Source organism: Lepidochelys olivacea (assembly GCF_965140295.1).
Source record: "Lepidochelys olivacea isolate rLepOli2 genome assembly, chromosome: 13".
Taxonomy (NCBI): Eukaryota; Metazoa; Chordata; order Testudines; family Cheloniidae; genus Lepidochelys; species Lepidochelys olivacea.
In genome coordinates, this window is record NC_140423.1 from 34,153,536 (window position 1) to 34,222,935 (window position 69,400).

A 69,400-nucleotide genomic window follows, 5' to 3' on the forward strand; every position below is an offset into this window, starting at 1 on the left:
GGTAATCATCAAGTGATCCATCCCCTCTCGCCCATTCCCAGCTTCTGGCAAACAGACATTAGGGGTACCATCCCTGCCCATCCTGGCTAATAGTCATTGATGGACCTATCCTCCATGAATTAATCTAGTTCTTTTTTGAAACCTGTTATACTCTCGGCCTTCACAACATTCTCTGGCAAAGAGTTCCACATCTTGACTGCACATTGTGTGAAGAAATATTTCCTTTTGTTTATTTTAAACCTGCTGCCTATTAAAATCAACTAAATTACTTAGAAGCCAAAGTCCCATTTTTAAAAATATGTTTTAGTCACTCAGTGGGACACTCCCCAGAGTACAATTTGGACTGCTGGATGGCTGTGTCCCCTCAATACTCCAGCATGGGGCGCCTTTTACACTGCTTTGCTGTGTTGTCTTCCACTTCTGGCTAGTTCACTCTCAGCCTCTAGCATGCAAAATCACTCCCAGCTATACTGCATGAGTGCTATAGCCAGTCACTTATGAATGACATACAGGGAGACAGCAGAAAATTCCCAGATCTTCCCCCAGAAATGTGCGTCTTCTACTGACCAGCACCCACTGGACTATACAAGCTCATATAAAGTCCACCAGTTCATCAATGGAAAATGATATGCACAAAGCTTGTTATCTCAAGTGGAGATTCCTAACACATCAATCCAAACACATGCTAGTTTAGATAAAACAATAAAAGCAAGTTTATTAACTCTAGAAAGATAGGTTTTAAGTGATCACAAGTAATAATGCATAAAAGTCAGAATTGCTTACAAAGCAAATAAAAAGATAAAATGCAAGCTAAAGCCCTAACATAACAAGCTAAGTGAACTTAAAAGCAAAAGGTTTAATCTCCCCATAAGCTTATAGAAGTCTGTATTGGCTGAAAAACCTCCGAGCTAAAACTCCTTCCCCAGTTCAAAGATGTTTCCTTTGTCTTTCAAGCATTGAAGCTGCTGTGCATAGAGATGGGGGGAGAGAGGTGATTTGTGGTGTGTGTGTCCTCCATTCTTATATCCTTCTCCCTTCTTTGAGGATTATCTCCAGCTGGCGTTCAGGTGACAGCCAGTCTGTTTCCATGGGACCTCTAGCTCTTTTCACTGCCAATATGTAAAGTTATCACTCACACCCTTCTTTCTACCAAGGAATGGTCATTTAACAAAGTGATAGACCACTTGACTTTGTTGATACCTGTCTGGGGTGCCAGTATGTCTTTGTCCCTGAAAAACTGGTTTGGGCCAACCTTTCTAACTGTGGAACATGTTATAGCAGTGTTATAGAGTAGAGTCTTATAACTTTACATACAATGTTGCCACACGTAGTTTACCAGGACAATAATGTTCAGCGGATTATGATTTTTCACTGATCTACAACTGTGGGACAAGAAAAGCCCCCTATTATTCAGCACTTAGGCTGTAATTGGACAGTACGTTTGCATTTGTGAGAACGGGATCCCAGCCAGCCTTGGTTGGAGATGCTGCCCAAGGCTTGGGGTGGGATTCATCTAGGTCTGGTCTCCAGGATACGTGTATTGACTTTGTTTGACATGGAACCCTTCTGTTTCCATTGGCCTCAGTCACTAGCTCCTGAATCTTGACCTCTGACAATAAACGTCTGATTGTTTCCCCCACAACTAGCTCTCAGAGCTGCAGGATTGTCCAAAGAGCTGAGCTGAATCAGACAACCTGGGGTGTGCATGGTTCCCTGGGGACAGCAGCTATGGTGTTTCTGTGAGTGCCCCCTGGAAAAGGGGCTGGATGCTGCAGGGGAACACTCCAGCGGGGCTCGTGGAGTGGGGTGCACCTAATGCTAACCTGCCAGGAGGAGTGAGGGTTGGCAGAGCCCAGAGGTGGTTGTTTGGGTTGCCTTGGGGAGCTGGCACCCAGGTAGGTCTCCCTCTCATGGAAGGCAAGGGGATTTCAAGGGGATTCATAGCCCTGGGCACCCCGAGAACTGTCCCAGCCAGTGTAGTTATCTCCCTTTGCGAAGAGGAATGAGCTCCACCTGCATAAGCACCTCCATATCGGGACAGCTGCCCCCAGGCTGAGTTTGTGGGATGGATACAGAGCAGATGTAGGGCTGGGTGCTCTATTGGGCCCTGCTTTCCAGGTGTTTACCCTATAACTCTGCTGGGATGGATGGACAATCAAGCAGGAAGAGCGAGGGACAGTCCTGGACAAACACTGGAAGGTGGGGAAGGGACCATGCCTGGACTATTGGCTGGGAAGATCTGACCTCATCAGCCAACAGCCCAGGAAGGCAGCAGAACTGAAGGACTGGAGGGATTTCCAAAGGGACCCCCTACCAAGAAACGGGTTTGGGGGAACCAGACTGACACACGGGGATCCGCTGGGGGTATCTGAATAAGCCAGGCCTGCCTAGGTGCCCAATAAACCAGGGGAGGGCTTTGTCTGAGAGGGATAGCTCAGTGGTTTGAGCATTGGCCTGCTAAACCCAGAGTTGTGAGTTCAATCCTTGAGGGGGCCATTTAGGGATCTGGGACAAAAATTGGGGATTGGTCCTGCTTTGAGCAGGGGTTGGACTAGATGACCTCCTGAGGTCCCTTCCAACCCTGATATTCTATGAAACTGTGTGGTTTTAAACAGCTTTCTTGAAATGCTTTGTTCTTACTGTTAAAATCAATCAGACTGGGGTAAGGAGGCTGCATGTGAGTCACTGAATTCACTGATCCCCGACTCCATCAGGGAAAAGCAGCAGGCCCCAAACCCAAGCCTGCTGGCTAAGCACAGTGAAATCACACCCCTAACAGACATTGTTACACCAGTGCAGAATCTGTATGGGGCAGAGAGACAGCAAGAGAAGTTGTTCAGTCTAGCTAGAGCAGGGCTTCTCAGAAACCATTTTTCCATGCAACATTTTGCAAGGAAATGAACAAATTTGGAAAATTTTCACTCCCTGCCCCTCACAGCTCCCCCCCCCCCCGCCAAAAAAAAAGTTAAAAATGCCATTTTCTTTCTTTTTAAAAGAAACAGATATTGTCTTGGTTCCTTCAGAAAGACATTATTAGATTTGAAAAAATTCTTTTCAACTTTTTTCATCAAGTAAAGAAAAAAAGTGTAGAAAGTTCTGACAGTAGCATTCACTCTCAATTTATTTGACATTTTTGCACTTTAAAAAAGTGAGAAAAAGTGAAGGAATCAAAAAACAATTTTATTTCACTTTCTACTGTTTTCCCAATGTTTTTCAATGGGAAACAAATAAGTGAAAAGGATTTTGTTTTCTTACTTTCTCCAAATTTTTACCTTTTACTCTCTTATTTTCAAATAGTTTCTAATTGTCTGAATTTTCCTAATACGTTTGTGGTTTGAAACATTTTCAGAAAACTTTAAAAAAATCTCAAATGACTTTTTTCATGATTTTTTTCATTTTTGATGAACTCCCATATTTCAAAAAAAAATATGTTTAGTTAAAAATAAACCAGTTTATAGGAGAGAAAGTTTCTTTTTGCTGAACTGGCCTTAAACAGGCCAGCTGAAGTTTTTCAGAGCTGCCGAGCGGCTTTAGACACCCAATTCCCACTGGTTTCGGTGAAATGACCCTGATTCCCACCAGTGGGCAGTCTGACCTTAGGAGATGTGTACTGCCCTAGAGCAGGGCTAAGGCAGAGCTCAGCCCAGTGCTGCCTTGTGACCCTCCACAATGTGGAAAGTGGCTAACCATCAACCTCTGACATCTCAGGCCCCCCAGCTGAGGGTCTGCCCATGTGAATTAGTTAAGGGCTGACACAAGCTCACTGCTTAACACCTGATTTTTCTCAGCACTCTAAAATCCCCACGCTGAATCACATTGCCTAGAAAATTGCCCTGTCTCCTTCGCATCTGAGCTAGGGTAAGTGGGGCAAACTTGGAGTGTCTTGGCCCAGAAGTTCCTGAGACACAACACCTGTAAACAGGGGACCTGAGAGTGAAACACTGCGATTTTCTCTGGCTTGGCTCTGGTTTGGTTTCAGATGGGCATTGATCCTGTGTCTTTTTCCTCATGGCCAAGGATGCTGGTTGTACGAGGCAAATTGGCCTCCCCAGGGATGGCCTGCAGTGACGTCTGTAAGGCACAAAGGATGATTCCCCAGGAGACGGCTCTGCAATATCTGCCAATCCCAGCACCCCTCAGCTGGGCTGTGTCTCTCACTGGGCACAGAGCAGGGGCTGGGCTGTTGGTGGGAGAGGGGCAGGGAGGCGCTTGCTGCCCAAAGCTCTCGTCAGGACAGGATGGCAGACGAGCTCTGGAGGGAGACAGTGAGGCAGACACCAGGCAACAAGGCCATTCCTGGAGCGGATGGGCTGAGGATCGCAAGCTCATATCTCAGATCAATTTCCTGCCATAGGAAGGTATGTACCAGGCTGGCTCATCGGCCCCTCTAATCTGGCATTCCCTGCCCCCCCCCATCACACCCCAGGATCAGTCAGGCCTGCTGTCCCCCTTTCCCCCCCACATCAGACCTCTGAGTCATCCAGGCTAGTCCAGGAATCCCCAGGTCTCTGCTGCACCAGAACAGACCCAGGGTCTGGACACTGCAGCCACTTCCCCCCCCCAGAGCTGCTCTGCGTACCTCAGACTAAGAGGGAGACTGCGAACCAAAATGCTTTTGTTGATTTTTTTCCAGCAGCTCAATATTGGAGCCATAGCCAGGGCAACGAGTGATGAAAGACCCAGGTACTGACGAGATATTTATGGGGAACGAGCAAACAACAAAGCAAAGGGAAAAAACATCGAGAACATGAAGAACTGGCTTCTCTGTTGTGCCCTGTTATAATGTAGCTAGCGTTCAGAGGGGAGTGGGGTCCAATGAGGTGTGGTTCTAGCCCTGGCTCGGGGTGGAGCGGAGTGGGGAGTTTAGTGGTAGAGCCGGAGGGATGGGGAGCCAGGACTCCTGGGTTCTATCCCTGGCTCCAGGAGGGGAGTAGGATCTCATAGGTTAGAGTTGGAGGATTGGGAATCAAGGCTCCCAGGTTCCATCCCTAGTCAGAGCAGGGACTTGTAGCTGGGTTTCCTCCACCCCAGGAAAGTGCCCCAACCCCCTGGCTGTTATGGCATCTCCTTGTCACCCAAAACTCCCCCCTGGAGGTGGAGAAACCTTCCCAGTGATAGTTTTTGTTGGAACCATTCCAATGCCAATAAACTGTTTGGTCTGGACAAAATGACATGTATGTTCACGGAAAAAAGTTTTGCCAATTTTTTTTTTTACCAGTTCCATCTGGGCACGAGAGGCTGCATTTGTAACAATGTTTTGGTGCCAGGTCAGAGTTTCTAACACATCTAGGTGCCTAACTCACTTTGTTTTCTATGGTGTAGGTGTCTCGGTGGTTTGAAAATCCCATTAGATGCCCAAATGCCTTTGCAATCTGGCCTTTAAACATCTCTGCAGGTATGGCCCTGAGTCACTGTGTGGCAGCACTGGGAATGCAGGCTCGGTCTCCTAAGGGTCCCGCCAGCTCTCTGCTGGTGGCCCCTGTTGTGTGAATGTAGGTGGAGTAAATGGGCCAAGGTGCTAACAGAGCCCATCACTGTCCAGCACTAGCCAGTGTGAAACAAGGGGCAGGGATTGGGACCCAGAGACCTCCCCCAGCTCGTGCCATGGCAAACATGCCGCAAAACAGCACTTAACCTTTGATTAAGGCCACAGGAAAGGAGGGGAAAAGCCCAAACCCTTGAACTGTGAAGCATTAAATCCGGCTGTCGTTTGCACAACCCCCCTAGTTCCCTTTCCATTGTGCTGGGACAGTCTGGGCAGGAAATCCGGCTTGTCTGCCAGTCTCTGAGATGGTATCTGTGCTGGTGATAATGAACCTCACGGGGGGAGAGAAGTGAGCTGAGACAGGCTGGAGCTGCTGTTGTTAAAGTCGATCCTGTTTCATCCCAGGTGGTGTTTGTGGTTCTCCGGAGCAGACGGGGGTGACGATGTTATCTGGGTCCCTCTCTCTGGCCTGGGCTGGCCAGGACATCTCTCAGGATCAGGGATGGGGTAGGAAGCAGCCCCGATGGTGAATTTCACTCCAGTAGCCTCCATCTCTTCTTCCTCATTCCTGCCCCCCCACCCCAAGTCTCTGTCGTGAAGGGCCCCGAAGGGAGTGGTAGGCAGAATGGTCCCTCCCCCACTGATTTGTCCCCCAGTTTCCAACACACAATTTAGGTTAACTGATTTCTGGCCCAACAGTCCTCTCGTTTCCCAGACATAAGCTTGTCACAGGCCTTGAGGGACACCCGGAGGCCTTTTGTTTGGGCCAATTCAGTCTCCATCTCCCTTTCATACCCACCGCTGTTAGTGTAGGTTGCTGTGACTGTGTAGGGACTTTCCCTCACTCTTTACAATTCAGCTCACAGGGAGGGTAAATGTCTCAAGCCAACTCTCACACCACTGACCTTCCTCTGCCTGCAGGGGATGGACCCCGTGGAGCCGATGGGGAGGGAGAACGACACCTCAGTGACCAAATTCATCCTCCTCGGTCTCTCCAGCAACCCAGCAGAGCAGCTCATCCTCTTTGGGGTCTTCACAGCCATCTACCTGGTGGCCCTGATGGGCAACATGCTCATCTTACTGCTGGTCAGCCTGGACTCCCGGCTCCACACACCCATGTACTTCTTTCTGGTCAACCTCTCGATGGTGGACATCGGCTACACCAGCTGCACCGTACCCAAGATGCTGGCCAATTACCTGTCGCAGGACAAGTCCATCTCGTGGGCCGGTTGCCTCTCCCAGATGTTCTTCTTCATCTCCTTTGGGGGGATCGAGTGCCTGCTACTGGGGGTCATGGCCTACGACCGATACGTGGCCATCTGTCACCCGCTACAATACGGTGCGTTCATGAGCCGGCGGGTGTGCGCCCTGCTGGCTGCAGCCGCCTGGGTCATGGGCTTGACCAACTCGGCAGTGCACTCATCCCTGATGTCCATCCTGTCCTTCTGCCGAAGCAACATCCTCCACCACTTCTTCTGCGACATCCCCCCACTCTTCCAGCTCTCCTGCTCTGACACCCAGACCAATCAGGCTGTCACTTTTGCCTTGGGGGGTGCCGTGATCCTGGGCTCCTTCCTGGGGACTTTGGTGTCTTATGTGTACATTGTGATGGCCGTTCTCAGGATCCGCACGAGGGAAGGGCGCCTCAAGGCCTTCTCCACCTGTGCCTCCCACCTGACTGTGGTCAGCCTCTACTTTGGCACCATTATCTTCACCTACATCCGCCCCAACTCCACCTACTCACAGGACCAGGATCGGGCACTGCCCGTGCTCTATGGCATTGTCACCCCCATGCTCAACCCCATTATCTACAGCCTGAGGAACAAGGATGTGAAAGGGGCGCTCCGGAAAGCCCTGGCTAGGAGCTAGGGAGGGCAGGTGCATTGGCTTGGAAGCCAGGACTCCTGGCTTCTCTCTCTGGTTCTGGGAGGGGAATGGAGTCTAGCTGGGAGAGCAGGGTGGCGGGAGTCAGGACTCCAGGGTTCCACGCCCAGTTGAAAGGAAAACTTGGGGTGGGGGTGTACATACAAGAGATTGTTTTTCCAATTGCCAAATCCAAAAGTTTTTTTCTGGTTTTCTCTGAACACTTTTCATTTTTCAGCAGTATTGTGTGTAACATTTTGGGGTTTCTGGCATAAAAGGTTTTTGTTTTTCTTTGCTGAAAACCTTTAAAAAAATTAAAAGAAGTCCAATTTCAGTTTTTAGACAAAACGTCAACAATTTCTGAGTCATTTTCCCATTAGGAGAAAGAGTGGGTAACAGAATCATGAGAAACCCTCCTGCTCATTCCTGCTTTGCTTTCTTGAAATTTTTACCTGGGAAACCGCAATCCAAAAGGCTTCCAAAGACCCCATAATGGTGTATCCATAGTCTATATGTATCATCTGTTATGAAGCTGTTTTGTTAATTGCAGAAATCATAGAACTGGTTGAAAAATGCCAATTATTTTCACGTGAAATAAATAAATAAATAAAAGCTTTGTTTTGTAGAAAAAAATCCTACAAAAAACAGGTTTTTTTGTTTAATTTGGTTTTTGCAACAAAAATAAACCCCCAAAAATATTTTTTTTCAAAAACGGTTGTTTGTAATATTAAGTTATTAATTAAAACATCTAGTGTTTGATAAAAATCTTTCAGTTTCAGAAAGCATTTTGGGTGAAATGTTTCAGTTTTTGGTAAAAGCATCTACTGTTTGGTAAAAATGCTCAGTTTCAAAAAACTGTTTTGGGTAAAATGTCTCAGGATTTGGTCAAAACGATTCCTTTTAAAAACATTTATGATCAAAAATATTGTTTTTGAAAACAGTTGGTTAAACAGGCATTCTTTCAAAAAATTGAAAAACTTTCAGTCTCTGCGTTTTCAATGGAAAACTGGAAATTGTCCACAAAAATGACATTTTCCTGCAAATGTTCCTGATTTGGTCAAACACCCCTTTTGCTCCTTGGAAAAATGGTTGGGTGAAATAATTTAATTTAATTAAATTTAATTAAATGGATTTAATGACCAATAATTATGGGTAGCTGACAATTGAGAATTGATTATTATTTCATCGTTAATTCGTAGACCCAGTGACCAGAGTAATGGACCAGAATCCCCATTGTGCTGGGTGCTGCATAGAATTGAAAGAAAGTTCCTGCCCCAAACAGCTGATTGTCTGTCCCGTCCAATGTCCGTGACGATTTTCTGGGTGGACCTATTGCAAGGTTCCTGTGACTGTAACTTTGGGAGGGTGGGGTGCCACTGGGCGCTTGCACATTAGTGACCAGTTAGGTGTGTGAGGCGATCCCTGTGGTGATAGCAATATTCCGGGGGGAGAATCCTGGCTGTGACTGCAGCAATGACTCATTTAGCTGGGGTGTTTTAGACCTTATGGTTGGATCCAATACTTCTTCTCCTAGATTCATCTCTTTGTCTCTCGTCCTTCCTTAATGTCAAACCCCAGAAACGAATGTTATCATTTTAACACGTGTAGCTGGGCTCAGTACAGGAGCCAAGGGGAAGGTTCCCTGGCCTAGGATATGCTGGAGGTCAGGCAGCATGTGCCAAATGTTCCCTCCTGGCCTTATAGTCTATGGGTCAGACCCCAGCTGGTGTGAATCAGCCATAGCCCCATTGGAATCAATGGGCCAGACCCCCAGCTGGTGTGACTCAGCCATAGCCTCATTGGAATCAATGGGACAGATCCCCAGCTGATGGGAATCAGCCATAGCCCCATTGGAATCAATGGGACAGATCCCCAGCTGGTGTGAATCAGCCATAGCCCCATTGGAATCAATGGGACAGATCCCCAGCTGGTGTGACTCAGCCATAGCCTCATTGGAATCAATGGGCCAGACTCCCAGCTGGTGTGACTGAGCCATAGCCCCACTGGGGTCAATGGGACAGATCCCCAGCTGGTGTGACTCAGCCATAGTCTCATTGGAATCAATGGGACAGACCCCCAGCTGGTGTGAATCAGCCATAGCCCCACTGGGGTCAATGGGCCAGACCCCCAGCTGGTGTGACTCAGCCATAGCCCCACTGGAATCAATGGGCCAGACCCCCAGCTGATGTGACTCAGCCATAGCCCCATTGGGGTCAATGGGCCAGACCCCCAGCTGGTGGGAATTTGCTGTAGCTCCACTGGGGTCAATGGACCCAATCAGTAGCTTGTGTGAGTCAGCAGTAGCTACACTGGAGTCAATGGGCCAGCTCCCCAGCTGCTGTAAATCGGTATCTCTTCATTCGAGACAGTGGGCCAGAATTAGGTCCCCAGGTTAGTGTTGTTCCTAGCTCCCTCATGCTCTATTGACACACCAAGATGTAACAAACCACAATCATTCTCCATTTTATTCCAGCTTTGTGTCACCAGATACGCCTGGCCAAATGGGTATGTCCTGTCCCACATTCCAATTGGCCTCTCGATGGGAAACCTGGTGGTCAGAGACAACACTTAGTCTTGTCTCACTGATGCCAGATTTTTTTTCTTCCCATTGTTCCTGTTTTATCTTCATATTTTTGTCAGAAGACAGGATACTGGGCTAGATGTACCATTGGTCTGACCCAGTCTGGCCGTTCTTACGTTCACGTACTGCAGTGGTTTGCAGATGGCGACATATCGTGAAATGCCATGACAGGGAATAAGGCAAGCTCAGATGTAGCAAAGAAAACAAAGATAAAGTCTTGGGCAACGCATCCAGAGTAATAAATTGATCTGCTGCTGGTTAGGAATTTGGCTGTGGATTTGGGGACTATGAGAGATATGTGGCAAAGGTCTATGAAGGACAAGCTGACCAGGAAGAAGTTCATCAGAGAGTGAAGATGGTGTTCATGAGCTACAACTGTGGTGATAAGAAGATTCCCCACCAGGGCTGCTAGGTAAACAAAGTGCAAAATCTGAAGCTCCCGAACATCAGAGAATACCAGGAGAAGGAACTCGGTCATGGATGTTCAACTGGACCTTTTCTCCCGAGGAACTTGTGTGACGTCTGTGGAGGGAAGGAGAGGGCAAAGGTTGGGATCTGAGTGGCAGAGGGAACAACCCTAGTGCAATGCTGCAGGCTCATGTTTACATGGTTAATCCACATTGATTGCCAATACAACAGAAAGATTGAATCAAAATGAAAGGCTGGATTCCCAGCTGGTTCAAATCAGCACCATTCCAGTGGGGTCAATGGGTCAGATTCCCAGCTGGTGTGAATTGGCAGGGTGCTATGGAGCTGCCAGCTGACCTGAGCTGAATGTCAGTGATGCCTGGTTATATGTTTGTTCCTATGTTGGAACATCTCGTTGCATAACCCCACCCTCTGATTTTCTTGCCCATGGAAGATTCTAGAGCTACGGTCTGTCTCTATCATCATTCCCAAATCCATGGCCAGTTCCCACAGGCTTAGTTCTTATTTTGGATGGGTTTCCCAAATCTTTCTCCTCTTCTTCAGCAGAATTTGCCTCACTGACTGTCACAATCAAATACAAATCTGTCTTTATGACAAAATTAGATTATTGCTAGGTCAAGGACTGGGCCTATCCCTTCCCAGCTTGGATGTGACTTCACCAGTGGTCCCCAAACTGTGGGGCATGCCCCTCTAGGGGGCATGGAGGAACAGTCAGGGGGGCATGGCAGGGCCTGGGCCAGCCCCCATGGTGGGAAGTGGAATGAGAGCCACCCAGCCCTGCTCTGCCCCCAGCCACAGCCCTGGCTTCCGTCCCTAGCCCCACCCCCAGCCTCCGCACCTGGCCATGACTCCACTGCTGGCCCTGTTCCTGGCCCTAGAACCACCTCCAGCCCCTTCCCCTTTACCCCTGTCTGCCCCCCCGCCAAGCTGCGGCCCTGCTCCTGGCCCCAGTTCGGGGGGTGGGGCATGTAATGGGCCTTTACCACTTACACCAAGGTGTAAGGCTTGGCTTGGCAGATGTTGATTTTTGTTCTTTTATAACTGTGACGGATGATATCAAGGTTTACTTTTCAGCATTTTTTCTACTTTGTATCTACTTAAATTTTCACAGCTGTAGGAAATTATAGGGATGGGGTCAGAAAATAGCTACTTAATGACTGGAGAAGTTGAGATTCAACAAGCTGAAGTTTTATCACCACTGAAACGCAAATGATCAACCTCACACGTCAAAAGAAAGCGGCTCTAAGAAATGCTCAGGTAGTACTTTTCTTACTTTGCCCATCTCTACATTTTGATTCCTATTGATGGAAATATTTGTTCTCGGCTGGCATGTGTGTTTATTGACATTTAACCAATTAAAAGCTGATCCTTCCAAGCCCACCTATAATACAATGACAACAGATAAGTGACTTCCACCCGTGTTTACATCACTATTGAGTTTAGCCCCGAGTCTCTGGGCCAGAAACTCATCAGCATTACACTGCTGATTGATGTGAATGGAGATACTCTACGCTGGCACTGGTCCAGCTGAGCTGAGAAATCTGACCCTCATAGCTCTGCCCCCATTCCAGGGTGCTCTTAGCCAAATCTGGAACTTTGGCGGTGTTAAGTCGATGTAGTGGGTCACTTACCTCAGTGGGAGCACCATTCTAGTGTAGACACTGACTGGCACTTACTAGGTCGACGTACGCTGCCTTGCTTATGTCTGGGTGCACACACTCAGCTCGTGGAACCTGGCATAGCTCTATAGCACTCTGCCAATTTATGCCAGCCAGGGATCAGGCCCCACTGATTCCAGTAAAATGATAGCCAATTTACACACCAGCTGGAGATCTGTCCCATTGATTGCAGCGATGCAATGGCTGATTTAGACTCCCTGGGGATCTGGGCCTTGGTAGCTGTTCAATCTCTCTGACATACCCACAACCAAAAGGAATTCCACATTTTAAAAAATAGCATGCAGAATCAGATCTGCAGCCAAAGGAGCCATTTATCTTAGTGTTTTCCGCAGAAAGAAAGAACGTAAGTTGGACCGTTCATCCCCATAGAGAGTGAAGATCAGCTACAGAAAACCTCCAATACACTGTGGTTCGCCATTAGAAGTTACACTGTAATTAATCCCCAAGGACAAGGAACTAGGAAAGGGCAGATGGGTTGGGTACTTTTGACTCTTCTTCAAGTTCAGTTTCACAGACTAAAAAGATACAGATTGGACCCTGTGTAATGGACTAGATCCCCAGGTGGTGTAAATTGAGGTAGCTCCATGGATGTCAGTGGGCCAAATCCCAGCAGGTGTAAATACCCCTGGCTACTAAGTCAATGGAACTGTATCAATTTACACCACTTCAGGATCTGGCTCTTAGTTTTGAGTCTTTGGCTCTGGGTACCTCTGAGTGACCAACCTCAGGCAGCCTGAGCTGTGGGCTCCTCTGGTGGCTGCATCCCAAGAGCTGCTGACACAATGCAGGAGAAAAAACATCTCTGGGCCCCTCTCCCCAGAGGTCATTAAGTGGCATTAACGAAGCAACAGGCTGTTCCAGGAGACCTGAGGTTATGGAGGTTTATTTCTGCAACCTCCTGGGACCCCCTTTGAGCATCAGCCCTGCCTTGTTTTTAGCCAAGGGTCCTTCCAGGAATTCAGCCATTGTGTGAGATCCAGGGCAGGTGCTGCTCCCCATCTGCACGGTTAAGGGAGACTAGGGCAGGTTGTCAGGGTGCTTTGCTCAGAGGTAAGATCAAAGCTGGGCTCATGGTCCCGGAGACCAGATTCAGCTATGTAACCCCAGAGCAGGGACATCCTGGGCTCTGTCAGCATCTGAAGCCTGCACAAGCCAGGGTCAGTTTTAAATCTGGGAGGGGCATCAGTCCCAGTTAGTCCTTCACCTCTCAGCCAAGCCTGCCCAAGCTAGGGGAGCAGGGAGCCCCCATCTGTGGAGTGGATCCTGGTCTTCTAGGAACCTCAGAGATACTCGGCAACTCAGGACATCGATCAACCGGACAGGGCAATGGCAGCTGGATAATACAGTGATGGGTGCTAGATAGACAGACAGTTACTGTCTAAACAATTCTGATGCTTGAGAATTGAATGCATCGCAAGCTGAGACAAATTCCACAAAGCCCAGTGCAGTAAGTTTGCTATTTCAGGTATAGATTTGGGGGGATTCATATACAGGGATTTTGAAGAACATAAATGTGAAATTACAATATGAACTCCTTTAGACTTTTAGTGTCAATTTAATGAAGACATCTGCTGCTGGCCAGAATTGTTTTCCCCCTCTGGAAAATTATGAATTTTCACCATAAACACTGAACATGAGTTTTTTTTCCCCATAGTTTTTGGAGAATTCAGCTGAAGACTTGAAATATTAAGTTGAAAACTAAGGATTTCTTTCCTTTCAAGAATAATAAAAATTTTCCATGAAAGCAGACTGAGCACTGGTCTACACTACAAGTTTAGGTCAAATTTAGCAGCATTAGATCAACTTAACCCTGCACCCAGCACTAACAAAGCCATTTTTTTCTACTTAAAGGGCTCTTAAAATCGATTTCTGTACTCCTCCCCCGATGAGGGGATTAGCACAGAAATCAACCTTCCCAGGTCGAATTTGGGGTAGTGTGGGGTAGCGTGGTCTCAATTTGATGGTATTGGCCTCTGGAAGCTATCCCAGAGTGTTCCATTGTGACCGCTTTGGACAATGCTTTCAACTCAGATGCCCTGGCCAGGTAAACAGGAAAAGGCCCACGAACTTTTCAATCTCATTTCCTGTTTGGCCAGCGTGGCGAGCTGCAGGTGAGTGCAGATCTCATCAGCAGAAGTGACCATGATCGAGTCCCAGAATAGCAAAAGAGCTGCAGCATGGACCAAACGGGAGGTACGGAATCTGATCGCTGTATGGGGAGATGAATCCGTGCTATCAGAACTCTGTTCTGTGACAGGGTCGAGGCAGATGGCTATAGGATAGTAATAGAAGGCAGATATATTAGCCCCAGGCTAAGTAGGTCCCTTTTCCCTGGGTATATTAACAGGGAAGGTTCCAGAACAATCACTGATGTAGTCCAGGGTGCTCTTTTAACTGACCTCGATGAGGTCAGGGGCACCTGGGCAAACATGGGAGTGACTCAGCCAGGTCATTTCCTTTTTAAGTTTTGTCTCATGGCGATTCAGTCCTAACGGAAGTGCACTGTCTTTTAATCTTCAGCCAGCAGAAGATGATGGCCAGCAGTCATACTGCACCGTCTTCTGCCAAGCACCCAGGAGATGATGATGGCTAGCGGTCGTACTGCACAGTCTGCTGCCAGCAAGATGTATAAAGATAGATGAAGTGGATCAAAACAAGAAATAGATCAGATTTGTTTTGTATTCATTTTCTCCTCCCTCCCTCCGTGAAATCAACGGCCTGCTAAACCCAGTTTTGAGTTCTGTCCTTGAGGGGGCCATTCTGTTTCTCGCAAAGCCACCCCCTTTGTTGATTTTTAATTCCCTGTAAGCCAACCCTGTAAGCCATGTTGTTAGTCACGCCTCCCTCCACCAGAGCAATGGCAAACAATCGTTTCACGCCCTTTTCCCTGGATTGCCCGAGCAGGAGCAGACGCCATAGCACAGCAAGCATGGAGCCCGTTCAGCTCACCACAGCAGTTATGAGCAATGTAAATACCTCGCGCATTATCATGCAGTGTATGCAGAACCAGCACCTGAAAAACCAGGCGAGGAGGCAACGGCAGCACGGTGATGAGGACATGAACACACTTTTCTCTAAAACCTTGTTCCCCCGCAATTTGGAGATCATGGTGTTACTGGGGTAGGCTCATGCCGTGGAACACTGATTCTGGGCCTGGGAGACAAGCACAGACTGGTGGGACCGCATAGTGTTGCAGGTCTGGGATGATTCCCAGTGGCTCCAAAACTTTCGCATGAGTAAAGGCACTTTCATGGAATTTTGTGACTTGCTTTCCCCTGCCCTGAAGCGCAAGACTACCAAGATGAGAGCAGCCCTCACAGTTCACAAGTGAGTGGCAATAGCCCTGTGGAAGCATACAATGCCAGACAGCTACCAGTCAGTCGGGAATCAAGTTGGAGTGGGCTCCATGTCTAGTTGGCAGCCGGTGTCAAGTGGAGTGCCCCACGGGTCGGTCCTGGGGCCGGTTTTGTTCAATATCTTCATAAATGATCTGGAGGATGGTGTGGATTGCACTCTCAGCAAATTTGCGGATGATACTAAACTGGGAGGAGTGGTAGATACACTGGAGGGCAGGGATAGGATACAGAGGTACCTAGACAAATTGGAGGATTGGGCCAAAAGAAATCTGATGAGGTTCAATAAGGATAAGTGCAGCGTCCTGCACTTAGGACGGAAGAACCCAATGCACAGCTACAGACTAGGGACCGAATGGATAGGCAGCAGTTCTGCGGAAAAGGACCTACGGGTGACAGTGGACGAGAAGCTGGATATGAGTCAGCAGTGTGCCCTTGTTGCCAAGAAGGCCAATGGCATTTTGGGATGTATAAGTAGGGGCATAGCCAGCAGATCGAGGGACGTGATCGTTCCCCTCTATTCGACATTGGTGAGGCCTCATCTGGAGTACTGTGTCCAGTTTTGGGCCCCACACTACAAGAAGGATGTGGATAAATTGGAAAGAGTCCAGCGAAGGGCAACAAAAATGATTAGGGGTCTGGAACACATGTCTTATGAGGAGAGGCTGAGGGAACTGGGATTGTTTAGTCTGCAGAAGAGAAGAATGAGGGGGGATTTGATAGCTGTTTTCAACTACCTGAGAGGTGGTTCCAGAGAGGATGGTTCTAGACTATTCTCAGTGGTAGAAGAGGACAGGACAAGGAGTAATGGTCTCAAGTTGCAGTGGGGGAGGTTTAGGTTGGATATTAGGAAAAACTTTTTCACTACGAGGGTGGTGAAACACTGGAATGCGTTGCCTAGGGTGGTGGTGGAATCTCCTTAGAAGTTTTTAAGGTCAGGCTTGACAAAGCCCTGGCTGGGATGATTTAATTGGGGATTGGTCCTGCTTTTGAGCAGGGGGTTGGACTAGGTGACCTCCTGAGGTCCCTTCCAACCCTGATATTCTATGATTCTATGATTCTATGACACCAGTGCAGCTTGCAGATTTACATCAGTTAAAGAAATATAAATACTTGGGCTTCAGGTCATAAACCTGAACTGTTAAGGGGCTGGAATAAACTTTCCCAATGGGCGGTTTATCCCAGATCATAGCTGGCCCTCCCTAGATGGGAAAGCCCCCATATCCCATTCCCTATGGCTCCTATGGCCAAGTGATGGGCCTGCATGAAACCTTACTAGTGTGCATAGTCTCTGTGTGCCCGGCTCATCACAAGCATCTGTAAGCAGAGTCAGGATGAGCTCTACCCTGACATCTGGTGGCGAGTCATGGTGGGTTGTGGAAAAGAACTTCAGGGGCTGATCTCATTTGCATAGACACACCCACCCCACCTAGATGGTCACTTTGGCTGCTGTAGGAGCCCCAGTTTCTCTGTTATTGGGGCAGGAATAAACTGTTATTATCCTGATTATGTGAATCAAGGACAGTGGAACTTTACTTGGCCTTTTGTTATGCTGGAGGGACTCACCATCAACTAAGCAGCATTCACTAGGCAAGGTCATGGGTTCCAAAACCCCATGAATGGAGAGGAGTTGGGGATAGGTATTAATACCTTGTGGTATGGGTCCTTTGGTAAGGGTCTTATGTACTAATTACACTTTCTTTTCTCTCCACTGTAGAATATCAGAGCTAATTTTAATTCCGTTAGGAGTCTAGTTACAGGCTGCTGAGCTGAATTCACTTTGGGTTAATAGTGCATCAGTACTAAGGCTCCCCTACTACAAGCTGAAATCACTGAGTGTTGTGTTAAGTAGTGGGGGTGCCTGAAGATATAGTGCAGAGCAGTTTGTGGGATGGCTGGCAGAGCACAGTGGCTTGTGGGACGGCTGGCAGAGTGGAGCGATTTGTGGGACGGCTGGTGGAGCGGAGCGGAGCCCCATGGAGAGGTGGGACGATCAACTTTGGACCATGTAAGGTGCCCCTTAACACCCCTCCCCCCATCTCCACCCAGGTTGGGACGTAAAACTCTGCAGATAAACTTTCAGACTCTGGGGCTGCACTGACCAGGGACAGAGACTTTTGGGTTGTTGGACTTTTGGGACTTCAGGTGATTTTGGGTTGCTGGACTCAAGAACCAAAGGGAAAGGACACAGCCCAATTTGCTTGGGATGGGTTTTTTGCTCATGGGTTGTGTTATGAATCCTGTTGGTGGTGTTTCCCCAACATAATGTGACATTGTTTCTCTCTGTTATTAAAAGGCTTTTGCTACACTCAGACTCTGTGCTTGTGAGAGGGGAAGTATTGCCTCTTAGAGGCACCCAGCGGGGGTGGGGGTGGTCACTGGGTGGGGGCTCGAGCTGGTTTTGCATTGTGTATTGGAATGGAACCCCTAGATACTGAACCCGGCCCTTGTTGCTGCCAACTCTGATGGGCAGAAGGGTTACACATCCATGACTCATCACACGAGAGCCAACATTTTCACAAGTGATCCAAGATTTGGGGTATCTCAATTTTTCAGTACCCAATTTGAGGCCAGCATGGTGTTGTTAGCACTCCACAAGGTGGGCTCAGCTCCCCTCATCTCTTACAGAAAAACAAAAAAATCCTTGGGAAATGACACAGGAACAAGATTTTTCTCCAGAACTCTTCACATGGAAATTGGGCTTCCCCAACCTCCAGCCGTGTCCCCAGGGGAGGATGAGGGTTTGGCCTCTGAACTCAGTGTTCCCCCTGATTACCTGTGGACATCTCAGAGGCTTTGCTGAAGACGTATCTCTGAACACATCCAGGCTGCCTCAAGCTTGACACCCAAAACTAGCAACTGCTTTGGAAACTTCAGGCCCAAAGTCCTGGGAAGACCCTTATATACAGACACCAAGACTCAGGAGCGATGCTGAGCTTTATGGACTGCACCTGCGGACCCACAACCAGGGCTAGACTCCTTGGCTGAGCCTTTCACCCTTGCTAGGATTTTTAAGTCCACAGCTCCCATGAATTTTAAAGGGGCTTGGGTGTTCAAATCCACTAGGTGGCTTGGGAACCCTTAGCCCTCCTAAAGTTACAACATGGCCTGATTTTACCAGGAAAGTCCCAGTTTCTCATACAATGTCCCAGTATCATCCTAGTTTGTCTTATGATGTCCTAGGGTCTCTGATTTGTTGGTTTGTTTCAGAACAGCAGAAAAATGCTGGTTTTTCCTTTCATCCATCAACCCACTAGGGTTAAGATTTGCCAAACTACATAAAAAATTTGTGTACCAGCTTCCCATTACAATCTTTACAATTACGGGCCATCTATCCCCCAGTGTCTCAGCTATGCTGGGTGTTTCTAGGGCTACAAAATGTTTGTGCAAGATGTGTTTTTTCACCAAGTTGGATTTGCCCTGTGGTTAGCAGGAGCCATCAAAATGGAACAAGTCTGGAGTGTTCAAAATGAATGAAGAATGAAGAGAAAAATAATCACAAAAATGATAAAGGTTCTTCTTTTTCCCCCATGAACATTAGCACCTAGCATTGGCTGGAAAATGGAATTCCCATCTGTGGGGAATTCTGATAGTTCAACATTGACAGAACAAGGAGTAGTGGTCTCAAGTTGCAGTGGGGGAGATTTAGGTTGGTTATTAGGAAAAACTTTTTCACTACGAGGGTGGTGAAACACTGGAATGCGTTACCTAGGGAGGTGGTGGAATCTCCTTCCTTAGAAGTTTTTAAGGTCACGCTTGACAAAGCCCTGGCTGGGATGATTTAGTTGGGGATCGGTCCTGCTTTGAGCAGGGGGTTGGACTAGATGACCTCCTGAGGTCCCTTCCAATCCTGATATTCTATGATTCTGTGATTCTATGAACAGCAGCTCCAGCCAGTCTCAGCTCACTTCTCTCCCCCTGAGGTTCATTATCACCAGCACAGATACCTGGCAGACAAGAGACTGGCAGACAAGCCGGATTTCCTGCCCCGACTGTCCCAGCACAAGGGAAAGGGAACTAGAGGGGTTGTGCAAATGACAGCCGGATTTAATGCTTTGCAATTCAAAGGTCCGGACTTTTTCCCCTCCTTTCCTGTGGTGTTAATCAAAGGTTAAGGGCTGTTTCACAGCATGTTTGCCATGGCACGAGCTGGGGGAGGTCTCTGGGTCCCAATCCCTGCCCCTCATTTCACACTGGCTAGTGCTGGACAGTGATGGGCTCTGTTAGCACCTTGGCCCATTTAGTCCATCTACATTCACACAACAGGGGCCACCAGCAGAGAGCTGGCGGGGTCCTTAGAAGACCCAGCCTGCATCCCCAGTGCTGCCAAACAGTGACTCAGGGCCAGATTTCCAGAAATGTTTAAGGGCCAGATTTGGAAGGCATTTTGGCATTTAGTGGGATTTTCAAACCACTGAGGTACCCGCACCATTGAAAGCAAAGGGAATTAGGCACCTAGAAGCATTTGAAAATCTCACCAGGCACCGAAACACTGTAACAAACCTGGCCTCCCCTGCCCAGTTAGGGCTGGTTAAAAAAAAAAATTGGCGACACTTTTTTCCGTGAACATAAATGTCATTTTGTCCAAACCAGGCAGATTCTTGGCCCTGGAATGGTTCCAACAGAAACTGTCCCTGGGAACGTTTCTCCACTCCCTTGTTAGTACCAGTCATAATCTGAGTCAGTGACACTGCATCCTAAGTAAGGCAAATGTTATTCTAAACCATCTGGTTCAGTGTCTCGGTACCAATACTAAATCCTGACACAGCAATATTTCATAAATTGGTTACCGTGCATTCAGTAGGTTATCTGGAAAACAGCATCTATAAGAAACAGCTGGATCTAAGTCAGCTACTGGTGTATCACAGAGCAATGCAACCAATGGAACAGAGAAGCTAGCCACTCCTGTCTAGCGAAGCTTACCCCAGAGGGTGAAAACCAACAGTCAGGATAAGCTATCTGCAGCACCAAAGTAAAAGGGCCAGACTAAAACACCAGATTGGAAAAATAATTTATGCTTGGATATAAGGTGGTGTCATATGTACACATACATACTCGTATGTACCACACAAAAGAACGTCCATACTGGGTCAGACCAAAGGTCCATCTAAACCAGTATCCTGTCTTCCGACAGCGGCCAATATCAGGTGCCCCAGAGGGAATGAACAGAACACGTAATCATCAAGTGGTCCATCCCCTGCCTCCCACTCCAAGCTTCTGGTAAACAAAGGCTAGGAATGCCATCCCAGTCCATCCTGGTTAATAGCCATTGATGGACCTATCATTCATGAATTTATCTAGTTCTTTTTTTGAACGCTGTTATAGTCTTGGCCTTCACAACATCCTCTGGCAAAGAGTTCCACAGGTTGACTGTGTGTTCTGTTAAGAAATACTTCCTTTTGTTTGTTTTAAACCTGCTGCCTATTAATTTCATTTGGTGACCCCTAGTTTGTGTGTTATGAGAAGGAGTAAATAACACTTTCTTATTTACTTTTCCCATGCCAATCATGATTTTATAGACCTCAATCTTAACCACCCTCAGTAGTCTCTTTTCCAAGCTCAGAAGTCCCAGTCTTATTAAACTCTCCTGATATGGAAGCTGTATTTATATACATATTTATGTGCACATATATATGCCATATCCATACAGTGATGGGTTGGATCACAGAAACCCCCTTGGGGTTGCCAACTGATGTGCCAAGACTACTTCTGCTCCTGCTTTCCTGCCCTGGCAGCTTAGGACTTCAGTGCCTTGCCTGGTTTAAGCCAGACCCGCTAGCTTGCTGCAAACCCAGACCCAGATCTGAACCATGTCCCCTAACAGCTGTAGACCTAATTGAAAGCAACTTAGGCAGTGTTCCTGTCCTTGACACTCAGATGCCCAACTCTCAATGGGGTCCAAACCCCAAATAAATCCGTTTTACCCTGTATAAAGCTTATACAGGGTAAACTCATAAATCGTTCGCCCTCTATGACACTGATAGAGAGATATGCACAGCTGTTAGCCCCCTCTCCCTCCATCCCACACCCCCGGGAATTAATACATACTCTGGGTTAATTTATAAGTAAAAAGTGATTTTATTAAATACAGGAAGTAGTATTTAAGTGGCTCCAGGTAGTAACAGACAGAACAAAGTGAATTACCAAGCAAAATAAAATAGAACATGCAAGTCTACGTCTAGTACAGTAATAAAACTGAATACAGATAAAATCGTCATCCAGTAAGCTTCCTTTTACAGACTAGCCTCCTTCTAGTCTGGGTCCAGCAATCACTCACACCCCCTGTAGTTACTGTCCTTTGTTCCAGTTTCTTTCAGGTATCCTTGGGGATGGAGAGGCTCTTTCTTTAGCCAGCTGAAGACCAAATGGAGGGGTCTCCCAGGGGTTTAAATAGACTTTCTCTTGTGGGTGGAGACCCCCTCCTCTCGCCTATGCAAAGTCCATCTACAAAATGGAGTTTTGGAGTCACCCGGGCAAGTCACATGTCTGTGCATAACTGAGTTTCTTACCAGCCAAGCCACATTCCTGGGAAAGCCCAGATGTGGATTGGCGTCTCCAAGTTCATTGTTGGCTTAAGAGCTTCTTGATTGAGCACTTACTGAGAATAGTCTTTTCTCAGGAAGCTGACCAACCACTTCACTAAAACCTACTCAGAATCAAACAAGTATGCAGCCAATGTTCATAACTTTGAATACAGAAATGATATATGCATACAAATAGGATTAATAGATTCAGTAGATCATAACCTTTACAGAGATATGTTACATGACATATGTAGCATAAAGCACATTCTAGTTATGTCATATATACATTCAGAAGTATATTTCCATAAAGCCTTATGGGGGGCACTGTCACACACATTATCCATATGTATTCATTATTGGGTACCACCAAGGCTCACTCATAAAACCCCACTCCTCAATCATGATTCAGGAGTCTAACATTCCCAGGCCCACCATAAGAAACTAAAAACAATTGAAAAATAAAATCTGTCCATCAGTCATAAAAGGAAATGTAAAAACTTAAGGGACAGATGGAGCGTAAATGTACGGATGGTAAAGTAAGGTAACCACCTACGAGAGTTTACCTTACAGCAAGAACAGGAACAGAATAAAACATTGGAAAGAGCTGAAAAACTCTGCAAAAAAGACGTGCCCTCCTGTTAGAAATATTTGCGGTCAACAACAGGCTTGTGGTAGCTACCCTATGCCTGAAGAGTGGGGACAGAAATGGAAAACGGTAACCCTAGCAAAGTTAAAAAAAATGAAACGGGCCAATGTAGTGCAACCACCACTGTAAGATAAATCCAGGTTCTGGTAAAACTTAAACTGGGACCTAGACTGGTGCCTGTCAGAATGGGACAAATAAGTGCCCAGGAGGGAGAAGTAGCAAACAGTACATTCACTGGATTGGTAACTCAGATGAAGGAAAAAATGGAACAGTTCACAGAGCACATTAGGAGACAGAAGCTAAGACTCAATCTTGGGGGAGTGAATAAAGAATTTCAAAGTGAAAACCCAAAATTGAGCAGGTTAACACCTAGAATTGATGCATTAATGCCTGGAGGTGCCCAAAAAACAGTTAACTGCAGTATGTAAGGGCACTCCTGCAATCCATTTGGCATGCAGACAAAAGCAACAAACACTGGGGGAACAAATTCAGGTAATGACCCCCACTATCCTCTCAAAGCCAGGATAAAAACCAGGGGTGCGGGTTCACAACTGCTTTAACCCACGAAGCCACACACTCCTTGCTCAGAGATAAAAATAGACCCTTCTTTCTCAAATATTTTTACCTACCAGTTTTCTTTTATATCCTTTCTCAGTTTGCTAAACTGGCTGCTGCTGCCGGTACTTTAAGATACCTTGATAATCTCTCTTGGCTCAGGTCTCCCTACCTTCCTAGATTGCTCTTCACACTTTTCCCCTGCCTCTCTGCTCTCTCTTTGTTTTAAAGGTTAAAAGTTATAGTTTTTACAGCAGGCGGGGTCAGTTGTTGGCTCCACGTGTGTGTTTTTTCTGCATGCTGCACTGGCTGTGGCCGTACAGCAGGTTCTGATCAAACTGCCCACAAAACCCACAAAACTTTGCCAAGGAGCGAAGGCACCCGGCCAGCTTTATTGTCGACGAAGCACGGTAATAGCACCCGGCAGACTCTATGAGGATACTAAGACATGTAGCCTGTGACAACAGACGCTGCTCAGTGAGCGGTGGGACTTTTCACTGTCCCCTAGGCTGGCCAAAGACACTGCATGTAAGACCCCTCATTATTCACCGATACAAACAAGTTATATATTGCCCCTCTGACATAGTTAGTTACTGCCCCTTTGACATGGTTAGTTACCACCCTTTACCTTGTACATGGTGGTTCAATCAAAACATTTTTATTCATTACGCTCCCATCCTGCCCGTATCACTAAGAGGGGGTCAGTGTATTCTTGGATGAGTGTTTGTACCCCATACTTGGTACCAGGGTGTTCTGCTACCACCCTTCTGGAGTGCGTTTGCGTGAGTGTCCTTTGCCTAGCACTTCTCAGGAATGTGTGTGTTTCTGCAATCCCAGCCCTGTTCTTGCCAGGTTCTGTGAGCCTGTGTAACTCACACACCTCCTGGCTGTGGCGTTCTGTCCCATCTGGTGACACTGAGACCACTTTGACAGCGTTAATGAATCTGCCCTACAGCCTTAGCTAACAGCAGTTGGCTTTTAGCTCATGCAGTAAAGGCTCATGCACTAAGCTCCTACAGGACCCAGGCTCAATCCCGCCTGCTGACGACCAAGGTCTGTTGGTGTTACACAGGCACAGCCTGACTTCTGCTCTCAGCCTGTCTCTTGCTAACTTTGCTTGATATTAGCAGGGCTTGACCCACTACTTTAGTTCAGGCCTCAGGCCTCATACAGGGCCTTTGGTACAAGGTCTCATGTTTCAGACTTTCTTTCTGCTACACCTGGGATTCTTGATTCCCAATCCCCCAACTCTAACCTACGAAATCCCATTCCCCTCCCACAGCTATGGGTAGAACCCAGGAGTCCTGGTTCTGTTCTCCCACCCCCCACCCCGCCCCACCTGCTCTAACCCACTAGTGTCTAGTGGTTAGAGCAGAGGGGGCTGGAATCCAGGACTCCTGGGTTCTTTCTCAGCTCTGGGATGGGAGGTGTGACAAGGACCAGTCTCTCCCTCACTCCTCCTCAAGGATTCAGTGGCACTGGAAGAGCTGCCGGGATGGAGCCTGAGGCTGGAATAATACCAGCCATGAGCTGCCCCACCCACAGGTCTGCTGGTGCCCCTCAGTCCTGACTGGCAGCCCCAACTGCTCCTGCACGGCAGCGGGTGTGAAAGTGGCTCCATGGACACATTGTGTAACCAGCCGGGACATGGGCCCGCTGGGTGGCTGCAGTGTCCGGACCCTGGGTCTGTCCTGGTGCAACAGAGAGCTGGGGGTTCCCGGACTAGCTGGGGTCAGTGGGCTGGATGACCCAGGGGTCTGATGTGGGAGGAAAGGCGGGGAGACCAGGCCTGATTGACCCCGGGGTGTGATGGGGGGCAGGGAAGAGAATACCAGGTTAGAGGGGCTGATGAGCCAGCATGCTACGTACCTTCCTATGGCAGGAAATTGATCTGAGATATGAGCTTGCAATCCTCAGCCCATCCGCTCCAGGAATGGCCTTGTCGCCTGGTGCCTGCCTCACTGTCTCCCTCCAGAGCTCGTCTGCCATCCTGTCCTGACGAGAGCTTTGGGCAGCAAGCGCCTCCCTGCCCCTCTCCCACCAACAGCCCAGCCCCTGCTCTGTGCCCAGTGAGAGACACAGCCCAGCTGAGGGGTGCTGGGATCGGCAGATATTGCAGAGCTGTCTCCCAGGGAATCATCCTTTGTCACTGCGGGCCAGCCCAGGAGGACCAATTTGCCTCGTACAACCAGCATCCTTGGCCGAGGAGAGAGACATGGGCTCAATGCCTGTCTGAAACCAAACCAGAACCAACTGCAGTGTTTCACTCTCAGGTCCTCAGTTTACAGGCGTTGTCTCTCAGAAACCCCTGGACCAAGTGACTCCAAATTTGCCCCACTTACCCTAGCTCAGACACTAAGGAGACATGTCAAATTTTAAAACAATGTGACTCAGGGTGTGGATTTTAGAGCGCCTAGAAAACGCGGCTGTTAAGCAGTGAGCTCGTATCAGCCCCTAACAGGCTATGTCTACATTAGCACTTTTGCTGGCAACACTTTTGTCGGTCAGGGGTATGAAAAACACACACACACACCCCCGACCAATATAAGTTTCATGGACTAAAGCATCGATGTGGACAGCGCTATATGGGTGGGAGAGTTCTTCAGAGCGATGGGCAAACATCTCCACTCTGGCAGGAGACTGATTGGTCACCTCCGCTGGATGCAAACTATCAGAACCTATTTCCAGTACACGGACGGAACACCTTACCCAGCTGCAGGCTGTACGTGGTACGATGCTGTTCACAACCAGCGTGGCACTGGCCTGCCTTGCAGATCATTCCTCGCTGAACCAGGGCACGGGATGATTTTTGTGACTAGTGATTTGGGGCACTGCAGTTGCTGGGTGTCCACACTGAGCCACGTTAAAGAGGTCTGGTTTTGCAAGCGCGGGGGCTCGGCCCTTTATAAAAGCCAGAGCTCTTAAAGGGGGTGCATGCCAGGCTCCCAAAAAAACCCATTCCTTTTGAAAACAGTGGGCCTTTCTGTAATATATGCTCTGTTGGATTGGCTTCAAAACCCACCTCAGGCTTTCCCTGGGCACTTAGCACTTAGCAGTGCCGGGTCTCAGCTGCATCCCCAAAATCCAGTCAGTGGAGGATGGTCCCATTGGTCCATGGATGCTGTCCCATTGAAAGGGGCCCAAAGGAACCACAAGCAAAGACACACAAAACACAAGCCATTATTTATCGCAGCGGCAACATCCATTGAACAAATGGTCTAAAAAACAGGCACCCATGAGCCGTGCGTTTGGAGGGCCACCAAGCTGCGGTCCCACCTCCTGTCTACCACAGGCTGCTAAATTCCACCCAGTTCCCCCAGCACTGAGCCCAGGAACCGACGTTTGGCTAAAGTGTCTTCCCAAAAGGCCCCAGGGAGTTTGTTCCGTGGGTTAATCACCCTCTCAGTTACAAAAAATGGAGCCTTGTTTCCAATTGTAATTGGGCTTCCAGCTATTTCCCAGGAGTCTCTGCAAGGGCCAAGGAACCCACCGTTCACAAGCTGCGCAGAGATTGTGGCTTCATCTCACAGCCACCCTGGCCTTGGCACTAGGGTTGCCGAGATTCCTGGAGGTTTCATCCTGTGACATGATCTTTACTTAAGTGAGGGCTGGCAACCCTATGTGGCATCAGCTGCATCCAAGAGGCCCACGCTGCTAGGAGTCCCGTGGCTGGCCCTCTCCAAGTTGCCTAAGGGATTTGGACAGCAATTGCTAGGCAGGGGAAGCAGGCACCCAACACCCCTAGGCAGCTTTGGCAACCTAAGCCCTGGAGGAAGGGGTGAGCTGAGGGGTTGGTGCAGCGCTGCCCATGGGCTGTAGCCCTCGAGAGTGGGAGGGAGTTCAGCTCTGTAACACCATGCCGCAGGACGGGTAACCAGCAGCGGGGAATTAAACTCATCACCCCTCATGCTAAGCCCATGAGCCTGTACTGGCTGAGCTAAAGGCCCCTGCTTTAGCCTGGGCTAGGGCAGGCTCATCAGCCTGTTCAGAGGCCCAGACACCAGGAGACAGGGACAGACCCCAGTACGGTGTGGTGGGGAGATTACTTTGCTCCTAGGACACAAAGGAGCTGGCTGGCTCAACAGCTGGGGAGGGAGCCACCTGAGCCACCTGGAAACACACTGAGAACCTCCCAGCTTGTGTCACACAAGCCAGTGGACAGCCACTAGATATCCCAGTCCCTGTCCTGGGGCCAGATGAGAGCCGGCACCCCCTAGAGGGGAAAGGCCCCATGACCTATTCCCCACCCCATGAGCCAGCCAGACCCCACCCTGGGGCCAGATAGGAGCCGGCACCCCCTAGAGGGGAAAGGCCCCATGTCCCATTCCCCAGCCCCCAATCCAGCCAGTCCCCTGCCCAGGGGCCGGATGGGAGCCAACGCCCCCTTAGGGTGAACAGATGTCTCAATTTTGGGGGCTTTTTCTTATATAGGCACCTATTACCCCCCCTCCGCCCGGATTTTTTACACTTGCTATCTGGTCACCCTACGCCCCCTAGAGGGGAAAGACCATTTGGAGTCCGTCTCTGCAGGGCATGGGGACACCAAACCTGGGTCCCCCACCCAGTCCTGCCTCCCCCTCAGGCCCAGACAGCGATGGTGGCCATGACAGTGAAGCCCAGTGCGATGAAGGAGAACTTGGCCAGGGGCGGCTCACTGGAGCTCAGCTCGTGGGGCAGGATCTCCAGGAAGGTGATGTACAGGAAAGTGCCAGCCGCCAGCCCCTCCAGCAGGGCCATGGTCAGTCCACTGGCTGCTCCGCCCGAGAGCGAGAGCCCAATGCCCACGGCCATGCCGGAGGGGGACATGAGGGCAAAGATGCCCAGGTAGAGCAGCCTCCAGCGGGGCCGGGTGCCACTTTGCACCAGCTGCAGCCCCAGGCTGAAGGCGATCACGCCCTTGTGGGCCAGCACGGCCAGGCAGAGCTGGAGGGCCCCCGCCTCACCCTGCTGCACCCCCACCGCCAGCCCCTCGAAGAGTGAGTGCAGCGACAGAGTGATGAAGAGCACCAGGGCCCGGAAGGAGCCAGGTGAGGGGCCACCAGGCACCGGGACCCCATGGGAGTGCGGGACGGAGGGGACACTGGGGGCTGAGCAGGCAGGGTCCTTGTCCGGGGCCCCATGGGACGGTGGAGCCGAGTGGCAGCAGTGCAGCACCAGGCTCTCGGTGAGGAAGACGAGGAAGAAGCCGAGGGAGATGACGAGCTCCGCGAAGGGGTAATCCAGCTGTGGGGAGAGGGATGGGGAGATGGAGGGAGAGACATGGTTTGTTTCAGAGGGACTCGCATGCAGGCACCCAGCCCGGCCTTCCCCACCTCTACACGTAGCCTACAGAGCACGTCCCAAAGGGAGGGCTATTTAGGAGAGTGGGATCTAGTCGTTAGAGCAGGGAGCTGGGCGCCAGGACTCCTGGGTTCTGTCCCTGGCTCTGGGAGGGGAGTGGGGTCTGGTGGGTTAGAGGGGGAAGGGGCTGGGAGCCAGGACTCCTGGGTTCTCTCCCTGGCTCTGCAAAGAGAGTGGGGACAAACAGTTAGAGCAGAGGGGGGCTGGGAGTCAGGGCTCCTGGGTTCTGTTCCCGGCTCTGGGAGGGGAGTAGGGTCTAGTGGGTTAGAGCAGGGGAGACTGGGAGTCAGGACTCCTGGCTTCTCTCCCTGTATCTGGGAGAGGAGATTTGACAAGGGCCAGTCGCTCCCCCTGCCTTGGCTCTGCTCTCACAGATCTTTCCCCACAGTTGCCCTCTTCCTGCCTCTCCTCAGTGGGGGCACTTCCAGCCAAGAGGTGTCAGGGGCACTTACCTCAGCCCCACAGGCACTGGCCCTAGATGAGTTGTTCTGTGTCCCCGTCCAGTTCTGCCCAGCAACAGCCTGTGGGGAAACAAGGGAAGTTAGATACCGCGCTGGGGGGCAGGCGGTGCACTGACCCCATATTCACCTGGAGGGCTGTCCCTGCGCCCCCTGCTGAAAGGGACAGGCCCTGCTCCGTGTGTGTGTGTCCCCACACCTCCTGCGGGAGGGGACGGGCCCTGCTGCGTCTGTGTTGTGTGTGTCCGTCCCTGCGCCCCCTGCTGGAGGGGACGGGCCCTGATCCGTGTGTGTGTGTGTCTGTGTGTGTCCCCGCACCCCCTGCTGGAGGGGATGGGCCCTGATCCATGTGTGTGTGTGTCCCTGCGCCCCCTGCTGGAGGGGATGGACCCTGCTGTGTGTGTGTGTGTGTGTGTGTGTCCCTGCACCCCCTGCTGGAGGGGATGGACCCTGCTGTGTGTGTGTGTGTCCCTGCGCCCCCTGCTGGAGGGGACAGGCCCTGCTCTGTGTGTGTGTGTCCCTGCGCCCCCTGCTGGAGGGGATGGGCCCTGCTCCGTGTGTGTGTGTCCCCACACCTCCTGCGGGAGGGGACGGGCCCTGCTGCGTCTGTGTTGTGTGTGTCCGTCCCTGCACCCCCTGCTGGAGGGGACGGGCCCTGCTGTGTGTGTGTGTGTGTGTGTGTCCCTGCGCCCCCTGCTGGAGGGGATGGGCCCTGATCCGTGTGTGTGTGTGTGTGTGTGTGTCCCTGCGCCCCCTGCTGGAGGGGACAGGCACTGCTCTGTGTGTGTGTGTCTGTGTGTGTGTCCCTGCGCCCCCTGCTGGAGGGGATGGACCCTGATCCGTGTGTGTGTGTGTGTGTGTGTGTGTGTGTGTGTGTGTGTCCCTGCGCCCCCTGCTGGAGGGGATGGGCCCTGCTGTGTGTGTGTGTGTCCCCACACCTCCTGCGGGAGGGGATGGGCCCTGCTCCCTATGTGTGTGTGTGTCCGTCCCTGCACCCCCTGCTGGAGGGGACGGGCCCTGCTGTGTGTGTGTGTGTGTGTCCGTCCCTGCGCCCCCTGCTGGAGGGGATGGGCCCTGATCCGTGTGTGTGTGTGTGTGTCCGTCCCTGCGCCCCCTGCTGGAGGGGATGGGCCCTGCTGTGTGTGTGTGTGTGTCTGTGTGTGTGTCCCTGCGCCCCCTGCTGGAGGGGACGGGCCCTGCTGTGTGTGTGTGTGTGTGTGTATGTGTGTGTGTGTGTGTGTGTCCGTCCCTGCGCCCCCTGCTGGAGGGGACGGGCCCTGCTGTGTGTGCACCACCCTGCTGGAGCAAGGGGAACCCGTGCATCCCTGTGCCGTCTCACCTGCTGCAACCGCTTGCCCAGCTCCCCCTGGATGTCTGTCAGCGCGTCGGCTGCCGTGTGCATGAGGCAGGCCCCCAGAAAGACCCCTGCTGCGAAGCAGCCAATGTAGCTCAGGATGCGCCGGTGCCACCCTGTGGGAGGAGAGGGCTGAGGTGAGGCCAAGACCACGGGGCAGGGCGGAGCAAGGGGATCCCAGCTTGGGAGGTGGGTCTCGAACTGGGGAACTGCACAGCCTGGGACAGGAGAAAGCCAGAGGCAGGGAGAGCAGGCACAGAGCCCTGGACTGGCACCGGGAATACCCAGGTTCCAATTCTGGCTCAGCCACTGGCCTGTTGGGTGAGCTTGGTAAATCACTTGGCATCCCTGCACCTCAGTTTCCCCATCTGTACAATGGGGCTAATGAGACTGACCTCCTTAGCGAAGTGCTTTAAGGTCTGCTGACAGAACAAGGGTGATTAATGAACTGGCAAGAGGGTGGAGTGAAAGCAGCACAGTTCCCCAGGGAGGAAGAACTGGGCACAGATAAGAAGAAAAAGGGCAAAGCAATGGCTAAGAAAGTGGGACATAGTTGGACAGACACAACCTCGGTTTCCCTCAGGGGGGCCAGAGCCCCCTGAGTGTGGCTGTTTCTTTCACCCCACAGAGAGGCAGTGATGGGGATGGGGCAGGGTGGAGGTATCATTCATGCCTGCAGCTGCCCCATTGTCTTATTTACTAAGGGGGTTTCCCCTGCTCTGGGAGCCAGAAGCCTGCAGGGGATAGGGGAGGGGAAGCACCAGACAGACAGATACACGGATAGAGAATGAGAGCGAGGAGCAGCAAGAGATAGATAGATAGATCGATAGATATAATGAGCAGAGGGGTGTCTATGGGGATAGATGATAGGGGGAGCAGAGGGGTGTCTGTGGAGGTAGATGATAGGGGGAGCAGAGGGGTGTCTATGGGGATAGATGATGGGGGAGCAGAGGGGTGTCTGTGGAGGTAGATGATAGGGGGAGCAGAGGGGTGTCTATGGGGATAGATGATAGGGGGAGCAGAGGGGTGTCTATGGGGATAGATGATAGGGGGAGCAGAGGGGTGTCTGTGGAGGTAGATGATAGGGGAGCAGAGGGGTGTCTGTGGAGGTAGATGACAGAGGAGCAGAGCGGTGTCTATGGAGATAGACGATAGAGGAGCAAAGGGGTGCATATGGGGATACCCAGCGCGCCCCACCCCCGTCATGTGGATGCAAAGCCGCTGTCCCAGCCCCAGCCCCTCTTCACCTTTGGCCGCTTTGATCTGGAACCACTTGACCTGGGCCGGGATGAGGCCGCAGACGAGGGTGATGAACAGCAGAGCCACCAGGCAGCCGATCTTCACCACCAGGAGTGGCTCCATCCCGCAGGCACCAGGAGGGCCGGGTCGTGCAATACAGCTGGGTGTTACCCTGGGCTCACACCCTACAGCCCCTCCTCCACAATGCCCTGCTAGCCCCAGCCCTCTCCTGTCCTCCCTCGCCTAACCGGTCCCACGATAGGGAGACCCCCACCACAGATGACCCTAACCCTAATCCTAGGCAGCCACAGCCAAAGCCAGGCCCTCAGCCGAACCCAGGCCTGGCCGGGGACCCTTCCAAGTCCCAGGAATCAATGGGAGATGCTGTGCTGCACGGGGATGGGTCAGGCCGTCCCCGGTTCCCTGGGCATCCTCCTCCCTTCCCGTCTACCTCACTCCATCTGCCCCTCTGCCTTCCCCTGTCCCCCTTCCTTTCACTGCATCTCTGATGCTCCTCGCTCCCTCTCCTGCTCAGCTCCTGCCACCTTCCCCAGAGCCTCCCAGCCCCGCAGTGAATAATAACCTCCCAGGAGCAGGGAGCCACCCCACCCCCCACCCCCGCACGTCCTTCAATCTTAATTACACCATCATTAAATAATTTATTGGGTAAACATTTCCCAAGAGCACTTTTCCCCACCACTTCCCCGGTCACCGGCTGCATTCCTAGTAGCTTAGATATGCTTGTATTGAACACCTATCCCTCTCTAATACCCAGCAGGCCCTGGCCCGGGGGGATTTTCCAACTGTTGAGGGGTTTGGTGCCAAGCTGGACGGTGCTGGATCAGCATCTCCCGGGCCCCAAGCGGGGTGAGGATGGAGAGACCTCAAACATACAGCCTCCCGGGGCCTGGTCAGCCCTCCACCTCTACCAGCTGCCCGGCCTGGATTCACAGGGGTGGCCAGCCGTCTCTGCAGCAGTGCCCTCTTCTGGTGTGCCGAGTGCTGGGCCCCCGAGGACAGCCCGCCGGATACAGCATCCATTTCTCCCCCTGGCTGCCCAGCAGGCCCTCGGGAGAGATGCCACCAGCAGGTATCTGCAATGGCAAAGGCCAGCCTGGCAAACCAAGACATCCGCCTCTACTCACCCGCAACCTGGGCTGAAGGGGCCTAAAGTCAGTGTTAACTGGGAGGGGCACTGGCTGCCCTGCCTCTCCCAAACCCAGCCTCCCCCTCGCTGCCCCGGCCCTGAGCAGCCAGAGCCTCGGATCCCAGCTGGCTCCCACCTCCCGGCCCCGTGGCCGGTAGCTACCCAGCGGGTTCCATGGGGTCTCCGTTGCTGAGTTACCGGCCAGTCCTTTGTTCTCCAGTGACATGGGGACAGTTCTAGGTAGTGCATTGCTGCCTGTGTGACCCTTCTCTCCCCGCTCCCTCCAGGAGAAATTCAGCCCTTCACACACAGCCTGCACAGTGAGTGGGGAAACCGAGTCACACACATCCCAGACTAATATCACCATACTGCCCCCACTGCCGCAGGACACCTCGAGCTTCATTACTGGCCAGGCAATGCTGGGAAGTTTGGTCACAAACTGGGCCAGAGAACAATCTCCTAGAAGGAAGAGGCCCCATGCCCTGTTCCCAGCCCCTGACCCCCGCACTGGGGACAGACAACAGACGGTGTCCCAGCCCCATCTTCCATTCCCCACCCCACTAAGCCAGCTGGTCCCCACGCCCTGCGCCTGGGTCCCAGACAGCACTTCCTGAGCTCCTGTGATGGTGTCAGCACCTGGCTGCAGCTTGGCTCCTGAAACACACCCTGGCCCTTCACCCGCTGTTTACTCTGAACGGAGCATTTCCCAGCACCACCAGCAGCAGCCCATGGGCCACAGCCCTGACGCTGCGTAACCGTCAGCGTCCCCTGGCAGCCAGCGCTGGTCCCACGCTCCCAGTATGGCACTAGGTAGGGGGCACTGAGGTGCAAGGACTGGGGTGGGGACTCAGTAGGGGATGCTCTCCCCTAGCAGGCAGTCCTGGCATCACAGCCCCAGTATGGTGCTAGGGGGCGCTGGGCTGCAGGGAGCAGGGTGGGGACTCCGCAGGGGAGGCTGTCCCACAGGGAGCAGGTCTGTAGGGAGTGCAGTGCTGCAGTTTGGGAGCCCCCTAGGGAGCAGGATGGGGGGCGCTGTCCTGTAGGGAGCAGGTTTGGGACCCCGCAGAGAACAGGGTGGGGGGCCCGCAGGGGAGGTTGTCCCACAAGGAGCAGGAACAGGTGCTGGATCCAACAGGCTGTCCTCGGGGGCCCAGCGCCCAGCACGCAAAAAAAAAAAGGGGGGGGGTCTTCAGGGGAGGCTGTCCCATAGGGAGAGGGCTCAGGCCCCGCAGGGAGCAAGATGGAGGTCTGCAGGGGGTGCAGTGCTGCAGAGTGGGAGCCCCACAGGGAGCAGGATGGGGGGCCCCGCAGGGGGCACTGTCCTGCAGGGGGCAGGGTGGGGAGTCTGCATGGTGCGAGTGGGGGCCCCGCAAGAGAGACTGTCCCATAGGGAGCAGGATGGGGGCCCACAAAGGGCACTATCCCATGGGGGGGGGGTCCTGCAGGGAGCAGGGTGGGGTCTGCCAGGTGGGGGCTCTACACGGAACAGGGTGGGGGGCGGCAGGCAGCGCTGTCCTGCAGGGAGCTGGGCCCACACAGAGCTCAGGTCCCCCCTTTCAGCCCCGTGGTTGCATGCCAAGCCTATGCACACAGCTGGGTCACGCCCAGGGGCTCCATGGAACCAACTGAGCCCGTTCCCTGACCCAAGCTATGGCAATGGCAGCAAGTGGTAACTCCTCGAGCCCAGCACACACTGTGCCCAGTATGCGGGGCATGCTCACTGCCAGGCGAGAGGGAGGGCTGGCTGCCCACAGGAGGAAACCGAGACCCACAAGGGGAAGGGACACAGTGAGAGAACAGAACCAGGAGTCCTGGCTCCCAGCCCCCCTGCTCTAACCACTATACTCCCCTCCCTTCCCCTCCCATAGCTGGGGAGAGAACCCAGGAGTCCTGACTCCCAGGCTGCTGCCAGTCTAACCCTGCACGGTAACTGACGCCAAAGCTGGTGGACTGTTTCAGGCTCTCTTTATTGGACCCAACCTGGGAGCTGGGGAGCCACCAGCTGCAGAAGAGAACCCAGGAGTCCTACTGGGTCCCCGCTGCTCAATGGAGGCAGCACCTGCACCTCCAGTGCCACAGGCGATGGGGGCCATCAGAAGACCCCCCCAACCCAGTGCCAATCCACTAGGGTGCTCCCTGCCGCTGTCCCCATGTCAATGCCCAGGAGGGTTGGGCGACGGATCGCAGCGAGACCTCGGGGGCTCAGCATCTGCCCCCGGGAATGGGCTGGAGGGTTACTCCCCCGGAACAGCCTCTCCATGGGGCGTCGTCACGGGTAGCCGATCCCCCCAATGGCTCAGCCGGGCGCAGCGATACAGATCCCTGTGGGAAGAGGGCATGGTGATGAGTCCGGACCCCCGAGCCAGCAAGTTCCGGCTCTGGATGGGAGCCAGCGCCCCCTAGAGGGGAAATGCCCTGTATCCCATTCCCCACCCCCTGAGCCAGCCAGTCCCTGCCCTGGGGCCAGATGGGAGCCAGCGCCCCCTAGAAGGGAAATGCCCTGTATCCCATTCCCCACCCCCTGAGCCAGCCAGTCCCTGCCCTGGGGCCAGATGGGAGCGAGCGCCCCCTAGAGGAGAAAGGCCCGTGCCCCCATTCCCTGCCCCCCTGAGCCAGCCAGGCTATCCCGGGCCCTTGGCAGAGCGGTACCTGCCGTGCCGGCGCGCGGTGATCACGGCGTGCTGCAGGCTCCCGTCGGCACAGCACAGATGGCAATGGACATGCTGGGCCCGGCCCAGGATGGCCTGGGTGATGCGGGGCCAGGGTTCCTCGCCCGCCCCTGGCCCCCGGCGCAGGATCAGGAAGGAGAACAACTCCTCCTTCAGTGCTGGGTTCTGCAACGGCACGTGGGCAGGGGGTGAGCCGGGGTCCCCTGCAGAGCCCCCTGCATCCGCCTTCCCCAACCCCTCCGCCCTGCGGCTGGCTCTGGCCCGTTCCCCACCCTTGCAGCCAGGCAGTCCCCACCCTGGGGCCAATCCCACCACAGCTCCCCATACACCCCGCTGCCTGGTGGGAGGGGCACTCACCCAGCGGAAGGGCAGGGGGTGGTAGGCCTGGAGGTAGTTGCAGGGCAGGGGCTGCTTGGGGTTCAGCCGTGGGCAGGGCAGGTGATGCGGGCACTAGGAGACAGAGACTGGCGTTAGAGCATCCCACGTCCCCCCACAGCCCACTGACTGGGCACCTGGCTGGCCTCGGCCTGCCCTCTCCATACCCCACCCACCGAACCTCGACCCATCCCCCAAACTGGCCTCAGGCTGCCCACCCAACTCCCTCTGGCCACCCTGCAGGCCTCGGCCTGCTCCCCCCACCCCGCCGATACTCACTGGGGCGAAGATGTGAGCCTCCCGTGGGTCATGCACCACCTTGTCGCCCCCCTGTTGGCCAAGAGGAGAGGAGTTAGAGCCCAAAGGGAACCAGCTGCACCCCCTGTTCCCTCTGCAGTGCCGGCCCGGACGCCTGGGTCCCGTTCCATCCCAGACCCTCCCCCTGGGATCCCTGGGGGGCAGAGCTCTGAACTGCCGCCTCCCAGTCCTTCCTCCTGGGGGCCTCCCAGCGCTTTGTGTTACTGTCCCAGACGCCTGGGTCCCACTGTCTCCCCATTCTCCCTTCCCCCAGGTGGCTGGGAGCCTGCCAAAGCTGCTGGGGGTGGGGAGGGGGATTGCAGGGGGTACCCGCCACAGCCCCAGGGAAGGAGCAGAGTCCCCTCACCCCCAGGATGATCTCTCGCGCCTCCATGAGCATCTGGTGCCCCTCTTTGGTCCCGTTCTCCACCAGCACCTGGAAGGGATTGGGAGTTAGAGGGTCTGATCTTGGAGGGAGGGGAAGAGACTGGGCGTGGGGGGGCCAAACTGGGAGGCCGGGGGGGGAGCCGGGTTGGGGGGGGCCGAGGGGCCAATCCGGGGAAGGGAGGTAGACTCTGGGAGGGAGGGGGAGAGGGGTCGACCTGAGGACCAAGAGGCCGATCCAGGGGAGGGGAGGGGGACTCTGGGTGAGGGGGCAGAGGGGCCGATCCGGGGATGGGAGGGGGATGCCAGGGGGGCCAATCTGAGGGAGGGGAGGGGGACTCTGGGCGGGGGGCCAGAAGGGCAGGGGGGTCACTCACCAGGAAGCCGTCCGTCTTCCTCCACAGCGTCTGTATGGTCTCCCTGCGCTCGGCCAGGCTGGGCAGCTCATTCAGGGAGAAGGCTGAGACCACCAGGTCAAACTTCACCTGCAAGTGCAGGGGGAGACACAGGATGTGGGCGAGAGGGGGAGATCAGACCCTGGCTGGGGTGGGGCAGATCCCCGGAGACCTCCCCCCGGCACTGGAGAACGCCCCAGCTCCCAGCCTCTCTGACCCGCCCCTTCTTCCTCATGCTGCTCCTGTCCCCCACCCCAGAGCCAGCCGCATTCTGATGCTGCCTCCCCAACAGAACAGCAAAGCAATGTGGGATGGCGCCAGGCAGGCAGCCCTGGCAAGCCAGAATCTAACAACACGTACACCTCCACCCCCAGGCTTCCCTGCATAGCACTGGACCCCCCAGTGCTCCCCCCTAGACCCAACTGCCTCTTTATCAGCCCCTCTCTGCCACCCCTACAGGCAGGGCCCTTTACCTTGGGCGAGACGGGGAGGAACTGCCGGAAATAGACGCCTGGAAAGAGTGGGGCCCGGGGGGACTCAGAGCCACCTGGAGCAGGGAGGGACGGACAGAGAGACATCAAGGTGGGGGTCACCGAGAGGGAGAGAAGACAGGACAGGGGGCAATGGAATGAGAGAGTGATGGAAGAAAGGCCTGGCAGCCCGGACTCCCAGGTTCTCTTCCCAGCTCTGGGGTGGCAGAGGGGACTAGTGGAGTGGCGTGGCGTGGGAGGGGAGGGGGGTGCTGGCAGCCAGGACTCCTGGGTTCTATCCCTGACTCTGGGAGGAAAGTGGGGTCTAGTGGAGTGGCGTGGCGTGGGGCGGGGGGGGAGGTGCTGGCAGCCAGGACTCCTGGGTTCTATCCCTGACTCTGGGAGGAAAGTGGGGTCTAGTGGAGTGGCGTGGCGTGGGGCGGGGGGGGGGTGCTGGCAGCCAGGACTCCTGGGTTCTATCCCTGGATCTGGGAGGAGAGGGGGGGTCTAGTGGTTGGAGGGCTTGGGAGCCAGGACTCTTGGGTTCTTCCCCAGCTCTGGGGTGGCAGAGGGGTCTAGCAGTTAGAACTGGGGCCCTACCAGCCCTGGCTGGGCACTCAGCAGTGCCCCTGGAGGCCTCACCTTGCAGCAGCCGCTCAGCGAGGGCCAGCATAGGGGCGGAGCTGTCGACACACAAGTATTCACACAGGGTCTGGCCCCAGGCACCATGTGCAGCCCTGCACAGAGAGGGGGGAGCATGAGACACCAGCAGCGCTCCCAGCACCACAGGAAATATCCCCCCTGCAGGGCAGAGGCTCACCAGCTGACGGAGCCTGTCCCAGAGCCAAAATCCAGCAGGGTGCGAGGGGCAAAGGCTGGAGACCGCTTCTGGATCTAGGGAGCAGAGCAAAGAGAAACCACATCAGCCCCAGCACAGCTCCGCGTAGACCACAGGCAGAGAGCGGGACTACCTCCCTTCAGAGAGCAGGGGCTAGTGGTTAGAGCGGGGGAGGGGGGCTGGGAGCCAGGACTGCGGGGGTCTAGCCCCAGCTATGGGGGGAGTGAGGGCTAGTGGTTAGGGCTGGGAGCCAGGACTATTTTTTTACGCCCATGTGCGGAATGAATTTTATTATGTGCACCAATATGGATCTGACGTGTGACACTTCACCTTCATACTGGTGCACATAACAAAATTCATGTGGTAGGGGTGGAGCCAAGGGGTTCGAAGTGTGGGAGGGGGCTCAGGGCTGGGGAAGAGGGTTGGGGGTGAGGGCTCTGGCTGGTGTTGCTGGCTCTGGGATGGGGCTGGGGATGAGGGGTTTGGGGTCCGGGAGGGGGTTCAGGGCTGGGGAAGAAAGTTGGGGTGTGGGCTCTGGGGTAGGGCCGGGAATGAGAGGTTTGGGGTGCAGGCTGCCCCGGGGAGAGAGAGGACTCCCCCCAGCCCCCTCTCGCCACAGCAGAGGCACCTTTCCCCAGCTGGGGCAGCCCCAGTGGGGCTGGGCTAGGTCAGGCCAAGGGAGAGGTTCCTCTCCCCCGGCCGTGGCAAGTCTGGGGCAGCTCCATGCTGGGGTTGGAGGGGAGGGTCACCTCTCCCCCGGCAGGTCCACACTGGGGGAGAGGCACCTCTCCCCACCGCTGCCCTGGGCCCCTGCACAGGGCTTAATAGGCAGCTGCACGGCCACAGAGCTTAGAGGAAACTTAGCTCCTGGGTTCTATCCCCAGCTCTGGGAAGGGAGTGGGTTCTCGTGGTTAGAGCAATTGGGGCTGGGAGCCAGGATTCCTGGGTTCTGTCCCCAGCTCTGGGAGGGGAGTGGGCTCTAGTGCTTAGCACAGTCTCTCACCTCATGGAAGGCTCTGGACACAGCCGCAAACCCCCCATCCAGCCGAGCTACCATGTACACAAGACTCAGCTCGTCTGTATACCTGGAACGGGAAGAACACACAGCGCATGTCGGTTGGGGGCGCTGACCCCCCACACATACCCCAGAGCGAGTGCTGACCTCCTTTACTGCCTGCCAGAAACTGGGGCTGGTAAACAGATGTCGTGCCCCACCCCAGAACTGGCTGCACCTTAGCTCTGGTGAGTCATCCCTGTGTGGCGTTGCCATGAGGCTATTACCCAGCTGCTCCACCCCAGAACTGGCTGCATCTCAGTGCTGGGAAAGGCATTCTCGTGTGACCTCCTTCACTGCCTGCCAAAATTTGGGGCTGGTAAACAGATGCTCCACCCCTGAACTGGCTGCATCTCAGAAGTGGGCGAGATGTCCCTGTGTGGCATTGCTGTGCATCTGTTCCCAGCTTCCCCACCTCAGAACTTGCTGCATCTCAGCACTGGCTGAGGCATTCCTGTGTGACCTCCTTCATTGCCTGCCAAAATGTTGGGCTGGTAAACAGATGCTCCACCCCACCCCAGAGCTGGCCGCATCGCAGTATCGGGTGAGCCGTCCTTGTTTGGCGTCACTGTGCAGCTGTTCCCCAGCTGCCCTACACAAGAGCTGGCTGCATCTCAGCACTGCAGGAGACCCATCACAACCCCGAGAGGGTGTCACCTCAGTGCCTCCCAGTGATAGGTGGTTTTTCGAAGCCTGTTCAGCACCCTCCTCTGCAGCTTCTCCGCCTCAGCGTCAGTCAGGGGGCTGGATGCATCTGACAGAGAGAGACAGGGTTAAGCATAGAGAAGGCTGGGGGAAACCAAGCAGAGACCAACACTGAGTGAGGAAAGCGCCCCCCGCCGGACCTGCACCCCGCAGCACTGTGGGGCACCGGGGCCAGCACTGACTGCATGGGGAGAGCCTCTTCACCCTGCTGGTTTCTCCCCATCCTGTCCCCCAGTTTGCGCTCACCTACTGTGCGGGGCTGGACCGTCTCCCTCAGCTGCTGCTCCAGCTGCTGCCCTCTCCTCTGCAGCTCGCTGGCCTCCAGGGGGCGCTTCCGGCTCCAGAGGTAGTTGGTCAGGGACACAACCTGGTCCTTCAGCCCATGCACGGTGGACTCTGGTGGGGGATGAATGAGATACGATGGGCCCAGTGAGAAGCCCGTCATGCTGAACAGAACAGGGATCACTGGTCCTGAGGTGCAGCCCAGCTCTGGCGCAGAGCAGCTGGGTAACAGCCGCACATACCACCACATGGGGATGGCTCACCCAGTGCTGAGATGTACCCAGCTCCAGGGTCTGGCAGGTGGGAAACAGCTGCACATAACACCACGTGGGGATGACTTGCCTGGCACAGAGATGCAGCCAGCTCTGGGACAGAGCAGCTGGGTAACAGCTGCACAACACCACATGGGGATGGCTCGCCCTGAGCTGAGATGCAGCCAGCTCTGGGGCAGGGCACCTGAGTAACAGTAGTGCAAGGCGAGAGTACCCCTACTGAGCCCCTCACCCTGCTTCTTGCAGCACCGAGCCCCCTCGCACCCAGTGGTTACTTACGCTCCACCAGCAGCTGGGCAGCCTTCACCAGTTCGGCCGGGAGCCGGACACTCCTGAGATGCAGCACCCCTGGGTGCCGGCGGTGGGGGACGTTGCCCAGAAAGTCAGAGGAGTTGTCCACCTGGGAAACCCTTGGGATGATGGTGGCGAAGGCCTGAGCGGGGAGAGAGCCATCAGGAGAGCAGGGCAGGCCTATATGGCCTGCATGGGAAGGTCCACATGGGGCTGTATGGCTTAGCCAGTGGGCAGTGAGGGTAGCAGGGCCATATGGGGGATATTGCCCAGCAGGATGCACAGCAGCAGGCTCTATATGATTAGAGGATAGTAATAGTAGGTAGGATAATCCATATGGGGTTATATAGCCCGAGCAGGACCATGGCCCCAGGCTCCAATGGGTCTGGGTTGGTGGCAATGTCAGAAATGGGTGTATATGGTTTTACAGAGCGATACAGTCACATTTAGAGTGGGAAGCTGAAGGAGGAAAGCTGGTCATTACCTGGTCATATGGCATGGGGCAAGATGGGACACACGGAGTTACGTGGTAGGGGTGGAAAAGGGGAGCAGAGCTCCCTCGTGTGTTAGCCCCACTGGCCCATCACGCTGCACTGGCCGCATTGCATCGTGTTTGGGGATTGGCTTGGGCACTCTGGAGGAACCAATCCCTGTCCAGCACGCGCTGTCCATGGACGACTTACACTCCATCTCAGGTTACGACCCAGGCATATCTTATCCGCTGTAAACGGCTCCCTGGGCATTCCCCTTATCTTAGCCAGCACCAAGATTCTGCTCCCAGACCACCTGACCTCCCTAATCCTGCCTCCAAATGGGGCCAAAGTCCAACATCATCCATGTCCCATTACTCACGTCAGGCCAGGCCGACGCTGCACCCCTTGTTTGCCTTTCCTCCATTAGCTTACGTTTCACTGGCACCATGTCCCCGTCCTCCTGTGCCTTCCTTTTTAAGGTCTCTGCTCAGCAACATGTTCCCAAGTCCACAGTCACTCTAATCATTTCCACCACCATTAACCCCAAGCTCAAAGTACGAGGCAGGGGCTGCCTGCCCACCTCCTAAGGTCCAGCCCCGAACCCACACTGTACACTTGCTCTGCCTGCAAAGCATCCTGCTGTAATTTCACCTGGGCTTTTCTTTTCATCACACCATGACAAACTGCTCCAAAACAGCAAAATCTTTTGATCTGTCACCACTGGACATTTTGACATGAACCAAAGCGCAGGCCAAGAAAAATAATGTTCCTTGGCTCTATTCCAGGAGCGGCCCTCAACAGCCATCCCACAATACTTGTTATCACCAGCATGGGCAGTTCCCACTTTACTAACGTCCCAATGTGGAGCCTGCTCCCAGGGCCATCACTATTCTAGTGCCCTATGCAGCCCCTGCCCCCCGCAGGGAGGGTGAGGGGGGCAGGCCTCGGGGCGGGGCGGGGCTGGCCCCAGGCCTCTGCTGGGGGGGCAGGGCTGGCTTAGGGGGCAGGGAGGAATCGCCCCCAGCACTCACCAGCGGCGCAGCTAGGGCCGGGTTACTGCACTTCCTGCCGCCGGTGAGTGCAGGCCCGCCCCTACTGCAGTCCTCAGGGGAATGGGGGCGGGAAGGGGCAGGGTGGGGGCGAAGCAGCGATGGGGGCCTTGGGGAAGGGGTGGAGTGGGAGTGGGGGTGGGGCTGGGGCGGAGGCCATGGGGAAGAGGTGGGGCAGAGTCTGGAGCAGCATTGGTGCCCTAAGCAGTTGCGTACTTTGCGTATGGGTAGGGACGGCCCTGCCTGCTCCCCCAAAGTGAACCGAGACCCGAGCAAATCCATCTGCTACTCCAAGCAAGACCAGGGCCAGCATGAGTCAATTCAAGACAGCAAGTTTCCTTGCTCCATATCACTTAAGGCCACTTTTACTTTGCATGCCATGCATTCCTTATTGCATCTGAAGAAGTGGGTTTTTTACCCACGAAAGCTTATGCCCAAATAAAGCTTATGCCCCTGTTAGTATTTAAGGTGTCACCGGACTCCTTGTTGTTTTTGTGGATACAGACTAACACGGCTACCCCCTGATACATGACATGCATTCCTTATATACTTCTCAGGATATTATTAGTAGTACACACTCACTTAATGTCATGCCTATCTGAATGCAATTACAACATCACCGATGTGCCCTTGGTTTTGCTTAATATATTGATACTGTACTTTTGCTTCCATTTTTTGTAAGGTATTACATGGTTTGGGGAGTGGGAGCTGGTCCATAGCGGGTTAGTACAGCCCAAAGAAGAAGAAGAATCTTGTCCACTGTGGATAGTTCTCTGAAAAGATCCACTCAATGTGCAGCAGCAGTCAAAAAAGCTAACAGAATGTTGGGAATCATTAAGAAAGGGACAGATAATAAGACAGAAAATATCATGTTGCCTCTATATAAATCCATGGTACCTCCACATCTTGAATACTGCGTGCAGACGTGGTCACCCCATCTCAAAACAGATATATTGGAATTGGGAAAGATTCAGAAAAGGACAACAAAAATTATTAGAGGTATGGAAAGGCTTCCGTACGAGGAAAGATTAATAAAACTGGGACTTTTCAGCTTGGAAAAGAGACGACTAAGGGTGGATATGATTGAGGTCTATAAATTCATGGAGAATAGGTCCATCCGTGGCTATTAGCCAGGATGGGCAGGGATGGCGTTCCTAGCATCAGTTTTGCCAGAAGCTGGGAATGGATGACAAGGGATGGATCACTTGAAGATTACCTGGTCTGTTCATTCCCCCTGGGGCACCTGGCACTGGCCACTGTTGGAAGACAGGATAGTGGACTAGATGGACCTTTGGTCTGACCCAGTAGGGGGCCATTCTTATGTTCTTATATGGTGTAATATAACTGGGGAGAATCTGGTCCATATGGGGTTATTTGCCCGGGGGAGGTTATATGGCCTGGGCACCTGGTCCATACAAGGTTTTATGGTGGCGGGGGTACAATTACCAACATTGTATTTCAAAAATATGGAACTGTTTTCTTAGTAACCGCACCCCTTCTCCCAATATTATTTTTATCATTATTATTAATAATAATCCTACTAAGCAGGACTCACCTACATTCACATGGGGTATCTCTTTCTACTTTTTGCAGAACTAAGAAACTTCCAATCTTGTTGTACAAAATAAGGGGGGGGGGGAGGGCCTTGTAGTAAGAGACTGTTGGCAACCCTACTGGGGGGCTATATGGGGGCGGGGCTGGTCCCTACATGGCTATATTGTTATGAGAACATAAGAACGGCTATACTGGGTCAAACCAATGGTCCCTCTAGCCCTGTATCCTGTCCTCCGACAGTGGCCAATGCCAGGTGCGTCAGAGCAAGGCGATCCATCCCATCCTTTAACCCCCACATTCTGGTCGTCATCAGGAGTTATATGGTTCTAAGGAATTTGGTCTGGACAGCGTTACATGGCTGAGGGGAGTCTGGTCCATATGGGGTTATATGGCGTGCGGGGGAGGTCTGGTCTGTACAGGATTATATGGTTGGGGGAGAGCATAAGGCCTGAGGGGCTGGTCTATACAAGGCTATATGGCCTGCGGCAGGGGGTTGGCTCTGGGAGGCAGTCCTGACAGGGTCCTAGGCCCAGACAGTTATATGGCCTGGGGGGGAGGGGTGGTCCATTTGGGGCCATATGGCCCAGGAGTTGTAGGGCGAGGCGGTTAGTTGGAGAAGGGTCGGATCTCCTTAGAGGCCATGGGGCGGGGCTTATGGCCAGGGGACTGGGGGGGGCACTGAACTGGTCACGTGCTCTGCTCCCCCCACCCGCCGTTGGTGCCGAAGCCGCCCCAGAGAGAGGCTGCACGCGCCCTTTACGCAAATCCCCTCAGGGCTCTTCACCAGAACCCGGGCGGGGGCGGGGGGGGTCACTCACCCTGAGCGGGGAGGGGCCGCCGCAAAGTCCCCAAAGCCTCCGCACCCGCCCGGCCGCCGCGTGGGCCGCCATCTTGGAACACCCACGGCCCCGCCTCCAACGCACGGCCGCCGGAGCGGCTAGCCAATTGGGAGGCGAGAGAGCCGGGCCGCGCCTGGGGACCAATCGCGGGCTGCTATGCAAATGAGGAGGTCGAATGCCGCGGAAGGAGTGACGATTGGGCCAGCCGGCTATGGATGGGCGGGGCCTACGCGATGGGTCGGGGCGGCCAGTGTCTTGGGCTCGAGACGAGGGTGCAGCACTGCACTACCTGCGCCTCTCATGGGGCTGATTGGTCCAATGTCTGCTCGTCCCGCCCTCTTCCTTCCCTCCCCTACCGTTCCATGCCTTTTTGCATATTCTCTCGCCGTTCGGAGCGCCGCGGACCCGCTCGCTTCTCTCTTGGGGAGGGGCTGGTTCGGAATCCAGCCCTGTGCAAAAGGGAACTGCCTGGGCGGGTTAATCCGGATTAGGGTAGCTGTCTGGGAGGGTTAATCCAGATTAGGGTAGCTGTCTGGGAGGGTTAATTTGGATTAGGGTACCCACCTGGGTGGGTTAATCCAGATTAAGGTGGGGAGCTTCAGCGAGGCGCTACGTTTGATTTTTTTCGGGGCCTTGCTTGTAGCCATCAACTCCTGCCTTTGCAGCCATTAACCGGCTTGTCCCTGCAAATTATGGGGGAGCCAATTTAACTGGACATTTTCTTTGCAAAGGTTTCAGAGTAACAGCCGTGTTAGTCTGTATTCGCAAAAAGAAAAGGAGTACTTGTGGCACCTTAGAGACTAACCAATTTATTTGAGCATAAGCTTTCGTGAGCTACAGCTCACTTCATCGGATGCATACTGTGGAAAGTTTAGAAGATCTTATTATATACACACAAAGCATGAAAAAATACCTCCTCCCACCCCACTCTCCTGCTGGTAATAGCTTATCTAAAGTGATCGCTCTCCTTACAATGTGTATGTGTTCATTTGTGCTGGAAATGGCTCACCCTGATTATTATACACAATGTAAGGAGAGTTGTCACTTTGGATAAGCTATTACCAGCAGGAGAGTGGGGTGGGAGGAGGTATTTTTTCATGCTTTGTGTGTATATAATAAGATCTTCTAAACTTTCCACAGTATGCATCCGATGAAGTGAGCTGTAGCTCACGAAAGCTCATGCTCAAATAAATTGATTAGTCTCTAAGGTGCCACAAGTACTCCTTTTCTTTTTCTTTGCAAAGTGGGGAGTAGCATGGGAGGGGAGCCAATGTAAGTGAAAACTCTTTTTGCAAAGGGAGAGGGGCGGAGGCAATTTCCCTGGGATCTTCTTGGCAAACTTTTTTTTTTGCAAACTGAAGGAACGGCTGGGGCGGGGGGAGTTGCTGCCTAAAATAATTTACAGGGAAATTTTATCTGCAAAAGCGGGAGCCTGAGGCAATTTAACGCACTGGAAATCTGCTTTCAAACTGGGTATGAGGGGGCCAAACCACTTTACCTGCAAATATTCTTTGCAAACGGGGAGGGGCATGAATCCAGGGATTTAGAAAAACTTGGAGGTGGGGGCAAAATTCCATCAGTACAGAGGCCACTGTCTGGGGTTGTATTGTATTCTGCAGCAGCTGGAGGGGGACTGTAGACCTATGAAAAGTCAGGGGTGGGGGGAAACTGCTTCCCTTGGCCCCTAGCAGATGAGGAGGGGTGCTGCAGTTTAACTGGAGATTCTCTTTGAGTGATTTAATGGTTTAAATGGACAGATTTTGGTCTTGATCTAAGCAGTTTGAACTGATTTGCAGCCTGGATTGGAGGGAGTTAATTGGGAGATTTGTCTCTGCAGCACCCCCTGCCCTGCATTTGCGGGGATTAGCTCTGAGCCCACCCTTCCCCATTTTATTGTCCTTCCCTATCTGCTTTGAGCTGTAAAATCCAAGCGATGCCTGGCTGGGGGCGGTGGTGGGGGGAGGGGTAGCCTATGCACCCTGCAGTGCTTCTGGGCCCCCCTGCTGTGCCACCTGTGACCATGAAGGTTGGAGGAAGGGGGACCCCTGGCTCCCCAGACCATGTATGCGGGAACCCAAGAGGGTGACACCAGGGAGCATCTATGGGGCCTTCAGAGTGAAACAGACACAGGGCCAACACCCTCAGCGTACATAGGTCACCATAGCTCCACGGCGGAGCCTGATATCAGCTTTACACCCGCTGAGCATCCGGCCGCCAGTGCTGGAATTTCCAAAGGGAGCGAGACTCGAACTGGGCACCTAATTCCTTTAGGCCCCTTAGAAAAATCCCCAGATAAATTGCTTTATAGTGGGACCCCCCTAAAATGGGTGGGGGATATTTCTGGGCTTCATTGCATAGAGAGGTGGGAATGTCACAGGGTGCTTTCCGTGGAGCAATGTTGTGGGTCCTGTGGTGACTCTTACCTAAGCTTCATGGCCAAGTACAGAGAGGTGAGGGGCCAAAGTCTCAGCTGGTGCAAATTCAGACCAGCCTGGAAACTCTTGTAAAGAACCTGACAAGGAAACGGCAGAACCTTAGAGGGTTGAGATTTCCCCAGCCTAAGGCAGTCAGCTGCCCCAAACCCCATTTAAAATTAGTGGGACTTCAGCATCCAAATCCCCTAGGAGACTTTGGGACTCTGAGGTAGATCTTCCATTAATTTTAGTGCAGACATGCACCTAAATCCCGTAAATGGCATTGAGGCGCTCAACCTGAAACTTGCTTGCAACTAGACCGTGTTGCTTTGTGTTGATGGAGCTCAGCTCGGGAAAGTCCCTCTGGCTTTTGTTTCCTTAGATCATAGCTAGCGAGAGAGGGGGCATGACCCCTGTGGGCAAGGAGGCGAACTGCTACCAAGTACAGTACAAGAGACTTTTCAGGGCTTGGGCTTTTCTCTGATTGGGATGCAAGACTGACTGCCAGTCTGAATTTCTCTAGCTTCAACGTCCAGCCACTGGATATTTTTAATCAGAATGTCATGCCAGGTCAAACACCTTGCAGAATTCGCAGTGTGTTACATCAGCACTTTTACCTTTATCAACCAAACGTGTAAGCTCATTACACAAATATCAGATTAGTTTGGCAGGATCTAGTTTCCGTAAACCCATGTTGATTTGCATTAATCATAGTACTCTTCATTAGTTATTTATTAATCAAGTCCCATATCAGCTGCTCCCTGGTCTTGCCCAGGATCAATGTCTGGCTGATTACCAAGGTCATTCCGTTTACCCTTTTTAAACATTGGGACACAATTAGTTTTCTTCTAGTCTTCTGGAACTTCCTCAGTCTTCACGAGTGATCAAAAATCTTCATTAATTCTCCTCAGCCAGCTCTTTTAAAACTCTTAGATGCAAGTTCTCTAGACCTGCTGATTTAAAAATTTCCTTTCTTTTCCCCCCACCTGAAGAGTTTTACTAAGTAGCTGCAGAGGGGAAATGCTGCTGCTGCTGAGCTGGAACTCACCTGCTAACAGTGCACAGCAATCCTAAACATTTCCAGACAGGAAATGAAGGGGAAGCCTGCAAATCTGTAGAGGTAATTTTAGGGATTAAGAACAATAGAAATGTCAGGCTGGAAGGGACCATGAGCAGTTATCGAGTCCAGTCCCCTGTGCTGAGGCAGGACCTAGTTAACCTAGACCAGCCCTGACAGGTGTTTGTCCAACCTGTTCTTAAACACTTCCAGTGATGGAATTGGAGCTGGACAAATTGGGGCTCTTGGTTTATATTTCTGACTCAAGGTCATTGGTTCTGAGGTGGGGGTGGAGTAGCAAGGCCCAGGGGTCTGACTGGGCATGGCACATAGAGGGTGGGTGTGACACTTCACTCCATAATGTTTTATGGAAATATGCTTATGAGTGTGAATATAATGTAACTTGAATATGCTTTATGCAAAAGGTCTCTTGTAAAGTATCATTACAAAATTTATAATCTACTGAGTGTGTTCATCCTGTTTGTTTGCATGTATTATTTCTATGTCTGGAGTTAGGAGAATAAAACATAAACTTGTATTACTGATGTAAACATATTAAGTGGAAGCCATTAAGGGTGCTTCAGAATCAATAAACTGCGAATGGGTCTGTTTACCTGCAAGCCTTCCTGTGTAGCTGTCCACCAGGAGGTCTTACAATGACATGTGATCATGTCACCTGAACTGTAATCCATCTTAAACCTGATCCTTTTCCATTTAGAAGGAGGGGTGGGGACCCAGAAAGACAAAAGATTCCCGCTTTGTGCCAAAGCTATAAAAGGGGGTGGAACAGAAGAAACAGAACAGTCATGAGAAAGCCCCTGCTTTTCACCTAAGATGCCTGCTGGAACTAACAAGGATTGTACCAGGGGAAAGTATTGGACCCAGACTAGGAAGGAGTCTAGTCTGTGAAAGAAGCTTATTGGAACATCTCTGAGGGTGAGATTTACCTATAAACAGTTTTTTAATGTATTAGGCTTAGACTTGCATGTTTTTGCTTTATTTTGCTTGGTGACTTACTTTGTTCTGTCTGTTATTACTTGGAACCACTTAAATCCTCCTTTTTATTCTTCATAAAATACTTTTCTTTATTATTGAACCCAGAGTAAGTTATTAATACCTGGGGGAGCAAACAGCTGTGCATATCTCTCTATCCATGTTATAGAGGGCAGACAATTTACAAGTTTACCCTGTATAAGTTTTATACAGAATAAAACGGATTTATTTGGGGTTTGGATCCCATTGGGAGCTGGGTGTCTGGGTGCTGGTGATAGGTGACCTGCTGAGCAGTTTTTGGTTAAAGTCTGCAGCTTTGGGGGTGTGGACCAGATCTGGGTCTGTGTTGCAGCAGGCAAGCATGTGTGGCTCAACAAGGCAGGGTTCTGGAGTCCCAAACTGACAGGGAAATGGGCTCAGAGGTAATTCCAGCACGTCAGGTGACAGTCCCAAGTGGGTCTTTGTGACCAAACCCGTCACAGTGGGGATATCAGTTTAGCTGGGCCCAGGGGTTGCATCAAGCAAGGCAAGAGTGTGAGGGGAGCCTGCACACGGGAGGGGTCATGGTGCCCGATCCACTCCCAGTAGAAGTGTGCATTTCTGGGAATGGGAATCTCTCATCATTTACTGTAAAGAGGAAGAGGAAATTTCCCGGGGCTGTGTGTCTCGAAGGGCAGAGCTAATTCACCTTTGAAAAATCCCTGTGGCCCCAAGTAATTGCTTGCCTTGCTTTTAAGGGCTAGAAGATCGCATCCTCTGACATCTGTGAAACAAATATGTGGCCCAGGTGCCAGCTGGGTCCTTGGGTTTACAGAGCCCGTGTCCTAGCCATGGAGCGAGGGAGGCCAGGTGCTGGTAGATTCAGAAACTTTCATTCTCTCCCAACCTCCCCCGCCCCACTCGCTGGGCTATAGGGGAGTCTCTGGCCATCCTTGCGCTGGGCTACTGGCTCCCTGCCCCGCTCACCACAGCACAGTGTCCCATAGCACTGCTATGGGGACCACACTGACTGCCCAGGGAGAGCACCTCCTACTGAGCCCCCATCCGGCTTCCTGCAGCACAGCACCCCATAGTGCTGCAATGGGGCCAGCCTTGCCTGCCAGGGGAGAGCACCCCCTGCTGACCCCTGCCCCGCTCCCTGCAGCACAGCGCCCCCTAGCACCACACTGGGGCATTGGAGTCAGCACTGACTGCCAGGGGAGAGCACCTCCTACTGAGCCCACTCCATGCAACACAGCACCCCCAGCTAAGCCCGTTCCCCACTCCCCACAGCACAAAACCCCCTGGCAATCATAGAATCATAGAACATCAGGATTGGAAGGGACCTAAGGAGGTCATCCAGTCCATTCCCCTACTCAAAGCAGGACCAATCCCCAACGAAATCATCCCAGCCAGGGCTTTGTCAAGCCTGACCTTGAAAACCGCTAAGGAAGGAGATTTCACCACCTCCCTAGGTAACCCATTCCAGTGCTTCACCACCCCCTAGTGAAAACATTTTTCCTAATATCCAGCCTAAACCTCCCCCACTGCAACTTGAGACCATTACTCCTTCTTCTGTCATCTGCTACCACTGAGAACAGTCTAGAGCCATCCTCTTTGGAAGCCCCCTTCAGGTAGTTGAAAGCAGCTATCAAATCCCGCCTTAGCCTCACAGGGGCATTGGGGCAGCACTGACTCCCAGGGGAGAGCACCCCCCCAACTGAGCCCCCGTGCCCTGGTCCCTGCAGCACAGTGCCCCCAAGTGCCACTCAGGCATTAGGGCCAGCACTGACTGCCAGGGGAGAGTACCCTCTACTGAGCCCCCTGCCCCACTTCTTGCACCATAGCACCCCCTAGCATTACACCGGAGCACTGGGGTCAGCACTGACTGCTGGGGAGAGCGTCCCCTACTGAACCCCCTCACCCCACTCCCTGCCCCACAGTGCCCCTTACAGCAGCAATGGGGCCAGCACTGACTGCTAGGGGAGAGCGCTCCCTACTGAGCCCCACCTAGCTCCTTGCCCCACAGTGCCCCTGGTGGGGCCAGCACTAACTGCTAAGGGAGAGCTCCCCCTGCTGAGCCCTGCTCCCCACTCCCTACCCCACAGCGCCCTCTCCAGACCCTCTCACACACTCGCAGCCACTTCTGTTCCAGTAAATGTGTTTTATTCCCAGCTCTGAAGGGCAAACTCAACTCAATGCAGCCTACGGCCCCTCCTGCCTCCAGGCCTGGGGCAGCTGCGTCCAGGGCTTCCCAGGGCTCTGGCGTGGCTCACGCTTTCTCGTTATATTGCACTGGCCACATGCCATGGTTGCAGCCAACGACAATGTACCTGGAGGCCGCATGGCTGCGGTAGATGCACCGGGCACCCTGCGTCCGCTTCAGCTCGCAAGTGGTGACGGCCAGCGGCCTCTTGCTGCGACGCATGCCCTGGTAGAGCGTGCCCCCGTCCCTGCACACGCTCCGGAGCTGGGCCCGGGAAGCGTGGATGAAGGTGTTGATGTCTTTGCAGGGCTGGGCCATGCCCCGGCGCTGCATCATGGCCCCGCAGTAATCCCGCCCGACATCAGTCCGGGGGTTGTCATGGTGCTGCCACAGGAACTTCTGGTAGCGCGGGCCCTGGGTTGAGGCGCACAGGAGCAGACAGGCCACCAGCAACGCCAGAAAGACGGGGCCGGTGCCCTTCAGAGAGCCCATCGCCACCTGCAACATCATGCAGGGCCGTTCGGCTCAGTATGTGCCCCCCGCCACGGCACAAGGGAGAGGCCCCCCTGGGCTGACCCCGTGAGCATGGGGCATAGCCGTGTTGCTGCAGTACGGGTGGGAAACTGAAGCACAGAGACACCAAGCCTGAGGTTTCTAAGGCTTCCCTCAGTGGGCATTGGCTGTGCAAATTGCTTAAGCAGTTGGAAAATCTCAAACTAAGTGACTGTCTGGAGTCACACACGCCCTGCAGGAGCTAGAAATAGAACCCAGGAGTCCTGATGCCCAGCCTCCCGCCCTCCCTTCCAACAACTAGACCCCACTCCTGGCTCCCAGCCCTCCCTGCTATAACCTTAGACCCCACTCCCCTCCTAGAACAAGTGGTAGAACCCAGGAGTCCTGGCTTCAAGCCCCTCCCTGCCTGGCCTCTCTGGATCAATTTGCATCTGTCTCTCTCTGGGTTCTGGCTGGCTGGCTCTTCATTTGTGTCATGTGCCGAGGTCTTTGGCTTTCACCGCGCTCAGTGTTTCTGCCTGTCTGTGTTAGCAAGTGTGAAAAGTTGGGAAACTTTTTTTCGGGGCAGGGGGGGTGATGGTATATTTGTCTATATAAGACAAAGCCCCTAATATCGGGACGTCTGATTGCCCCACTCTGTGTCTTGCCTGAGTGTGTGTGTACCTGCCAAGGTGAGCATCTTTCTGAAAGCTGTGGCTGTCTGTCCCTCTGGGCTGGTCTCAGGGGACTGGGGAAGGGCCGGAGCTCTGCTCCCATTAGCCAGATCCCTCACTAACCTGATCACCTTCTCAGCCTCTCTTTTGGCTGAGCTGGGCACCCTCGCCCACTCCCCCTCCCCCTCCGGCCCTGCTCCCCACCCTGGGTTTAATCCAATCTCTGACTTACCTGGTGGGGACTTACTTTCTCTCCTGCTGGAGCACAGGGTCTAGAGCTGAGCGTCTGAGTCTTCAGCCTGGCACATGCCCCTTATATACAGCCTGGCTGGCCAGAGAGGGCTCCCTCGAGCCAGTTTCATATGCCCAGGCCAGAGATTTTGGGTGGGGGCACGAAGCCAGTGAGCACTGGGCACCGGCTAGTTGTTTGAGCCAGCTCCTTCCAGCACTAGGGAGCCTGGCAACCTCCGAAGCCAGAAGCAGGGTTGGCTGGGGTGGGAACACGGGGTCTTGCTAGGTTATCCCTAGGGGAAGGCATGGTGGGCTCCATCTACCAGGCTTCAAACCTCTTGACGGCAAAGGAGGCTGCTAAGGCATTGGCCTGGAGGTGGGAGACCTGGGTCATGGTCCCAGCCCTTGGTCAAGTCCCTTGGCCTCCCCATGCCTCAGTTTCCCCACACGGGCAGATAATCATCTTCCTTTCTCCCACTGTTTCTCTGCATAGGCTGCTTAGCAGCCTCAAACTTCTCTGAAAACCCTAGCCTTGCACTGTGAGCAAATTGAGACGAGGCCTGTCTGTTACTGCGAGTGCATAACAGAACCCAGCACTATGGGGCCCTGAGCTCAGTCGGGGCCTGGGCAGCAGCCGGCACAAAGGGGGCCCTGAGCTCAGTCGGGGTCTGCACAGCTCCTGGGCATCATGGGGGCCCTGCAGGCGGGAGCTGTAGTAGGCTGGCATCATTTTCCAGATGGAGAAACTGAGGCACCAAGCTTTTATTTAAAAAAAAATACACTGAGACTTTCCAAGCCATGGAGGGATTTGGACCCTTTTTCCCCATCGATTTTGACTGTAAAGCCAATGGGGGTGGGAAAAATCTGCCCAATAAATCACACAGGGAGCACAGCTGTACTCAGGTGTCTCCACTTCCAGTCCAGGGCCTTACCCTTGGGCCTGTACGGCTGGAGAGCTTCTTACTGCTGAAGGGCCAATTCCTCAGGATGTCCCATTGGGCCAGAGCTGGGGACTGTCAGGAGCCCTGATCGCTTCCCACCAAGGGAAGTCTGGTGTCTTGGGGCAGAATCTGACCTGCTGGGAGGGCTTGGCCGAGGTAGGCACAGCAGTAAGTGGGTTTCCTTTCTGAGGACCAGCACTGTGGAGACAGGATGCCACCCCGCCCAGCCCAAGGGCTGATCCGGCTTGGCAAGGCTGCCATGGGGCAGGTGACCCCCCGGAGGACGATTTAGTGGAGTCGCCCAAGGCCGGCCCCATTGTTTCAGCTCCCCATTGAACGCACAGGTCACCGGCCCATTGTCCTTCTCCAGGCGCCAGAACCAGCTGCCACGTTGCCCGTTGGAGCAGCCCCAAGTCCCACCCTCTGGCAGCTGCACCGGGGGCCCAGTTAAGAGGGAGGAGTGGGCAGGCTCAGGAATGGCTGGGGGCAGGGCCCTGGCCAGGTCAGGCCGCCTGGGGAGCAGGGAGCCTTGTGGCTGGCAAATCCATGAAAAAGGTACCGGCCAGAGACCGACAGGAGTGGTGTCAGCTGGGAAGGTGGAGACTATGAAAGGAGACATAATCCATACCCTGCCCCCCTGAGCCAGGTCTGGGGCTGGAGTGGAGCCAGCTCCCCCTAGAGGGGAAAAGCCCTGTGCCCCATTCCTCACCCCCCTGAGCCAGCCAGTCCCCTGCCCTGGGGGAAGATGGGAGCCAGCGCCCCCTAGAAGGAAAAGACCCCGTGCTCCACTCCCCGTGCCCACTGAGCCAGCCAGTCCCCTGCCCCAGGGCCCAATCAGCATCGTAGAAGGCTTGACTCCACTGAAGCTACGTTGAATTACACTGGGGGATCTGGCTCCAGGGCCCCGGTGGGGCGACCCTGGTGTACAGCAGGTGCGGATGTAGCCCTGAGGAACCGGGGGGGTTTCTAGGCCAAGGAGAAGGAAGAGAAATGGCACTGGGGAAACACAAGCACAGCCGCTTTGCAGAAGGGAGCCTTTATTGAGTTAGGAGCAGAGCAAGGACAGGACATTTGAGTGTAGCCGGATGTGCCTTCCCCGCTGCATTGCACTCGTCTGCATTGCACTCGTCCCCACCCCCCAACCCAGCTCCCACACACACACCGACAGCTCCCCGCACACCCCGCCTTTTGCAGCGTGTCTGGTGTCCAGGCCACCCAGAGACACACAGCGGGGTGAATGACCAGGCAGCCTGCCTGACCCATGCAGTCCTGGGCTTGTTTCTGGAGCAAATCTCACCGGACGGGAGCTGCATGGCTTGGAAGCGCTGCTCCCATGGTGCCAGTGTTAATGGAGTGGTGCTGATTTACACCAGCTCTGGGGTTGGCCCCATTGACCCCAGTGGAGCTACGGCCCATTCACACCAGCTGGGAGTTGGCCCCATTGACTTCAATGGAGATCTGGCCCATTCACACCAGCTGGGGGGCTAGCTCCATTGACCTCAATGGAGATCTGGCCCATTCACACCAGCTGGGGGGCTAGCTCCATTGACCTCAATGGAGATCTGGCCCATTCACACCAGCTGGGGGGCTAGCTCCATTGACCCCCATAGAGCTATGGTCCATTCACACCAGCTGGGTGGTTGGCCCCATTGACTCCATGGAGCTGCGGCCCATTCACACTAGCCGGGGTCTGGCCCATTCTACACAATGCATGGCCGAAAACTCAGTTCTGTGCCGACACGGAGCAGGGCGGTGGTGCCCGGCCCCATCACATGATGTGGCTCTCGTCGAAGTGCATGGGCCAGCCTGCCGGGTCGCAGGTGATGACGAGGAATCTGTGGTTGGCGTGGCCCAGGTAGCTGCACCGGCCCCACGGGGGACCCTTCAGCGAGCAGGTGGTGACGGGGAACTGAGCCCGGCTGCGCCGCATGCCCCAGTACTCGATGCCCCCGGAGCCGCAAACAGCCTGGATCTGGGCCTTGGGGGCATGGATGAAGGTGTTGATGTTTTTGCAGGGCCGGGTCATGCCCCGGCGCTGCATCATGGCTCCGCAGTAATCCCGCCCGGCATTGGTCCGCGGGTGGTCATGGTGCTGCCGCAGGAACTTCTCGTAGCGCAGGCCCTGGCAGTGGGCAGGCGGGGCCAGGCACCAGGCCAGCACCAGGAATAAGAGCAGGTTGAGTCCATCCCAAGAGAGACACATTGCGGCAGCAGGGCAGGCCTGCAAGAACAAGACACTGTAAGGCATGGCGGAGCTGTGTCCTCTCACGCAGTGGTTCTCAAAGCCGGTCCGCTGCTTGTTCAGGGAAAGCCCCGGTGCGCCGGACCGGTTTGTTTACCTGCCGCGTCCGCAGGTTCGGCCGATCGCGGCTCCCACTGCCCGTGGTTCGCCGCTCCAGGCCAATGGGGGCTGTGGGAAGGGCAGCCAGCACGTCCCTTGGCCCGCGCCATTTCCTGCAGCCCCCATTGGCCTGAAGCGGCAAATCGCAGCCAGTGGGGGCAGCAGAGGGCGGGGGTGGGGAAGGGGCGGCTATACTGTATAATGGGCACGAGGGGGCAGCAGAGGGTGGGGGTGGGGAAGGGGCGGCTATACTGTATAATGGGCACGAGGGGCAGCAGAGGGTGGGGGTGGGAAGGGGCGGCTATACTGTATAATGGGCACTGGGGCAGCAGAGGGTGGGGGCTGGGAAGGGGCGGCTATACTGTATCATGGGCACTAGGGGGCAGCAGAGGGTGGGGGTGGGAAGGGGCGGCTATACTGTATAATGGACACTAGGGGCAGCAGAGGGTGGGGGTGGGAAGGGGCGGCTATATTGTATAATGGGCACTAGGGGGCAGCAGAGGGTGGGGGTGGGGAAGGGGCGGCTATACTGTATCATGGGCACTAGGGGGCAGCAGAGGGTGGGGGTGGGAAGGGGTGGCTATATTGTATAATGGGCACTAGGGGGCAGCAGAGGGTGGGGGTGGGGAAGGGGCGGCTATACTGTATCATGGGCACTAGGGGGCAGCAGAGGGTGGGGGTGGGAAGGGGCGGCTATACTGTATCATGGGCACTAGGGGGCAGCAGAGGGTGGGGGCGGGGAAGGGGCGGCTATACTGTATAATGGGCACGAGGGGCAGCAGAGGGTGGGGGCGGGGAAGGGGCAGCTATACTGTATCATGGGCACGAGGGGCAGCAGAGGGTGGGGGTGGGGAAGGGGCGGCTATACTGTATCATGGGCACGAGGGGCACCCCTGCCCCAGTGTGCAGCTGGAGAAGTTCCTGTGGCTTCACTCCAGATTTACAAAAAGAAGAGGAGGACTTGTGGCACCTTAGAGACTAACCAATTTATTTGAGCATGAGCTTTCGTCGATGAAGTGAGCTGTAGCTCACGAAAGCTCATGCTCAAATAAATTGGTTAGTCTCTAAGGTGCCACAAGTCCTCCTTTTCTTTTTGCGAATACAGACTAACACGGCTGCTACTCTGAAACTCCAGATTTAGGTCACCAAGAACAGACTTTGGAAGTTAGTGGCAGTGCTGGGAACCCAGGACTCCTGGATCCCAGCCCCCCACCACCAACCCCCTACACACCAGGCTGGTGTACGCTGTGGACATACTTCAGCATAGCTCCATCTGTCAGGGGAAATCCACCCCTCCCCCAGTGCCGTAGTTGTGCCAACCTGACCCCCGCTGCAGGCAGGGCTACGTCGGGCCCCTCGGGTCGGTGGATAGCAGACAAGGGTGGCCAAGCCTCTCTGGGGGCATAGGTAGTGTTTACACCCAGGCAGTCCAGTGGTAAAGGTGCAGCATTTCATGTGTAGACAGCCTCTCTCTGCCCTCCGAGAGCCGGCGATAGACCGAGGAATCTGCACACCTTAACCCTGTCTGCAATGGGGTCAGGGCTGGATTCTGCTCCCCCACGCCTGAGTCAATCTGCATTTCCCCCCTTGCTAAGATCTGTTCTCAGCTCACCTGAGTCCTGCAGCTCCCGTCAGAGATGGATCCAGCTGCCAGCAGAGCTGAGCATCCCTGAGGCTCCTTCCCCTCTGTCCCTGTTATATACAGCCTGGCTGGGCAGCTGGGGGGTAGGGGAGGAGGGGATGGGGGAAGCTCCTCCCACTGAGGGGCCCAGGGATTCTGGGTGGGGTAGGGATTTCTGGAGCAATGGGGCTTTGGCCAGTAGCTTGAGACACTCTGCACCCTACAGTGCCCCTCAACCCAGCACTACCCCATAACTGGGGCTGGAACCCAGGAGTCCTGACCCCCCCACCCCGTTCTAACCCACTACGCCGCCCCCCCTCCGGTCCCCAGCTGAGGAATAGATTCCCAATCCCCCCACCCTATGCTACCTCACTAGACCCCACTTCCTTCCCAAAGCTGGGGAGGGAACCCAGGAGTCCTGCCCCCACTCTAACCGATAGACCCCACTCCCCTCCCAGAGCTAGGGAGAGAACCCAGGCGTCCTGGCTCCCTGTCCTATATTTTAGTTATCCTCCCCCCACCCCATCCCCCTTGCGGGTTGTTTGCCAAGGGATCTCCTGATGAAAAGGCGCCAGCTCCCTGCTGGCTGTTATCTAGGAATGCCTGGGAACAGATAGCACAGACCCCACACAGCACCCCTGTTCCCCACTCCCCCCCTTCACCCATACCCCCTTACTCCCCTCTCCTAAGCACATCAGCCCTCACGTGCAGACATGGGGCCTAAGACAGCTGCATGCTCAGGTCCCATTCAAATCAAAGGAAGAAGACTTGGTGGGGGGCACCAGAACACCTGGGTTCCCTCCCGGGCCTCTGGGAGGGGAATGGGGCCTGGTGGTTAGAGCAGGGGGCGGAGTCTGGGAGCCAGGACTCCTGGGTTCTCTCCTGGCTCTGGGTGGGTGGGCAGTAGGGTCTAGTGGTTAGAGATGGGGGGGCTGGGAGCCAGGACTGCTGGGTTCTGTCTCTGGGAGGGAAGTGGTGTCTAGTGTGTTAGTGGAAGGGGGCTGGGAGCCAGGACTCCTTGGTTCGGTCTCTGACTCTGGGAGGGGGGAGGATTTAAAAGATTAAGCAGTGGGCACTAGAGGTCAGGACTGCTGCGTTCTACCCCAGAAGAGACTGGGGTGCAGTGGCTGGAGTGCGGAGGACCGAGAGGCTGGCTCGCTGACATTCACCTGGCTGTGGCCACACCCGTTCTGGAGTTTTGTGCCTCAGTTTCCCCATCTGCGGCACAGGGAGAGCAATCCTGGGCTGCCAAGTGCCAGGAAGCTGCCAAGGGGAATGGGCATGAGGGGCCGCAGCCACAGGCCGCTCTGACCCCAGGGTGGGCCCTCCAGGTGTCACATGGTGCAGAGCAATGATCCCCAGGGCTAGTTCCCGGAGCTGTGATAAGCAGTTGCCAGGAGGACAAACCCAGTGTTTGCTTGTGGCTCATCAGCAGCTATTGTTGGTCCCCATGACCCCGTTGCACAAGGGCGCTGGGAAGGGAAAGCCGCGGGGAAACCCCAACCGGCCCTGGGAGCAGGAATGTCCACAAAGATAGAGCTTGGGGTTTGCCTGGAGACCCCACACAGTAAACAGCCCAGGGGTCACTGGCTGCTGGCCTACAGGCGCATGGAGCAGGCTACTGGAGCAGCTGCCCGGACACCTGGGTTCTACCCCAGCTCTGGGGAGGGGAGTGGGTCCTGACTGGTTAGAGAAGGAGGGCTGGGATTCAGGACTCCTGGGTTCTCTCCCCAGTTCTTGGAGGGGACGGGAGGGGAGGGGGGTTCTAGTGGGTCTGAGCAGGGGAGGTTGAGGTCCAGGACTCCTGGGTTCTATGCTGACTCTCACAGGGGAATAGAGCCTCATGGGTGAGGGGAGGAGCTGGGAGTCAGGGTCTAGCCCCCACTCTGGGAGGGCAGGGGGGCCAGTGGGTTACAAAGGCAGAAAACTGTCTCCCATTCCTGGCTCCCTGAACCTGCCCTGGACAGGCCCCAGAGAGGAAAGTCTCCCTGCAGCCAACTGGCTTTTCTGCCCTGGGGCCGGTTGAGAACCAGCCCCTGGCGCGGGAAGGACCCGTCTCCCTTTGCAGCAGCCAGTGCCCGTGACCTGGGGCTGGGCTAGAACAAGCCCTCCAGGGATCAACAGCTGCCTAGCCCGTCCCAGCAGCATACACAGTCCCTGCCCAACTGCATCCGCTTCCAAGTTGTGCACCCCAGAGGGCAAAAATCACTCATGGTCCTTTGCTGGTCTCCACAACACCAGCAGGGATTAAATTACCTCCTTGGCATTTACCACTAGCGGGCTCTTTCCAGAGGGGGTCACAGGGGCAGATAATCCCATGTCTCAGGGCACCTGGGTTTGTTTCCCATCTCTGTGTGGCCTTGGCAAGTCATTTTGATAATTTGTCTGCAGGAAAGGTGATGCCGCAGGGTGGGGGGTGGATTGAATTTGCGGATCTAAAGCTAAAGGCTAGGCCAACGTAAGAAACTCTGGCTGCTAGACAGAGCTAGAGCCCCATGCTGTGCAGTCCTGGGTCACACGCTTCAAAAGACTTCCCAGATTCCAAGCCAGATGGGGCCCTTGTGACCATCTCATCTGACGCCCTGGAAAGATCAGAATTTAATCTGTAAATATCGGTAAATGTCAATTTCACCGCACACACATGTGAAAAACTCTTTCCATCGCTGATACTCGACAGGCACAGGTTGGCAAAGTCACGCAGCCGGAGAACTTCTTTGCATTGGATCGAAGGACGTCGACTTTGTATGTTTGGATACGTGACGTTGAGAAGCGGGGTTGTGATGGTTTATTGAGTGTTAACTTTTTGCATCTCACCGTCTATGGGCATTAAACAATCATAGCGTCCTATTATTTCCCACAACTGTGACATCTGAAATCGACAAAAGTTGGAAAAGAAATGCTCCCATGACCGCTCACCAGAGATGGTGACCCTCCCAATTCAATTGAGAATCAATTGATGCTATTTGATGCTTTTCTTCAAGCCCTGGCACCTGGCGTCACGGGAATGCGTAAGACGCTCAGCCTCCCTGTCTCATACAGCACCCCCTCCATAGCATCCGAGCATCGCACTGTCTTTACTGCAGGCATCCGTGTCACACCCCTGGTGAGGTAGGGACGCACGTGCTGTCATTCACTTATTACAAATGGGAAACTGAGGCACAACGTCACTAAGATCCTCCAAGATCTTATCCCTACTGAAATGCGCAGGCTCTGGGCACCCCCAGCTCTATCTCTGTGCCGGTGCTGGCTGTGGGATTGTGAGCTCTGTCTCGCCCAGTGCACTTGTGCAGCACCTCGCACAATGAGACCATGCACATAAGCAGTTGTCTTGGGGCGCAAGAGGACGCTCAGCATCGTCACCGCAAATGCACTCCCAGCAGTAAACACCTGTATCCCGTTGATGCTAAATCCATGGGGCGAGCGCTAACCACGCTACAGGGGGCATGTGTATTTCCCTTTCTCTGCTTTGTGCCAATCAGTCCTGATGGGGGCCTGACCCTTGGACCCCAATTAAACAGCTCTGGTTCACACCAGCTGGGGACCTGGCCGTAAGTGTCTGTCATGGCAAGGGAGGGGGCGAATGTGACCAGCTGCCCCTCCCCAGACAGGCTGCCCAAGGTGTTGTGAGCATTTTCAGCCTGGCTGGGCTTGGTATCCCCGTCTCGTGCCTGCCGTCAGGACAGCCACAGTTCGCTTGTGTTCAACTGCCCCGACCGGGGCGCTGGAAAGAGCCAGACCACGGACGGGTCCTGACTGGCTGCCAGCAGCGGCGGCGGGTGGCCTGGCCCACGGGTTCCTCACACGGCCGTTCCGCAAGTGCTGGCAGGCATTACAGTGGCTGCAGGAGGTCAACAAGGCCTGCCCCAGCCACGGCCTTGGGGACAGGATCAAGGTTACACGGCAATCTGTGTGTGTGCATGCGTGTGTGTGTCTGAGCCCCCTGCTGGAGGGGACGGGCCCTGCTGTGCGTGTGTGTGTGTGTGTCTGAGCCCCCTGCTGGAGGAGACGGGCCCTGCTGTGCACTTATGTGTGTGTCTGTTTGTGTGTGTGTGTGTCCCTGTGCCCCCTGCTGGAGGGGATGCGCCCTGCTGTCTGTGTGTGTGGGTGTGTGTCCCCCTGCTGGAGGGGACGGGCTCTGCTCTGTGTGTGTGTGTCCCTGTGCCCCCTGCTGGAGGGGATGGGCCCTGCTGTGTGTGTGTGTGTGTGTCTCTCTCTCTGTGCGTGTCTCTCTCTCTGTGTCCCTTAACCCCCGGCAGGAGGGCTAATCCAAACCCCAGGAACATCCAGGCCGTGTGACTAAACCACGCCTGATGTCTTGTCTCATAAGCAAAAACCTCTGCACGTCATGCTTGATTCTGCATAAGCCATTTCTAACAAGTGTTGCACAGCCCCCTCTAGTGTCCACTCCACACACAGGACAACAGCCTGCTACTGCTGCCAGCCAGGACATTTGTTTTTAACATTTCTCCTGGAATAATTTCAGCCCTGCTTTCGAGGGATTGCTGCTTAGGGCAGCTGGTCTCTGCGGCCTGAAAATGATGAGATGGAAAAGAAACCAGCAAAAGGAAAACAGAATATGTGGTAGGTGTATTTTGTTTAATTTGTGCGTGTGTGTGTGTGTGCACACCTCTTTAATGACACCTGATTTATCAGGAGAGGGTGTAATTTTTCTTCAGTCTCTCTGATAGAGCTGATTGGAAAATTTGGGGGAATTTTTTTTTCTGATGGAAAAATGCCCATTTTGTTGAAACACAAAAATTTCACAAAACTGGGTCAGTTTCAACATTTAATTTAGAAAAATATAGAAAAAAAGTGTTTAGAAAGTTGTGTGCTGTGTTGTTACGGTCCCAGGCTGCTAGAAAGATGAGGTGGGCAGGTAATATCTTTTAGAAGTTGGTCCAGTTAAACATATTACCTCACCCACTTTGTCTCTCTATTTAGAAAAGTGACATTTTTGGTACAGAATGTTTCAGTTTTTTGTTTCGAAATGACTGTTCAGTCCCAAACTAACTTTGCTTTTCATAAAAAAAAGTTTTAAAAGGGAAAAGTAAAAGCTTGGAATCAGAAAGAAACACTGCTAATTTGTTGACAGGAAATGTTTCGATGGACTCACAAATTATTTCTTTAAAGTTAATGTCATGAACAATTTCAAAATGATGGAGTTTTGTGCTGAAACAGAAGGCATCAAAACGTCCAAATCTTGGAAATTTTTCATTGGCCAGAATTTCCATTTTCTGCTCAGTTTTACTCTCTGAAACCAGTATTTTTTATCTCCTATAAAACAACTTTGTTTTCCCCACAAAATGTTCTGATCTGTGGTACAGAAGACCCAGCAGTGCCTCTGAAATTGAGCATCCTGAATCATGCTTGATTTAAAGCAGGGATGTCAGACATGCATCCTCCATGAGGCATTTATGTGACCCACATGATTTATTCCGAGCGTGCGGCATCTCTGCTGTCGTTTGAAAACAGAAAGTCAGCTTCTTTCTAGCCCTCATGGCTGCAGAGAAAACTTTCCAAACCTGAATGGCGTGTATCTGATTCAGCCACGCCTGCCTGAGTTTGCAAAGGGCCTGAAACAATGACTCCGAGGGATGAACCCTGCAGTTCTCTCTTGATCTCCTTGCAGTGTCAGCATTACAGCCAAGAAGCAACCCTTCAGCGTCAGTATTAATTATTTCACCGTGATGAAACGGGGACATCCGTGAAAGTTGAGTTACTACAACCAGGCTGTATTGTGCCGGTGATCTCCTGGCAAAGCTCGCACTGACGTCAGGGAGCATGGAACCCAGCCCAGGAGCTGGACACTCCTGCTTTAAAAACCTTCTCGAGACCTTTTCGCACAGCAAGGGAACATGCACAATGGCTCAGTGACACCCATAGTTGTGAGGAGCAGGTATTGTGCCACTTGTCAGCACCCAGATGTTCAGTTCTCCAGCCAGCCCCTTGGTGCTTTCTCCTCACACGCGAAAGGAGCTTCCTCTACACAGACCTAGAGATCAAACCGGGGCTTTGGCCGTGCCCCAAGTGGCCCCAGCTGTGCCCCAAGTGGCCCCACTCTCTCAGCTGTAACTGACCAGGCTCAGGGGGCTCCAGCAGGCAGGTTTTGGCCACGGAATCTAAGCGTAACCCTTCTGCCAGGCCGAGTTGATAGCAGCAAGGGCCGGGTTCAGTACACAGGGGTTCCCTCTCATCAAAGCAAATGCAGCACTGGCTCGAGCCCCCACCCAGTGACCTGGGAAAATCTTACACACCCCCTGGGCGCCTCAAAGAGGCAATACTTCCCCTCTCGCAAGCACAGTCTCGGTGTAGCAGAGAATCTTTAATAACAGTAGGTAAACGACATCAGCATTAAATTGGGGAAACACCACAACTAGGGTTCATTAACCAAACCATGAGCAAAGACCCACCCCAGCAAATTGGGCCACATCCTTTCCCTCAGGTTCTTGAGTTCCAGAACCCGTCTCTTGAGTCCAGCAATCCACAAATCACCCAAAGTTTAAAAAGTCCAGCCCCAGAGTTCAAAAGTTCATCTGCAGAGTGTTACTCCCCAGTCTGGCTAAAATGTGCCTGTGTGTGGGGGAAAGAGGTAAGGGGCACCTTACGTGTCCTGAAGCTGACTGCCCCACAGGGCTCTGCTCCCCTCCACCATTTCATGAACGGTGCCGCTCCACCACGACCGGCTCCGCTCTGCACAGCTCACCGTCTCACGAACGCTCCACTCCGCGGTCTCACGAACAGCTCCGCTCTGCACAGCTCACCTCGCCGTCTCACGAACACTTCACTCCACCGTCTCACGAACACTCCGCCAGCCTATCCACGAACAGCACCACTGCGCTCTAGATCTTCTGGGTCCCCACTACTTGACACAGTGCTCAGTGATTTCACCTCATAGTAGTGGGAGCCTTAGTGCTGGTGCACCATAAGGCCAAAGTGAACACAGCACAGTACCTGTAACACGACTCTTAATAGACCCAAAATTAGCTCTGACATTCCACAAGGGAGAGAGACAGAGGTGCAATTAGTGCTTCAGACCCTTACAAAGAGACCCACACCACCACGTACTAATACCTGTGTCAAGGTTCCTCCCCCACTCTGAACTCTAGGGTACAGATGTGGGGACCTGCATGAAAAACCTCCTAAGCTTATCTTTACCAGCTTAGGTCAAAACTTCCCCAAGGTACAAAATATTACACCCGTTATCCTTGGACTGGCCGCTACCACCACCAAACTAATACTGGTTACTGGGGAAGAGCTGTTTGGACGCGTCCTTCCCCCCAAAATACTTCCCAAAACCTTGCACCCCACTTCCTGGACAAGGTTTGGTAAAAAGCCTCACCAATTTGCCTAGGTGACTACAGACCCAGACCCTTGGATCTTAAGAACAATGAACAATCCTCCCAACACTTGCACCCCCCCTTTCCTGGGAAATGTTGGATAAAAAGCCTCACCAATTTGCATAGGTGACCACAGACCCAAACCCTTGGATCTGAGAACAATGAAAAAGCATTCAGTTTTTTACAAGACTTTTAATAAAAAATAGAAGTAAATAGAAATAAAGAAATCCCCTCTGTAAAATCAGGATGGTAGATATCTTACAGGGTAATTAGATTCAAAAACATAGAGAACCCCTCTAGGCAAAACCTTAAGTTACAAAAAAGATACACAGACAGAAATAGTTATTCTATTCAGCACAATTCTTTTCTCAGCCATTTAAAGAAATCATAATCTAACACATACCTAGCTAGATTACTTACTAAAAGTTCTAAGGCTCCATTCCTGGTCTATCCCCGGCCAAGACCCAGCAACAGACAGAGACAGACCCTTTGTTTCTCTCCCTCCTCCCAGCTTTTGAAAGTATCTTGTCTCCTCATTGGTCATTTTGGTCAGGTGCCAGCGAGGTTACCTTTAGCTTCTTAACCCTTTAAAGGTGAGAGGAGCTTTCCCCTGGCCAGGAGGGATTTCAAAGGGGTTTACCCTTCCCTTTATATTTATGACAAGACCCAAAATTAGCTCTGACATTCCACAAGGGAGAGAGACAGAGGTGCAATTAGTGCTTCAGACCCTTACAAAGAGACCCACACCACCACGTACTAATACCTGTCTCAAGCCTCTCTCAATTCACAGTTTTGGAACCTATGTCCCTTGCCTAGCGAGTGCTACTTGGTTGATGGTGAGTCCCTCCAGCATAACAAAAGGCCAAGTACAGTTCCAAGCACAGTTCCCATAATCAGGGTAATAACAATTTATTCTTCCTGCCCCAATAACAGAGACACTGGGGATCCCACAACAGCCAAAGTGACCATTTGGGCAGCTATGGCCTCATTCTAGGCGGGGTGGGTGTGCCTATGCAAATGATATCAGCCCCTGAAGTTCTTTTCCACAACTTGCCACGCCTCACCACCAGGTGTCAGGGTGGAGCTCATCCTGACTCTATGCTTACATCAGCCAGACCCGGACAGCTTAAATTCAAACCCCAGCCTGGGCAGGGAGCTGAAAATGAAACACGGGCCTGTTGTCCCAGCCTGTCTCGGGAGAAATGTAATCAGAGTCCAACAGGCTACTCAGAAGGTGTTCAAAGTGCTCCTGGCTCTGGGAGGGGAGTAGGGGCTAGCGGTTAGAGCAGGGGTCTGGGAGCCAGGACTCCTGGGTTCTCTAGGGAGCTCTGGGAGGGGAATGGGGTCTAATGGTTAGAATAGCAGGGGGCTGGGAGCCAGGACTCCTGGGTTCTGTCCAGGCAGGGGATTGTGGGTAAGGCACAGGGTGTGTGTGGTTGTTGTTACCATCCCTGTGCTGATACCATCTCCTAACCCCTCAGTGTGTCCCTGACCCCTACAGTGCTGGAGGAAGTGGGTCTTTGGTGGACCAGCTGGATCCAGGGGCAGAGAGCAATCGAAGCCGGCATCCTAAGGGGCCAGGCTGCCTCCTCCCAAGCGATGCAGGGCGGGAAGGATCAGTATCCCTTTGGTGACTGGGGGACCCCACTAAGCGCTAGGGCTGGAACCCTGGCAGGAGACAGCTCCTCCCCTAGAGATGTGGCCACCCCACATAATGCTCACTGACAGCAGCAAGGCCTGGGAGTGGGTTGCAGTTCAGCTCTGGGTGAGTCATCCCTGTGCAGTGTTATGTGCGGCAGTTACCCAGCTGCCCCACCCCAGAGCTGGCTGCATCTCAGTGCCAGCCAAGCCATCCCCACGTTTGGCTCATCATGGGTTTAGCTATAGGGGATCAGACGTAGCCAGGTCTCATCCCCACACCCCGACCTGGCCATGGAGTTACTAGTGCTGCCCCCTAGTGTTAGCTGTGAGTGTTTCACACCTGGGCTGGGCGCACGCTGTGTGGCCCATGGAGACACTGCAGCCCCTGTGTCTCTGGAGTCTCCAGACAGTGCTGGGGCGGGGGAGCAGTTTGCATGGGCCCCTGGACTGCTTCAGGAGCCAGTGAGGGCGGGCACCACAATTAACACCCGGCAGAGCGTCGGGCCTTTCCCCCAGCCGGGTTTTTTCCAAATAGGAACGACAACGGCCGGGGCGGTTAGAATCCTTCGGTCACAGCTTTAACGCAGCAGCCCTGTGGCAGGGGACCTTTACTGGGAAACTCTCCAGGAAAAAATGCCATTTTGTGGCCGCTGCATTTTCCACTGGAAAATCATTGCCAGGGCAATTTCCTGACTAGCTCTAGCGCTGGGACCCCTAAAGATGGGCAGCCTCCGTTCTCTCCCAGGCCTGCGCTCCCCTACCCCCAGCCCTGCCGGGGGCCCCTCACTCCCGACCCGCAGCCCCTGCTAGCCCAGCCCTGCCCCCCCACCCCCAGCCCTGCCGGTGCCCCTCACTCCCAACCCGCAGCCCCCTGCTGTCCCAATTGGACGGGATCTCAGTCAGGGACTTTGTCTTAGTCTCAGTCAGGGACTTTGTCCTAGGCGTTACCTAGGGAGGTGCTGGAATCTCCTTCCTTAGAGGTTTTTAAGGTCAGGCTTGACAAAGCCCTGGCTGGGATGATTTAACTGGGAATTGGTCCTGCTTCGAGCAGGGGGTTGGACTAGATGACCTTCTGGGGTCCCTTCCAACCCTGATATTCTATGATTCTATGATTCTTAAGCATCCCTTTCCCATGCCAACCTAAGGGCTCTCTCCTGCTGTTCTCCAGGTGATGGTGCCAGCTTCTAGCTGGAGGAGGGGAAAACAAGCCTTGACAAGGGCAGGAATTCAAAGCACCAATTTGCTGACTTTGTTCAGGCTTCTCTGATGGAAAAAAAAACCCTTCTCTTGCTGCTGCTGCGGTGCGGGAGTGACTCAGACCTGCCAACTGCAAACTGTTCCAAAGCCAGGCTTGCCACAGCTTCCCTGCCTAGCGGGCCTGCTCCTTTTCAAACCTGGCCCCCATCCCCCGGAGGCCACACCTCTGCGCCGGGCCGGGGCCGTACTTGGCAGAAACAGCGGCAGACAATCCGGGAGACAGAGCTCACCAGCTTGCATTTCAGGGAAACCCCTGTTTCTTGGCTAACAGCCTCTTGCTCTTCGTCAGCAGACTCCAGATTTACCTCTGCTCCCGGACCCAGGAGCGCTGTAGACATGGCGGGTGCCTTTGGGAGACGGTCTCCAACACCGACATCCCCTGAACTCTAAATCCGTGGATCCCCCTGATATAGATCCATCCGATCCCCCACACTATGGTCTGACCTCTCGCTTCTCCTCCGAGCTCTCCCACTTCCCAGGTCGGGGACCAAACCACTACAGGGCTCTGTGAATATTTATCCAGACCAGCGCCTCTGAAGGATAGGTCCGTGGACCAGCGCCGTTCCCTGAGATTGCCCTGACTCAGCTGAGGAAGGCAGCAGGCCTGTCCCTGGTATCAAAAAGGTTGAGAAACACTGAGCTATACCACACTGAATGGCTCCGACAGGCGAGATTGCCAGAGCCCCACCACACGCTAGCCCGGCGCGAAAGGGGCCCAGCCGGGACAGGGCAGACCTGCTGTCCCAGATTAGGCAGAGCAGCGATTTGAATCAGTGTTTCACACTTCCCAGGGGAGTGCCCCAGCTGGGATGGGGCAGGTCTGGCTCTTTCTCCCAACAATTTCAGAAGAGTTTTTGGTTTCATCCTGATGCCAAGCTGGGGGAGGGGCGAATTTCAAAATCACAAAAGTTTTCACGGGATGGAAGGTGGATTCCTACCCGGCCCTACGGCCGACACAGAAGCCATGCAGGAGGACCGAGCAATAAGTAAAGATCTGCCTGTCAGAGCTCCTCCCCTGCAAGAGCAATCTCTACAACTCTACAATCTCTACAATCTCCTCCCCTGCAAGAGCAATCTCTACAACTTCTCAAAGTTCCAACTTTCCAGTGGGGCCAACGCCCAGACCGTCTGTGGGACTAGCCGGTTAGCAGACCTGGTGCCCCAGCAGACCAAGCATTGTCTGGGGGGTTGTAGGACTCATTAAATCTTTTGTTGGGTGCTACAAAAGGCTTCCACTCTGAAGTTCTCCCAGAGTTTGTTTCTATTCTGTTCAAGCTCTTCTATTGCCCTCAGGACATTGGCCCTGAGCGCTAAAATCTGCCGGTTAATGGGCTAACATCTGGGGCTTTAATGCACTAATCTCTGGGCTATAAAGCGCAAACATCTGCGGTTTCATGCACTAACATCTGGGACTTTAATGCCGTAACATATGAGGATTTAACATGCTAACATCTTGGGTTTTAATGCATTAACATCTGGGATTTCACGCGCTACCATCTGGCCTTTGCTACTGAGGAACTGGACATCCGTGAAGGGCTCAGATTCCTGATGGAGGCGTTTGCCCTCTTGCACTTTCTGACCACCTCTGGCCCAGGTCTGGTTCTTGCAGTGTCCCT

General features: G+C 53.6%; 3 protein-coding genes and 2 pseudogenes across 6 annotated transcripts; 1 reads left to right on the top strand and 4 right to left on the bottom strand.

Annotated features, from left to right (window-relative positions):
* Positions 1 to 6,409: 6,409 nt before the first annotated feature.
* On the top strand, positions 6,410 to 7,354 carry LOC311529840 (olfactory receptor 5AR1-like; the record flags this gene model as incomplete). The annotated part of the gene is made up of 1 exon (XM_084646101.1): positions 6,410 to 7,354. The coding sequence occupies one exon, from the start codon at positions 6,410 to 6,412 to the stop codon at positions 7,352 to 7,354; it is 945 nt and encodes a 314-aa protein (XP_084502227.1).
* Positions 7,355 to 26,299: 18,945 nt separating this feature from the next.
* Positions 26,300 to 31,956, bottom strand: SLC39A2 (solute carrier family 39 member 2). Its single transcript, XM_084645558.1, has 4 exons — positions 31,515 to 31,956; positions 30,253 to 30,383; positions 28,908 to 28,976; positions 26,300 to 28,338 (listed from the first exon to the last, which is right to left on the bottom strand). The coding sequence occupies exons 1-4, from the start codon at positions 31,627 to 31,629 to the stop codon at positions 27,694 to 27,696; spliced, it is 960 nt and encodes a 319-aa protein (XP_084501684.1). The 5' UTR covers positions 31,630 to 31,956; the 3' UTR covers positions 26,300 to 27,693.
* A 2,645-nt stretch (positions 31,957 to 34,601) lies between these two features.
* Positions 34,602 to 44,678, bottom strand: METTL17 (methyltransferase like 17). 2 transcript variants are annotated; one of them, XM_084645778.1, is made up of 14 exons: positions 44,580 to 44,678; positions 40,674 to 40,827; positions 40,087 to 40,236; positions 39,793 to 39,889; positions 39,085 to 39,166; positions 38,064 to 38,137; positions 37,886 to 37,980; positions 37,247 to 37,320; positions 36,756 to 36,863; positions 36,362 to 36,430; positions 35,977 to 36,027; positions 35,680 to 35,772; positions 35,303 to 35,487; positions 34,602 to 34,975 (listed from the first exon to the last, which is right to left on the bottom strand). In XM_084645778.1, exons 1-14 carry the CDS (start codon positions 44,649 to 44,651, stop codon positions 34,888 to 34,890), a joined length of 1,392 nt encoding a protein of 463 aa, XP_084501904.1. In that variant the 5' UTR covers positions 44,652 to 44,678; the 3' UTR covers positions 34,602 to 34,887. The 2 variants fall into 2 exon arrangements, with proteins under 2 accessions (XP_084501904.1, XP_084501905.1); XM_084645779.1 differs by lacking the exon at positions 35,303 to 35,487.
* Positions 44,679 to 51,315: 6,637 nt separating this feature from the next.
* On the bottom strand, positions 51,316 to 51,741 carry LOC311529449 (ribonuclease pseudogene; annotated as a pseudogene). The gene has a single exon. The product of its transcript is annotated as a ribonuclease pseudogene (transcript).
* Positions 51,742 to 55,355: 3,614 nt separating this feature from the next.
* Positions 55,356 to 55,791, bottom strand: LOC311529306 (ribonuclease pseudogene; annotated as a pseudogene). The gene has a single exon. The product of its transcript is annotated as a ribonuclease pseudogene (transcript).
* Positions 55,792 to 69,400: the final 13,609 nt, after the last annotated feature.

Bases quoted from the DNA above. Each gene is read 5' to 3' on its own strand.
- SLC39A2 (XM_084645558.1), bottom strand. From the start codon at position 31,629: ATGGAGCCACTCCTGGTGGTGAAGATCGGCTGCCTGGTGGCTCTGCTG. The intron at 28,977-30,252 runs GTGAGACGGCAC...GTTTCCCCACAG, and splicing joins TGGGCAAGCGGTTGCAGCAG to GCTGTTGCTGGGCAGAACTG. The intron at 28,339-28,907 runs GTAAGTGCCCCT...CTCTCCCCACAG, and splicing joins CCAGTGCCTGTGGGGCTGAG to CTGGATTACCCCTTCGCGGA.
- METTL17 (XM_084645778.1), bottom strand. From the start codon at position 44,651: ATGGCGGCCCACGCGGCGGCCGGGCGGGTGCGGAGGCTTTGGGGACTT. The intron at 36,864-37,246 runs GTAAAGGGCCCT...CTGCACTTGCAG, and splicing joins TCCTCCCCGTCTCGCCCAAG to GTGAAGTTTGACCTGGTGGT. The intron at 35,488-35,679 runs GTGAGTGCCCCT...GTGCCGTTGCAG, and splicing joins ACCCCCTGCCCTTCCGCTGG to AACCCAGCACTGAAGGAGGA.